General features: G+C 43.2%; 2 protein-coding genes and 1 long non-coding RNA gene across 3 annotated transcripts in view; 1 reads left to right on the top strand and 2 right to left on the bottom strand.

Moving 5' to 3' along the window:
* LOC8065055 (acyl transferase 7) overlaps positions 1–677 on the bottom strand; it is a 1,881-nt gene extending 1,204 nt beyond the window's left edge. Inside the window, exons 1-2 of the mRNA XM_002437180.2 lie at positions 119–677; positions 1–9 (exon numbers count right to left, since the gene is read on the bottom strand). The exon at positions 1–9 is cut by the window's left edge and continues 1,204 nt beyond it. Of these exons, the coding sequence (XP_002437225.1) occupies positions 1–9; positions 119–568 (459 nt within the window). The 5' untranslated portion in view covers positions 569–677. The remainder of the gene's footprint in view (positions 10–118) is intronic.
* On the bottom strand, positions 21,335–22,488 carry LOC110431269 (extensin-like). Its single transcript, XM_021450188.1, has 3 exons — positions 22,224–22,488; positions 21,837–22,133; positions 21,335–21,634 (listed from the first exon to the last, which is right to left on the bottom strand). The coding sequence occupies exons 1-2, from the start codon at positions 22,446–22,448 to the stop codon at positions 21,837–21,839; spliced, it is 522 nt and encodes a 173-aa protein (XP_021305863.1). The 5' UTR covers positions 22,449–22,488; the 3' UTR covers positions 21,335–21,634.
* LOC110430786 lies at positions 49,382–50,623 on the top strand. The gene is made up of 3 exons (XR_002448149.1): positions 49,382–49,642; positions 49,718–49,787; positions 50,522–50,623. It is a non-coding gene; the product is annotated as an uncharacterized LOC110430786 (long non-coding RNA).

Genomic DNA, 72,089 nt, shown 5'->3' with positions numbered 1-72,089 from the left:
CTGCGTCACCTGCATTGCGGATTCACATCGCAATCGATCAACCAAACGCCATGGCCGACGAGCCGTTGACTTCTCTCCTCTCAAGAACCAACCAATTGCTGGCGGAAGGATTTGGTACCTGGACAAGGAGGATGAGCGAGTCCTCAGGGAGGGGGTCAGATTCGGGGGGATAGGTAGGGTGCGGGAGGAGCTCGTCCTTGGGCACCATGAGCGGGTACTCGAGGTAGTCCACGTCCTCCAGGGTGCAGCTGGCCGAGGCCTCGATGAACCACACGCCCTCGCCGGTACAGTCCACCACCAGCTGCCCCTCGTCCGCCGAGACCGCCAGTCTCCCGGCGATGGGGTAGTAGCTCACCAGCGCGCCGGCCAGCGCGCGCTCAATGGCCCTGGCGGGCGCCTCCGCGTCAGCTCGGCCCTTGAAGACATGGAGGGACTCGATGAGCGCGCGCTGGGTCGGGTAGCGGTCGAGCCAGGAGAGCGGGAGCTGGCCCCGGGGCGTGGGCGCCGACGGGGCCACCACCCGCTGCGCCAGCCGCGTCACGGTGGCCGCCGCACCCGTGCTCCTCATTTTGGTGGCCGCTCGCTCCCGGTGAGGGATCTGGGCCGCGGCGGCGGTGGACTGGCGGCGGTGCGTGCGCGCGCTGGCTGGCTGGCTCACCTGGGAAGCAAGGTACAACCGGTACCGGGTTTTATAAGGTTTTCTTTTTTTTTTTGGTAAAATCGTGGTGTTGCCGCTACGACTAGGGCTTGTTTAGTTCATCCTAAAAAAAAAAGTTTTCAAGATTGTCCGTCACATCGAATCTTGTGGCACATGTATGAAACATTAAATAGACGAAAACAAAAACTAATTACATAGTTTAGCTGTAAATCACGAGACGAGTCTTTTAATTCTAGTTAGTACATGATTAGATAATATTTGTCATAAACAAACGAAAGTGGTACAGTACCGAAAACTTTTTATTTTTTGAAACTAAACAAGGCCTAGTTGTGTGCGTCGGCCATAGTGGGTTTGAAAAGGATTACCCACCGCACGATGCAACGGTGAAGCAACTAGATGCTGCCATAGCACATCTACCTACGTTTGGTTGGGGCTGTTAAAGTTTAATAGATACTATACTAGTTTTGTTTTATTTAATAATTAGTGTTTACTTATAGATTAATTAGATTTAAAAAATTCGTCTCGTAAATTACTCTCTAGCTATGTTTTTAGTTTTATAAATAGTATATATTTATTACTTCATGCATTTATCCAAACATTCGATATAACGGACGATAAACTTTAACAAAACAAACCAAACAGGATCTAAGGCATATCACGAACTACTTTGGAACATGCTTGCAAATGCCTTGCAACACTAGCTAAACTGGGCCTTGTTTAGTTCATAAAAAAATTTGCAAAAAATTTCAGATTTCCCGTCACATCGAATTTTACGTCAAATGCATAGAGCATTCAATATAGATAAAAATAATAACTAATTTTATAGTTTGCTTGTAATTTACAAGATGAATCTTTTAAGCCTAATTAATCCATGATTGGACAATATTTTTCAAATACAAACAAAAGTGATATAATGTTGATTTTGCAAAAAAAAATTTGAACTAAACAAGGCCTTGTACTTATGGCATGTTTGGTTCCCCTTGCTAATTTTAGCCAACTAAATTTTAGTCACTTTAGTAGCTAAATTTTTAAATAAACTGACTAAAAAAGCTAAAATAGTTTAGTTCCACTAGTTACCCAAGAGTAGCTAAAATAGCTTTAGTTGATTAAAATTTAGCAAGGACAAGCAAACATGCCCAAAGTTTTGGTTACTTAGTAGGTTATTTTGAGTTAGGTCTTGTTTAGTTCGTGAAAATTTTTGAGTTTTGCTATTGTAGCACTTTCGGTTTTATTTAACAATTATTATTTAATTATACACTAATTAGGTTTAAAAGATTTGCCTCGCAAATTATAGGTAAACTGTGCAATTTGTTATCTTTTTTATCTGTATTTAATGCTTCATATATGTGCCGCAAGAATCAATGTAACGGGGAATTTTGAAAAATTTTAAGAACTAAATAAGGCTTTAGTTCACCTGGTTTGAGTCTTCGAATAGAAACTGTGCTTGCCCTCGTATTATTTGCTATTTGTTTTTTAGGTAGCAGAGTACTCCCTCTATTTTAAATTATAAGTTATTCCAAGAATTTTAGAGAGTCAAAGCACTAAATTTGTAATATAAAATGGCTATCTATGAAAATATAATTAAGAAAGAATCTAATAATACTTAACTTGCTTCATAATAATAATAATAATAATAATAATAATAATAATAATAATAATAATAATAATAATAATAATAATAATAATAATAATTATTATTATTATTATTATTATTATTATTATTATTATTATTATTATTATTATTATTATTATTATTATTATTATTATTATCATCATCATCATCTTATCATATAAATTTGGTCAAACTTGAGATGTTTTGACTCTCTAAGATTATTGGAATGACTTATAATTTAGGATGGAAGGAATATCTCCAATAGCTCACAAAAATTAGTTGACAAAATTAATGAGTTTTCCAAGTCACTAAAAAAGTTGAGATATTTGTTAGGTGCCTCTAAATATTTTCAAAATCTCACTACTAAAAATAAAAAATAGTCACACATGATAGGTTGTTGTAGGCACAGTCTTCTTTAAGCGAGATCACTTGACGCCCACTTCATCGCCGTGCCCGCCGCCAGTGCCATCAACGCCACCCTAGGCTCCATTTGGTTTGTCTGGTTAAAGTTTACCGCTTTGTGACATTGAATGTTTAGATACATGTATGAAGTATTAAATATAGACTATTTACGAAATTAAAAGCACAGCTAGAGAGTAATTTACGAAACGAATCTTTTGAGCTTAATTAGTCCATGATTAGATACTAATTGCTAAATAAAACAAAAATGCTAAAGTACCTATTAAACTTTTAACCCAAACCAAGCACGTCCTAAGCCTCATAGCGCTAGCTAAATACATAAGTGAACCATGATTCAAAAATATCTAATTGAGCCCTTGCTATTTTTTAGTTCTTTCTTAATATACGCTAGGTTCATAAAAGTGTTGGAATAAGCTTGCAGTCGCTATGCCCAAATCGAATTAATAACTTCACATGTGGGACTATAGAATTGTAACGTAACCATTGATTTCTCTTAGCTTGATATTAAGAATAACATCAGTCACTTCCAAGTCCCTCATCTCAAAATTGTCGTAAGTACTTCACCTCCTTAATCACATTAAGAACGGGTCCAAAGATTAGTATATCATCAACATACAAACACAAAATCACACCTTCACTCCCACCATAACAGTGGTACACGTTTGCCAGTTTGGTTCACAACAAAGGCCTTGTTTAGATCCAAAAACTTTTTGGATTTTGACACTGTAGCACTTTTGTTTTTATTTGACAAACATTATCCAATCATGGAGCAACTAAGCTTAAAAAATTCGTCTCGTGATTTACAGGTAAACTGTGCAATTAGTTATCTTTTTTATATATATTTAATGTTACATACATATGCCGCAAGATTCGATGTGATGGAGAATCTTGTAAAATTTTAGATGTTTGGGTGTATCTAAACAAGGCCAAAGTCAGCAAATGTTAAGGTTCTATCAAACCTCTCATGCTATTACTTAGGTGCTTTCTCTAGACCATACATATACTTCCATAGTTTACATACCTCCTAAGTCTCCATTTTGGAGTCAGATTATCGTCTATCTGATGAACAAGAAGACCATGAGGGTGTGATGGTACTGTTGGCAACGCATGCATGAGGTTCTGGCGTCTGTGCCATTATATACGTGAGTAGAGGAGACCTTAAGTTGAGGAGAAGATGGAGAGACGACAGGATAGATGCACTTAGACGCTGTGAAGTTACTGGGATGGAGGAGTAATCTTGCAGCAACGGATAGAACCTCCCATGGTGATTACTCCTGTACCTGCCTATTTTATAGCTCCATCAAACAGCAAGTGGCAAAACCCACCCCACTTCGCACCACATCATGTCGCAGGCCAGCCACCACGGCTGGGCTCAGTGTGCACGTGTGGCATCGCACAACAGGTGCACACATAGGTTATCTATTCAAATCAAGTTAACATTTAGTCAAAAACCTATGTGAAACTAAGACTTTGATATACCTAGCGTTTAATATGAGTATTAGAATTTATTTAACTAAATTAAATTAAAAATGTGCCAAGTCTAAGTGCTTGTTTAGATTTAGCAGCTAAACTTTAGTTGGCTAAATTTAGCTGCTATTGCTAAGGAACTTAACGGTCTAGCTAAAAGACTAGCTAAAGTTTAGGTGAGCTTAGTTGTTTCAACACAGTTAAAGCCAGCTAAAATTTAGCTATGGCCTTATTTAGATCCAAAATGTTTTTAGACTGTAGCACTTTCGTTTTTATTTGACAAACATTGTCCAATCATGGAGTAACTAGACTTAAATGATTCGTCTCGCGATTTACAGGCAAAATGTCCAATTAGTTCTTACTTTTATCTATATTTAATGCTCCATGCATGTGCCACAAGATTCGATATGACGTAGAATCTTGAAAAGTGTTTAGTTTTTTTGGGTGAACTAAATAAGGCCTAAGTCTATTAGCTGGAGGATCTTCACCCTAACTAAAGCTTATCTAGGAGAAATTTTAACTGCCTAAAGTTTTGCTTTGAAATTTTAGCTAGCTAAACTTGTTGGTAGATCCATGCAGGTCCTAAATTAAATCCAACATCCATCCCATAGCAATAAGCCGTTAAACAGCTCCATCGGTTCTACATGTCTTCATCACGTCGTAATAAGAAACCTGCAGGACAAAACCATAGCATACTTTACTCTAAGCCTGGCAGCAACAATTCCAAAAGCACCAAACGCTAAAATTGTCTCCAACGATGAAAACGCAAACACAATACACATTCTCCGATTTGGGTCATCCACAAGAAAAAAAGGTCGGCACCCAAACTTTAGATTCCCCAACAGAAGGATGCATATTTGCGTTTCCACTCCACGCCGATGCAAATTGGGTCTTTGCTTTGCCTACTCTGTTGGGCCATGTTTTTTCCACCTAAACCGACGTGAATGACGCATATTTAGGTTTGAGTGTCGTAAATAGGTAATCTGTTGGAAATAAATAGTCTAACATCTCTTTCCCTGACCTTTTCTCTAGTGATTTTTTTATTATATAAAAAAACTATGGCAAAATGATCTTTGTAGTGCCTTGCCTCATTGGTAGGATGCAGGCGGTACAGCGCTCCGGTTCAAACACCAAGCGCATGCCTTGAATTTTGCATACGTTTGAAACCGTGTGTCATCGGCTAGATAATTTGTTTACGCCGCGGCACGTACGTAGCATTTGTCAATGCCCCACCTTGCGTGGCAGCCGGCAGCGTGTGTTCTGGTCTTCTGGAAGCAAAGCTGGCGTTTAGACGCGGCCATCACCGACGCATGCGCCATCTGACTTGGACAGCCAATCGGAAGCATCAGTGGACTACGAGGCGGTGTGGAGCCAGTCGTCAAAGGTCACGTACGTACGCTCCGGACCAGAGCTCGACGGACTCCATCAGACTAGGCGAGAGGTCTCAAAATCTTGGTGCTTTTGCTCCGTTCTTTTCTCATGTCTTCTCGATTAAGGGAACTACTCGCTCAGTCTCTCTATTTCAAATTATAAGTTATTCTAAGAATCTTGGAGAGTCAAATTTTTCAAAGTTTGACAAAATTTATATGATAAAATAATAATTATTATGATACTAACTAAATATCATTAGATTTTTCCTTACTTATATTTTCATAGTATACTCACTTTACGTTATAAATCTTAGTATTTCACTCTATAATTTTGGTCAAACGTGAAAATACTTTGACTCTTTAAGATTCTTGAAATGACTTACAATTTGGAATGGAGGAAGAAAAAAAAAATCGTTTTCGTTTCCCTCTCGTGGCCTGAAGGCTATCATGGCGTCAGTGCCTCAGTGGTTAGTTGGAAGAAAATGGCCGCTCACCGCAGCTCACCTTCCTTTCAGGGCCTCATCATTTTTCTTTTTGAACAAGCCGGCAGGTGTTCGTTCATTATTAGTAATAAAATGAGTAAAATTTACAAGTGCTGAGGTGATTGTCAAACTAGCTTGATAGGATACCTAACTTAAAAAAAATGCTATTTTCAGACTATAAAATTGAAGCCTGTTGCTTGGTTCGCTACCAAAATTTATCGTATACTAAAGATTTAGTAAACCAAAAGTTGGACAAAAACATTGATATAGATTTGGCAAGTCAATGATGAGACTTCGACAAGTTTTGGTAGCAAACCAAATACTAGCCAAAATCATGGCTTGTGAGCATCTCCAACAATTTGATATTTCAACATGCTATCCTACCAAATTTGCTAAAAGCATAAAAATCCTCCTCCAACAACTCCTTATCTCAACTTGCTAAATTTCCCAAGTTGCTATCCAAAGGTTTCTACTGCCGAGATTTGTCAAGTTGCTATCCCAAGTTGCTATCCCGAGCGCAACTTGTTGGAGACACATATTCTTTTACCAAGTGAGCGGGTCCCATCTGTCATCCTCTATTTTTACCAAGTGAGAATAGCAACTTATTGGAGACACATCCTTTTTTCTTTTGCTAAACAAATTATTTTGCTATAACTCAAGATTTGACAAGTGAATTTTACCAAGTTGTTGGAGATGCTCGGTATAGCAATTTTTGGTAGCGAACTAATCAGGCCCTTGGTTCTAACTATCATCTAAGTTGTGAACTCAGAAAATATTACTTTTGGATCTCTAAAGTTGACTCCAAGTGCTATCCAATCTAAATGGATCTTGAACTATTCCGTACGCTGGTGGCAATATGACATGTTGGTTGTGTGTGTGACGAGGCTCAACATGTGAAGCCTACGTGTCATCTCCGTCTCTCCTGTCCCCTTTGACGATGGACGAGGGATAACTCTAATTGTTGTTGCTATTGCTGTTAGGATAGGACAAGGCACGAAGGGGATGGAGAGTACAATAACAAGGAAAAAAGGGGCACTAGCATAATGAGCGGGCTATAGTGTGTGCGAGAAAGATATAGAGAGACGACAAGTAGAAAGAAGAAAGATGTATATGACACATGGTCCTAAATGATAGTCCAGGCCAACATGCTAGGCTAGTGTATGGAACCATGTTAGAATTTGCTCGGATTCATAAGATGCACGGAGCAAATTTTAGCGACCCAAAATAACAGTTCCTAAATTAAGGGTATTCTAAATCAAGTTAGACACCGAATTACAATATTAGAGTTAGAGATGAAGATGACACTTTTAAAGAAACACCTGTGAATTTCACACATTAATAAAGGGGGAGACGAGCATTTGATAGAGATCCAGATTTTCAAAGAAACATTTAGATCTAGATTCTTTCAAGAAATATTTCTAGTGATAAATTAGAATCACTCCCTGAAATTGTTTGGCTAGTAGGCTAGATTTTGACTAAAAGAATTCATAAAAAATCGTGTAAATAAAAATATTCTTAAAAAATCAAGAACTTTTTTTAGGCAAATAATAACTTAAATATAACCTATTTTAACTTATTTCACTTCAAATGAACTAACTAAAAATTTATGGTTGCTATGTTCAAAAAAAATATGGTTGCTAATACAGAAGGGGGCAAGATCAGAATCAGAGAACGAGATCCCTAAGCACCCGGTGGAATCTTGTGAAACACGGGTACTGAACAATACTGAATTTTGTTCAGTATAACACTTTGGTGTCAAGAGAGTTTCATCTAGATGAAACCTATTTCTTCTTTCTATTCTTAAATACATTGTCATGTCATAAAAAATAGCTATGTAGCAACCTATTTAATGTGAATGAAACTCACATAAAATTCTCACTAAGATTGGCCTAAAGAAACTCTATACATTTGAGAGTTCATTTTGCCACGTGCCACTAGCTCTCTAAGCAGGTAAATATAGCAAACTGTATTTTTAAGCTTGCTATAAAAACTGTGTTAAGGCCTTTGGTCTAAGGCTAGTCTCAATGGAGAGTTTCATGTCCTAGTTTTTAACACATCTGATTTTAGAAATAGTACATAAAAGTTTCATGGGGATAAAACTCTCTCTATTTTCATGAAACTCTTATCATCCCTCACTTTATTAATACGGTGCCACAATCAGTATATTTAATACCCATAAAACTCTGATGAAATCACATTAAGACTGGCCTAAAGAAACTCTATACATTCGAGCATCGATTTGAGTGCATGGGCAAGGTTTTGATCTTCGATTGTGACAATCTACCCGATAAATGGTTTTTCTCAGTGGATGTGTGCACTAGCCTGAGAAACATTTTGAACTATGTAGTACAATTGTTTAGTTATACTGAGTTTCTAACGAATTAGAGCAACTCTAGCATGACCTCCACTTGAGTCATCGTCTTACTTTTAAGGGCTAAGAGGCAAAAACTATACTCCAATAGGATTCCTACTAATGCTCGAATTTAAGAGGGTCCTTAAATCGTCCTCCCACCCTCGTTCCTAGGGGCATGGATCAAGTCCTTAAGTCATCATTGTTGTCACTTAAGTGCGCGTTTCGCCTCTTTGCAGTGCGGCGGCCTGCTAGAGCCCCTCCTGGAAACGCCCCTCTTGTCTGCGCCCCTTTAGTGCCCTTCCTGGTCGCATCCCTCATTGTGGAAGGAGCTTCTAGTCGCGCCCCTGAAAGGTCCTAATATGGCTAGAGGGGGGTGAATAGTCTATTTAAAAAAATTCTACACTAGAGCAAGAGGTTAGTAAATAACAAAGCAAAGCTTTTTGCTCTAGCTCTAACGGGGTGTTTGCAAGCCACCTACCCAACAATTCTAGTTGCTATGATCACTATGCACACAAGAACTAAGTTTCTACAAAGGTACACTAGTGAACTAAGCTACACAAGACAAAGTAAGTGTGTTTGCAGATCAGTAATCTCAAACAGAAGGTACATCAGCTGACACGGGTGAACAAACAACTGGCCCGGTGGGCCCAATTATTCCATCGGCAGTTCTCCCGATTCAGACAATTGTTATCCCTCCTCCAGGTAACATACTTTAACAAAATCGCTACCGATGAACTTATTCTTATTTAGTCTCATAACCTTTCTTGTCTTCTTTCAGTCGATATCGTCCCATCGGCAACCTTAGCCGATCAACCTGTAGTTCCATCGGCATCTTTGGCCGGTCAGCCCGCAGCTCCGTCAGCACTTCCCAGTCCAAGGCAAGAGATCGCCTTGAAGCAAGTAAGTCACTGTTTACCGCTAGCATTATTTGCCGATTCTCTAAGTATGGGCTAATTTTGCTTTCCCTCCCAGGAACAAGATTCTCCCGATAGCCTGTTCTCCTTCGCCATCGATTTCTCTGAAGAAGAAGGTGAAGAAGCAAGCACTTCTCAGTCGGTCGGCATCACATCGGCAGAGGTCAGGGTCAGGCTGGAAGAATTGTCAGCTCTCCTTCACCAGGACACAGCGCAATTGGTTGATGATTCCGACCCTACCAAGACCCTGTTCAGAACTCTCAGAGGCCAAGTCCCAGCCGACGTTGAAGAAATCCTGTTCCAAGCCGCTCATCTGGAGAGTCGCCAGCTGCAGTACCAAAGAGCTTCTCGGCGGCTTGCCGATAGAGCCGCTCAGACTCAACTCTCCGATGAAATGAGGAAAGAAAAGCTTTTGACCGATGAGAAGCACAAGAACATCGGCATCCTGAGATCTTCTGGAGACGCGCTGAAGCAGAAGATATCCGATCTATCGGCAAGAAAAGAGTCCCTATTGGCAGAGCTTAAGGAAGTAGAGAACGCTCTGTCCCAAGCCCAACAGGAAGAGAGCCAATTGCCAGAGACCATCAGGCTTCTTGAGCGCGAGCGAAATGCTCATGGTCGCAAAGCACTCCAACTGAAGAAGAAGCTGAAGCTGATAGAAGGTTCTGCTGATGATGACATCAAGGAGATAGAAGCAGCCAACCAAATTCGGCTACGCGCTATATCGGCAATCCAGACGCTGCTTAACACATAGAGTTTCCATCGGCATTGTATCTGCGCTTTCCTGCTTCCTCAGCTTTTAGTCTAGCCGATAGGACTGTTATCGGCGCCTAAACTTTTGAAACACCAAGTCTTGTCCCCAAGCATTTGGATCCAGCCGATAGGAGTGTTATCGGCACCTAAACTTCTATGCATCGACCCATATACTGGGGTAGTACTTCTTTAAATATTTGCCATTTAATGCTCTGGGAAATTCAATTCCTTCGAGGGTTTCTAGAATGTAGGCATTACCAGGAGCCGATCGACTTATCCGATAAGGACCCTCCCAATTAGGAGACCACTTTCCAAACTTCGAGCTTTTGGTCCCAACTGGTAAAATTAATTTCCATACCAAATCCCCATCGGCAAACTCTTTAGCCTTCACCTTCTTATCGTACCATCTAGCAACTCTTTTCTTATTCTCTTCTATACTCATTAAAGCTTTTAACCGATGCCCTGCTAGATCGTCCAATTCATCGGTCATCAAAGTGGCATAACCATCGGAAGTTAATTGATCTTGAAAAGATAATCGCCTAGATCCAGCCTTAATTTCCCAAGGCAACACTGCATCATGTCCATACACCAATTGATAGGGTGATACCTTGGTCGATCCATGACAAGCCATCCGATAAGACCACAATGCTTCATTTAATAATGTATGCCACCGCTTAGGATTTTCTTCAATCTTCCGTTTAATAAGCTTGATAATTCCTTTGTTAGACGCTTCGGCCTGCCCATTGGCTTGAGCATAATAAGGAGAAGAATTCAACACTTTAATCCCCATACCGATTGCGAATTCATCGAACTCCCCCGATGTGAACATGGTGCCCTGATCGGTAGTAATCGTTTGGGGAATCCCAAATCGGTAAATAATATGCTCCTTCACAAAATCAATCATATTGGCCGATGTGACTTTCTTCAAAGGAATAGCTTCAACCCATTTAGTGAAATAGTCAGTGGCAACTAGAATGAACTTATGCCCTTTGCTAGATGGTGGATAAATCTGGCCGATCAGATCGATGGCCCATCCCCGAAACGGCCAAGGCTTTATTATAGGATTCATAGCCGATGCGGGTACTCTCTGGATATTACCAAACTTTTGACAACCTTGACATCCCTTGAAGTATTTAAAACAATCTTCAAGTATGGTTGGCCAAAAATATCCATTCCTTCGAATCATCCACTTCATCTTAAAAGCTGACTGATGCGCTCCACACACTCCCTCATGGATTTCCCCCATCAAACTTCTGGCTTCATCATCACCCAAGCATCGGAGAAGAATTCCGTCGATGGTTCGATAATACAATTCATTTTCAAGGAGCACATACTTGGTTGCCTGAAATCGAACCCGTCTTTCAACTTTTTTGGATGGATCTTTTAGATAATCAATAATTTCTTTCCTCCAATCATCGGCACCGACTACCGATGTCGCATTAATCATTGGCTGATATCCCGAGGCATGCTGAGCTAACCGATTAGCGTCTTCATTATGCAATCGGGGAACATGCTCCAATCGGAAATCCTTGAATTCCTTTAACAGTTGCATACTTCTTTCGAAATACGTTATGAGAACTTCACTTCGGCATTCATAGCTTCCAGCCAATTGATTTATAACCAACATAGAATCCCCGAATATTTCAACAGCATCAGCACGAACTTCTCTCAGCAACTCCAATCCCTTGATCAGAGCTTGATACTCAGCCTGATTATTTGTCGATGTGGCAACAATCGGCAAGGAAAACTCATACTTCCTCCCCTTAGGGGAAACTAATACAATGCCGATTCCTGCCCCCCGGTCACAAGTAGATCCATCAAAGAAGAGCGTCCAGGGTACAATTTCCAAGGTTTCCACTAGACCGCAATGCTGAGTCACAAAATCGGCCATAATCTGCCCTTTGACTGCCTTAGCCGATTCGTAACGCAAATCGAACTCCGACAGCGCTAAAATCCATTTACCGATCCTACCACTCATAATCGGCATAGATAGCATGTATCGGACCACGTCATCTTTGCAAACGACAGTGCATTCGGCCGATAACAGGTAATGTCTCAGCTTGATACATGAAAAATATAAGCATAAGCATAGTTTCTCAATGGCCGAATACCTGGTTTTAGCATCAATCAACCTCCTACTCAAATAATAAATTACCCTTTCTTTCCCTTCAAATTCTTGAACTAAAGCTGAACCGATAACCGATCCATCGGTAGATAAATACAATCTGAAGGGCTTCCCTTGTTGAGGTGGAACTAGGACTGGAGGATTTACCAGATACTTCTTGATTTCATCCAGAGCCAACTGCTGTTCTTCTCCCCAAATAAACTCTTGATCGGCTTTCAATTTAAGAAGAGGACTGAAAGCACGAATCCTACTAGACAAATTCGATACAAATCTTCTGATAAAATTTACCTTGCCGATCAAGGATTGGAGCTCGGTTTTGTTGGTAGGGGCCACTATTTTATTGATAGCATCAATAGATCTTCGACTAATTTCAATACCCCTCTGATGTACCATGAAACCAAGAAACTGCCCTACCGATACACCAAATGCACACTTGTTGGGATTCATCTTCAATCCATGCTTCCTTGTGCACTCTAACACTTTTTGTAAATCGGCAAGATGCTTTGAGAAATCTCCAGACTTAACCACCACATCATCAATATAAATCTCTACGAGCTTGCCGATGAACTCATGAAATATAAAATTCATAGCCCTTTGATAAGTAGCACCAGCATTCTTCAACCCAAAAGTCATGACTATCCATTCAAATAGCCCAACATGACCAGGACACCTGAATGCGGTTTTCGGAATATCCTCCTCTGCCATGAATATTTGATTGTAACCTGCATTACCATCCATGAAGCTGATGACCCGATGGCCAGCCGCAGCATCAACCAGTAGATCGGCGACAGGCATTGGGTATCCATCCATCGGCGTAGCTTTATTGAGATTCCTGAAATCAATGCACACCCGAAGCTTCCCGTTCTTCTTGTAAACCGGAACAACATTGGAAATCCATTCGGCATACCGACACTGCCGAATAAACTTAGCTTCAATAAGTTTAGTGATTTCGGCCTTAATATCAGGTAGAATGTTAGGATTACATCGGCGGACTGGTTGCTGATGTGGCCGAAATCCAGACTTGATGGGTAACCGATGTTCAACAATTGATCGGTCTAAACCAGGCATCTCTGTATAATCCCAAGCAAAGCAATCTTTATATTCCTTTAACAAACTAGTCAATTGTCGCTTACACTCAGGATCTAATTTAGCACTAATAAAAGTAGGCCTGGGCTTATCACCACTACCTATATCTACTTCTACCAAATCGTCGGCCGATGTGAATCTCTGGCCTAATTTTCCATCATCGGCGAATCTATCCATTAAAAACCGTCGTCAGAACCGACTGCTTGGATCGGTGGAATCTCATAATCGGCAACTTTGAGAAAATCTTTCTCCCAAACTTCTCCTGAAATGCACCTGGTCCTTTCGTAAGTATCCGCTTCTGCCGATGCGATAACATAAGAAGAATCTCCTGGGACAATCTCAATCTTGTCACCTACCCACTGAACCAAGCACTGATGCATTGTAGATGGGACACAACAATTGGCATGAATCCAATCTCTTCCCAATAATAAGTTGTAGGCACCTTTTCCGCTGATCACGAAAAAAGTTGTCGGCAAGGTCTTGCTGCCGATGGTCAACTCTGCACATATCGCCCCCTTGACTGGAGACACGTTTCCTTCAAAGTCTTTGAGCATCATATCGGTCTTGGTCAAATCTTGATCCCCTTTCCCAAGCTTCCGATATACTGCATACGGCATAATATTAATAGCAGCTCCACCATCAACTAGGATCTTGGTCATTGGCTGCCCATCAACCCTTCCTTTGAGGAACAGAGCTTTAAGATGCTGCCTCTCGTCATCGGCAGGTTTCTCAAAGATAGCCGTCATCGGATCCAGAGCCAACTGAGCTATCTGATCAGAAAATTCCAACTCATCATCACTGGCTGGTGCAAGAAACTCCATCGGCAACATGAAGACCATGTTGACGCCTGCCGATGGACCTTCCCTCTTAGTGTCTGACGGCTGCCGACTTCCAGAGTTCTCTCCCTTGTTTAGTTCTTCTTGCCTTTCACGTTGCAATCTCCTTTTCTGTGTTTTGGTTAATCCTCCAGGGCACCATGGAGGAAGTGGCCTTTGCCTTGCCGTCGGGCGTCGGTTCTCCCTTGACTCCATACGATGCGTGTTAGCATCCCTGCAAAATATGAATTCATCGGGAACCCGCGCATCAGCCATTCCCTCGAGCTCCTCTTGGTTCCTGGGAAAATACTGGACACGGTCACTAAGTCTGTTGTGCCCACTAAATCTGCCCCCCAGCCGGTCATGAACTGACACCCTTCCTCTGATCGGCCCATTAAATCGCCGTTCATCATCATGATAATGCCGATCGATCCTATCGTACCGATCATAACCGTTGCACTCAGGGCAGTCTCTGACAGTAGGAAGCTTGATATTTTCCTCCCAACAATGCATGAAGAATGGACAATTCCAATGATCCCTGTGCCGATTCCACTCCTGTCGGCGTCTTTCTTCTTCCCGTCGATAATCTTCCTGCTGGCGCCGATACCGATCTTCCCGTTGTTGCCATTTTTCTCGAGGCCTTCTATGAGTTATGACGATACCAGATCGAGGAAGCCTTCCTGAGCTAGTTCCTTCCTGGACCAAGCCCTTACTTCTTGCATCGGCAGTAGTAACTTGATGCTGAGGATCTACCGATGCACTCTTCTCAGCTGTCTCCGATGTTAAGACCTTAGCCTTCCCCTTAGCATCCAACATGTTTGTCGGGAAAGGATGTTGGTCTATCTTCATCGGCTTCTGGGCTTTGGAATTGTCAAACTTGATTCTCCCTGACTCTATAGCCGATTGCAGCTGCTGTCTGAATACTTTGCACTCGTTGGTGTCATGGGACGTTGCATTATGCCACTTGCAATATCTCATCCTCTTCAACTCTTCTGCCGATGGAATCACATGGTTAGGTGACAGTTTGATCTGACCTTCCTGAAGTAGAAAGTCAAATATCCTATCAGCCTTAGCGGTGTCAAAAGCAAACTTCTCTGGTTCCTTCTGCCCAAAAGGACAAGACATCGGCTTCTTGTTTTTTACCCACTCTGCCAAACCGATTACTGGTTCTTCATCAGAATCTGAGCTTGTGGCTTCATCAACAAACGACACTTTCTTATTCCATGCTCTCTTAGGCTCGAAAGGCTTGATGTCTTGATCAGAAATCCTCTGCACCAAATGACTTAAACTTTCGAACTCCTGAGAGGCATACTTATCCCTGATATGTGGCAACAAACCCTGGAAAGCCAAATCGGCTAGCTGCTGATCATCCAGAACCAGGCTATAGCATTTATTCTTGACCTCTCGTATCCTCTGCACAAATCCTTCAACCGACTCATCATTACGTTGCCTCAACTTGACCAAGTCGGTGATCTTCTTCTCATGAACCCCCGAGAAGAAGTATTTGTGGAATTGCTTCTCCAGATCGGCCCAAGTAAGTACTGAGTTGGGAGGTAATGATATGAACCAAGTAAAGGCCGATCCAGACAATGATGACGAAAATAGACGAACCCTCAACTTGTCCCTGTTACCAGCCTCTCCACATTGAATAATGAACCTGTTGACATGCTCCATAGTTGACGTGTCGTCCTGTCCGGAAAACTTTGTAAAATCCGGTACCTTGTACCGATGTGGAAGCGGGATCAAATCATACGCGGGAGGATACGGTGTCCGATAAGAATAAGTGTTGACTTTGGGTTTTATCCCAAATTGTTCCCTCATTACTTCAGCAATCTTATCGGCCCAATACGCATCGGCATCTTGCCGATGAGGCGGCTGCGGATCTGGCACTTGGTGGCGAACCTCCACGTGTCTGTTCGGGACGTGATCTGCATGGAACATTGTATTGATCACCTGTCCTCCAATCTGCGGACCACCAAACTGCTGTCCACCGATTGGCTGTCCTCCAAGTTGCTGTCCAAAATTCATTGGCTGGTTGGGAATCCCCTGACCTTGGAACCCGGGATAGACCTGCCCTTGCTGGAACCCTGTAGTCTGATAACCCTGCTGGGGCGATTGTGGAAAGGCTTGCTGCCCAAGCCATCCATTATTAGCGTTCATCGACATAGGTGCTACCGATGATTGGTAATTGGGTACCGTCGTTGAATTGACATACCCCGACTGGGCCATAGGCCTCTGTTGCATCAGCATTGACTCTGCTGATGCGTTGGGCATCTGGAACATTGAATCTTGAGGATTCCTAGTGTGAGGCCTTGCAGTAGTAGTTGTGGTATACCGAGGACTCTGGTTTACCGGCGCATTGGGAGGTGCCGATGTCATAGGAGTTTTGCCCCTCATGTCGGTTATTTGTGATGTCCCCGGCGTCAACTCTGGAGGCATACCATAACCCCACCAGTTGGGAGGAAGAGTCAACCCTGACATTGCCGATGCCAACATATCTGTTGTCAGTTTATGCTGCCCAACTGAAATTTGTGGGTTGGTTGCCATCGGCATAGATAGTGCACCAGTAGTCCCCGATGTACTTGGAGGGACGGCAGGTTGTGCACTTGCATTCGTCAAGGCAGCCGATGGAGCCGTGACCTCTGGTGCCGTTGGCTGATGATGGGAGGGCCCCACATAATCTGGCGGGATTTGTCCTTCCTTGAAAGTTCTTGCCACGGCATTGAAAACCGTATTAGACAGTACACCAGCTTGGTTAATCAACGCTCGATTGATGGCATTGTCAACCATATCTTGAAGCTTGCCAGGATTGGCGTCAAAGGTGACCTGCCATGGTGCCGGCAGTGCATCTTTCTGGACCACTTCGCCGCTCCTGTTTATGCTGAAAGACCTCAGGCATTGCTGCTTGAACTCTTCCATGGCTTGGGCAATAGCTTGCTTCTGCTCATCCTTGAGGTTGGCCTCCGTCACAGGGATGACGTTCTCTTGATCGAGGTCAGAGATCGACATGTTGATCTTGATCTTGAATCTGTCCCACTGGGCGTGCCAAAAGATGTGTTGATGCAAAACTGATCTGCAAACACAAAGGGCTAATACCCGATTCAAACGTTAAGGCGTGCCAGCCGATTTGACCTTACTATCGGCAAAGGTGATAACTCGAATACTTTAGTCCTGACAACAGCGATGCGCCCGGATGTCACGGCTAAGAGGTACTTACGCGGAACTCGAGAGCACGCCGAGCTTAAGTCGACGAATTCCTAAGAACTCGTAATAAAAAAAAAGTATGACGAAGTCGTCGAAAAGTAGATGCTGGAATATGAGTAAAAACGCGTGTTTGATTGATTTCTTGATTGATCATTACAAGGCCCTAGGGTTTATATTTATACCCTGCTCAAAGAGCTACAACCAGACACGATTAGAATTCGAATTCCAAATTACACGGAATCCATATACAAAACGATGCAAATAATTAAGGAAATAACAAAACTATCCTTCGTGACAAACCGAAACTCCTCCACATGACAACTGGCAGCTTCCGGACTCCTCCTTTGCATCATCGGCAATCCCTTTGCCATAGTCATCGGCAGACCTTTTTATCCAGCCATCGGCACCATATTACTGCCTGTGGACTTAGTCACATTCAACCTCTCCCTCATCGGCAACCATCCTCATCGGCAACCCGCATCGTACTGCCACCCTATCCTGCCATCCTAGACACGTGCCCAAAAACGGTGTCAACAGTAAGCAACTAAACTAAATACACTACTTTGCGGTAAGTAAAGAATAGGATGAGATATTTATACCGCCGTATAGGGGATGAACCAATTACCAATATACTCCCGAGGTTCACGTGCTTGCCGGCACGCTACGTCCCCGTTGTGTCGACCAACACTTGGTGGTTCGGCGGCTAAGAGGTGTAGCACGAACCTCGTCCTCACTAGGACACCGCAAGAACCGACTCACAAGTGAGGTAACTCAATGACGCGAGCAATCCACTAGAGTTACCTTTTGGCTCTTCACCGGGGAAGGTACAAGACCCCTCACAATCACCGGGAGATGGCCATGAATAATCACCAACTCGTGCCAATGCTCCTCCGCTGCTCCAAGCCATCTAGGTGGCAGTAACCACCAAGAGTAACAAGAAAACCGTAGCCAAATCGATCCCCAAGTGTCACTAGATGCAATCACTCAAGCAAATGCACTTGGAATCACTACCAATATCACAAAGATGGATAATCTATGAAGGAGATGAGTGGGAGGTGTTTGCTTAGGCTCACAAGGATGTCAAGTATGCTAGAATACCAAGAGAGTAAGCCCTAAGCCGACCAACACATATTTATAAGCCCCTCAAACAAATAGAGTCATTGGCTCTTTCACTGGGCAAAACTTGGGGTCACCAGACACACCACAGGGGGCACCGGACGCTAAACCCCGGCGTCCGGTGCTCTAGAAATAGCCACGTGTCTCCCTTTTCACTTTCGCGCGTCGATCTGTAACGGTCACCTGCAGAGCACCGGAAGCGGTTAAGTTGCCACCGGACGCGTTGGGTACTCACCGGACCCATGCGCAGAGAGGTCTGCAGAGAAGCTCGATCACCGGACGCTGAGTACCGGACCATCCGATGCTCACCGGTCTTAAACGTAGGGAGGTTCGCAAAACACGTAGGGCACCAGACTCTCTTCACCAAACGCACACTGAGCGTCCGGTGCTGTCAGTCAAACACACCAGCTTTAGTCAAGTCACACCGGACGCGCCAACAGGGTCTATCCTGCGTCCGGTGTCTGGCGTCCGGTGCCTAACCTTAACAGGGCCAGGCACTGACACTACACCGGACGCGCAGGCTCAGCGTCCGGTGCCTCGAGGGCCAGCGTTCGGTGAGTGCCCGCGACTTCTCCAAAATTTCCACTAGCGTAATAGAAAATGCACTTCATTTTCCCTCTCTACCCTTCAACCTCCACCTCCTTCTCAAAGCGTGCTAACACCACCAAATGTGTACCAACAAGTGCACGTGTGTTAGCATTTTCACAATCATTTTCTTTGAAGGAGTTAAGTTAGCTCACTAGGTTCTAAATGCATGCACATGAACAATGACACCTAGTGGCACTTGATAACCGTTTAGCCAAAGAATTCCCCTCTTTATAGTACGGCTATCTATCCTAAATGTGATCACACCCTCTATGGTGTCTTGATCACCAAAACCAAAACCCTAAGCAATACCTTTGCCTTGATCTCCATAGAGTTTTGTTTTTCTCTTTCTTCTTTTCCAAGTTGAGCACTTGATCATCTTGTGGTCATCACCATCATCACCATGATCATCTCTTGCTCTATCACTTGGTATGTACCAACCTTATTAAGTCTACACACACTTAGTATGGAGGTTAGTACTAGGGTTTCATCAATTATCCAAAACCAAACTAGGGTTTTCAGCCCCTCTTGGTGTAGTGATGGAGCAGAACCTCCTTGAACACGACCCTTCCCAATGCAACCTGTCATAGTGGAGCCCTCCCGACCATGCACCCTCCCCAATGCCTCCTCGAACTCATTCCTGGTTAGCCCACAATGAGCTCTTCCTCAGCAAGCTTGCTTCACCCTGACGAGCGAGCCACGATAAACCTTTCTAGAGCGGACATGAGATCTGGATGAGATTGACGATGGGAAACAATGAATGACGAACAGGGTTAATCTCTATCAAAAAGGATTTGAGCCCTCTACTTTAAAGGTTGTTGTTAGAGGAGACAAAAAAATCAAGGCCTCACAGATAAGAGGGAGTCCTCAAATCAAAAGTAGATGCCCTAATGTAATAGCTCCTGGTAGAGTTGCTCTTAGTTAGGATTTTGAGAAAGAGAAAGTCCACCTAACCTGCCTCAATTGTTGTCTACGATAAGTCCGATATTCCTCTCAATTTTTAGGCTGCTCTAACTCTTAAAGCCACAACTCACCTTCCTAAGTGGTTTTTAAAAGCGACTTTAGCTGACAAAACGTCACATCAGCTCTCCTACATGATGCCAAGAGGGAGGTCAATTAGACTTTTAAAAAATATTCAGAAATGAGTTTTCAAAAAATTATTCAAATATTTTTCTAGAATAAATATGCATTAAAAATACTAAAAACATGATTCAGTATTACAAAATGAATTTAGAAATGATTATTGTTCTAATATTAAATCTGATTTAGTATTTTAAAATGCATATTTATTCTAGAAAAAAATTAATATTTTTAAAAAATATTTTTTACATTTTTTTATAAAGTCTATATTCCTGAAAAAACATGAAATTCTCGTTACAGTCAGATGCACCATTTTTCAACCGAACCACTGGGCAGGCTTTGTAGCTCGTCCCTTAGTGTTCTTCTTGGGCCGAGACGAGGAGTGACTAGGGCCGGAGCCCGGGCTTAATTTTGCTCTTGGGCGGAGACGCGGAGTTAGTGCCCCAGAGCCCCGGACTGGTTGGTTCTTGTTATCGTGTGACTTCATCGGATCAGGCCGGGTTGCACTCGACACCAGGGCGGTTTGGTTTTCCAAGAAACCGCACGGAATGGCCTCGGTGCTAGCCTAGGCTGAATGAAGCCCACACACACACAGCCTTTCAGCGGACACAGCCTTTCGATCCCCCGAAGTTGACCTAAAAAAAAATGAGGAAAGTGAATCTCCAACGAACGGATGCTCATTTGCAGACTCGACTCGAGCGTGGTGTTGTGATCAGCAGACATTTGCTTCGCGTAGACGCGTGGTAGTATGGTATCTGCTTAACTTGCATTTGTGGTTCCTGAAGTACTGTTTCTTTGTTCATTCACTACAGGAATTCCCGGGTTTGCCGACAGCTGAAAGCTGTCGGCGAAGCCCCTTTTACAGTCGGCAAAGAGTTTGCCGACAGGATTTCCCTATTCCTGTCGGCAAACCCCTGTCGGAAAAAATCCTGTCGGCAAACAGGACTTTGCCGACAGCAATTAGGGCGCTGTCGGCGTCCTTTCGCCAACAGCCACGTGGTCTGTCGGCGAAGTGAACGGCATCGCCGACAGCCAGGGCTGTTGGCAAAGCCAGGTTTGCCGACAGCCAGGGCTGTTGGCAAAGTCAGGGTTTGCCGACAATCAGGCCAAGATAGCTGTCGGCAAAGTCCAATTTTTTGCCGACAACCAGGTAAACAGGGCTGTTGGCAAAGTCCCTACCAAGGCTGTCGGCAAACATCTGCTGTCGGCAAAAAATACACAGCTTTGCCGACAGCTATGGTCAAAGCTGTCGGCAAAGCTGGGATTTTTTTTTTGCTGTTTCATTGCATTCGAATCACATTTATAGCATATATATATACCACAGATCACGTTTATAATAACAATATAGCATATAAACCGCATTTCATCATCGGATTCGATCTCAACATGAATCCACACATGAACATCATCAAATCCATCGATACATGTCCGAAATACACATAACGTCGCGTAACAAGTGCACACATGTCCAACATACATGTCCAAAAAGTCCTACAAGTCCAACATGAGGGCAAAAGGGTCTAACATGCGTCCTAGTCGAGAAGATGGAGGCAAAGGTACTTTGCTCGTCACCGAGTACCCCCCACAGGTCCTCCTACAAAAGGAGAGAAAAAGATTAGTATCCACTCAAAAATTCGGCAGCACCTCCCCTGCACGGGGAGGTTCCAAGACCTGCAAAAAACATGGCACGAAGGCCAACAACGACCATGGCACGAAGGCCGATAACCACAGCGGCACGAAGGCCGACAACCATCACGGCACGAAGGCCAACAAGTAGTTAAGGGAGGCAAACGTACCTAGCTCGTGGCGCCGTCCCCAGGGGTCCCATCGCCCCACGAACCCCACCCTGCCTGTGGTGGTGCCTGAGTCCACCCTGACGGCGCGGCGTCGTAGCGCCATAGTCCTGCGCTAGGCCCCTGCTGCGTCTGCGCCCCCGGCCACGAGGAGTAGCCCTGCGACTGTGGAGGAGGAGGCCCCCACGTGAACGGCTGCGTGGGGTAGGTCGGGTAGGTCGGGTACCCTGGCCAGCCTTGCTGTGTAGGGCTGGCACCCAGTGGAGGGCTGGGAGTCGGGTTCGAACCCGCCGACGGAGCCTGCACAAAGGACAAGTGAGGTAATTAGTAATGTACCTGCAGGATGGCCGCACAAGCTAAAGCAAGTGAGGCAATTAGTATTATACTCACCGGACGCTGAACAGGAGCAGGCACTGGGACTGGTGGTGGAGCAAAGAGCGAGGGAGGAAGATCCTGCTGGTGCTGGGTCCGGAGGAAGCTCGCCAGGTCCGCCATCTGACGCTGGTGGTGCTCCGTCAGTGCCGCCAGGTGCGCCTGGTGGGCCGCCTCCACCGCCGCCAGCTGCGCCTTGTGGGCCAAGTCCTGGGCCGCCTGGTTGGCCTCCAGCTCCTCCATCCTAGCCTGCAATATTACACCCGCACATGGTTGATGGTATGTGAAGCAGTGTGGTGTCAGTTTCTCGGTACTTTTGCACAGATAGGACAGTAATTTGTATGAGCTTCAAATTCCTTCCAAGTTCAGCGGATGCGGTTGAAAACAAAACAAAACAAATTCCTACCTGCTACAATAATGCAAATCCACGGAAAGTTCGTTATCGTGCTATCCTACATCGGGCAGCAAGGACCACAGCCCATGCTGTGGTTTATACGGAGACCTCTTCAGAACAGAGCACTACCATTAGTTCTATATGAACACATCAGCCCAACTACAAATATCTCACAAAAAAAATATCTAATAGGGACAACCAAACGCAAAACGCACTGCAGGTGGATCTGGATCTGGGGTTCTGGATCCAGTAGGCAGCAGAACGCTACCAGCACCACCCTCCCGGCCAGCAGAGCGTGCGCATGGGCGTACCTTCGCGAGATGCGGATGGGGGAGACGCGGCCGGAGGCGTCGTGCGCCGCGAGCGCCAGCGCCGTTGTCCGCGGGTGCTGCTACGCCTCCACCGTCGTCCACGGGTGCGGGCGCAGCGTGCAGGGTGCAGGGGAGGCGGCGGCGCAGGGCGCAGGGTGTAGGGGAGGCGGGGGCGCAGGGCGCAGGGGGCAGGTCGGCGGCGGGAGTGTGGCGGCGGCGGCGCTCGCTGCAGGGGACGCGCGAGTGCGGACAGGGGGAGGAGGCGCGGGTGCTGGCTGCCTTGCTCGTTCGTTTTTTTTTACAAGTCACGGTCGATGGGGCTTCTAGGTGACAACATGACACCTCAAAAAGTTTAGTGATTTTTTGACTTTTTTTGCTATATTTCATTAATTAATTTCTTTAAATTGATTTTTCCACTCAATAATCTATTTTTTTCTGGGCCCTAGGTAACACAATTAAATCTCAAATTCAAAATTTGGGGCTGTTTTGAGTTATTTAGCTATATTTTCTTAATTCTTTTCGCTCACTACAATTTTCCCGCATTTTTTAAGTTTGAACTGCAGGTGCATGAAATAGTGAAACTTTGGCCTTGAAAAAATGATATTCATGATGGGGAGTGTGTTTTAAGGTCGTGTCCCAGAGCTCACCCAAAAGTTTGAAGTCCGTGTCCACGTAACACGACCATCCAGGATTGGTAAAAGTGTTTTTTAATTATATAAAATTCAATCGGAGTTGAAAAATCACGAAAATTGACGGGGTGTCGTGTTATAGCATGTGGAGGCTATGGAAAAAATTTAAAAAAAATTGGAGGAAGTTGCGACGTCAAATGCTCAAAAGACACACAACTCCACATGTGATCACAAGTGAGATGTGTGGAGATGTCTGGGTTTTGAGCATGTTACGCCGCAACTTGCTCCAAACTTTTTCAATTTTTTTTCATAGCCTTCACATGCGATAACACAACACCCCGTCAAGTTTCGTGATTTTTCAACTTCGTTTGGATTTTATATAATTAAAAAACACATTTGCCACTCTTCGATGGTCGTGTTACGTGTACAAGGACTTGAAACTTTTGGTGAGCTTTGGTACACGGCCTTAAAACACATTCCCCACCATGAATATCATATTTCAAAGGCCAAAGTTTCATTATTTCATGTACCTGCAATTCAAATTTGAAAAATACGGGAAAATTCAAGTGAAGGAAAAAAATTAACGAAATATAGGTAAATATTTCCAAAAAGGCCCAAATTCAAACATGTGATTGTAAACAATGTATCTAGGCAACAAAAAAATTTTGAAGTCACAATTAAAAAAAAAAAAAAAAGTTTGCCGACAGCATCGAGTGGCTGTCGGCAAAGAGCTTAGTTTGCCGACAGCCAACAGTGGCTGTCGGCAAACCGTGGACTTTGCCGACAGTCAACAATGGCTGTCGGCAAACCGTGGACTTTGCCGACAGCCAACAGTGGCTGTCGGCAAACCGTAGACTTTGCCGACAGTGGTCTTCGGCTGTCGGCAAACAGATGGTTCGCCGACAGCCCATATCCTGGCTGTCGGCAAACGCCTGGGCTGTCGGCGAACATCCAGATTCCTGTAGTGATTGCTACCGTTTCATCTGCACGTACGATCTCTTCACCACACAACTGGAAGTTAACATGGGGTTTTTCTTTTAACAAAGCAACCGGCAAAAAATTGATATAGTATTGATAAAGAAGAAGTAAGGCATTGTTTACTTCTAAAATTTTTTGTAAAATAGGAATAGTAGCACTTTCGTTTGTATTTGACAAATATTGTCCAATCATAGACTAACTAGGTTCAAAAGATTCGTCTCACAAATTACAGATAAACTGTGTAATTAGTTATTTCTTTTATCTATATTCAGTGCTCCATGCATGTGCCTCAAGATTCGATGTGATGGAGAATGTGAAAAATTTTGCAAAATATTTTGAGAACTAAACAAGGCCTTGTTTAGATGTCTGAAGTTTTTAAAGTTTGATACTGTAGCACTTTTGTTTGTATTTGACAATTATTGTTTAATCATGGACTAACTAGACTTAAAACATTCGTCTTGCAAATTACAGATAAATTGTGCAATTGATTATTTTTTATCTATATTTAATACTTTATGGCATGTCTCCAAAAATTCGATGTGATGTGGAAATTTGTAAACTTTTGGAATTTTGAAGTCAGCCTTACTAAGCATTCATACACCGGAAGCGATGACAAAAGAAGCACTAGGCGACAAACGTCACCCTATACACTACAGCCCCACGGTTTTCCATTACAAAATTTGGTTCAGGCAACAGAACACATTCAGTTGGTTGAAGACCAAGATATCTGGCAATATGTCTCGCAAAAAAAAAGATATCTGGCAATATCCATGGGGCAATAATTTTTCATCATCAAGAGCTTACTAGATATGAATTGGTCATTCCCAGCATCACCTTTCGATGGATTTGGATTCTGCAAATGTTTCGGTCAACCAAAACACAAGGTTTTCTTTTGATTACTACTAAGAGACAGGTTAAGTACAAAGAATATCTTAAGAAGGAAAAATATACTGCTGCAATCATATAGCTGTGTCCTCGGTGCTCTAGTCATTGAATAAACAGTGCACCATCTTTACTTGCAATGTGAGTTTACAAAGCAGTGTTAGGAAATTAATAGGGGTTGACATTCCTTCAGATACAGAATTCCCCATGATTATCATGACATTCCTCAGAGATGCAATCCATTATTCACAGTTCTTTATGGAAACTTCAATCTTACTTTGCTGGGCAATTTGGGCCACATGGAATGCCTTCATCTTCAATGATATTAAGCCAGAAGTAGCATAGCAGTCTTTGTCAAGGAACTGAAGCTACTGACACACAGAGTCAAGTCAAGATACAATCAACCTTTTGATCAATGGCTACAACAAATCACTTAATCCCCACTTTAAAGTTGATCTTTTTTGTTTCTTTCTCTGTTCCTTGATTCCCCTTCCTATGTTGTTTCTTTAACTCTCAGTAAACTCATTAATGTATTTTGTTTAATAAAACTTTTATAGGGGCGCAAGCCCCTCCAGTTTCCCAAAAAACACATGGTTTTCCAAAAAAAAAACCCAAACTTTTTTTTGCTTCTGCCAATGAAATGAAGGCATCACCCCTTCCGAATGCTTTCTCTGATCCTAGATGCGAAGAGAATAAGATGTAGCTGCCCCTCCATTTGCCTTTTCTGTTTTGATAATCTTCCCCTGCTAAGTGGGCCGAGCTTAGGTGGGTGCGGGAGGAAGAAAGAAAGTCAAAGAGTGTCTTGTCTTTTATCCTTTTTTTATGGTGCATAAGATGAACCTCATGGCAATGCTTCCAATAGAGATGTTGTAACATCTTGGTTTTTTAATACAAAAATAGCAGGTCTTAATTTTTTTCTTGAATGTGCTTGCATGGAGATTATAACCAACACTATATCGTCTCTTATCTTATCTCAAGATCCCAATCCAAGTTTTTCATTATAAAAGTTTTTTAAAGACAAGTGGAAAAACCAAAATCCTATAAAAGGTTTTTGTTCTGAACCAACACTTATTTTAAGCTAATAATATTTCCAAAATATTCACGAACCAACTTGCTTTGGTTCCTACCGAAGGAACATGAAAACTAACCATTTCGAAAGCTTGCAAAGAGACTATCTTTTGTTTTTTTTGAAAATGTTTTAACCATAAATTGGAAATGTGTTCAACCTAAGTTTAAACCTATTTTTCACACAAAATAAAAAATTACAAATATTTAACGGTTGAATTTGTGCTTGCACTCAAATTCAAACTTTTTGTGAAAACATTGTATAAACTTTCCTTTTTTGTGAAGGAAAGGCCATAAACTTTTCTTTACAAAATGTTTTAAAAAGCTTTTGTGAGACCAAACCATTTTTGGAAGAATTGGTTGCAAAACCTAGAGCAACTTGTGCTCAAGATTATTTGAAAATGTCTTGGTTTAAATGTGCAACCTCTTTCTTCTCAAAACTCAAATCTACAAAATATATTTTTCCTATTTTTGTCTTAAATAAATTAAGAACTCATTTAGTAAGATATTGGATTCTAAACCTCAAGTGATTTTTTAAAAATAACCTTGTTATACCTTGACATAGGTCAAGCCATGGAACATTTTTTGGTTTTAATTTTTTTTTCCAAAAATAAAACTAGGTTGAATTCAAGTTATCACTAGAATTCAAAGTGTATATGTATATTTTTATTAAATAATAATGTGATGCATTTTCATGTAAAGTAATATGCATGATGAAGTGATAGGGGTGATTTGGGTCTTTTCTCGTTTTATAAATGATTGAGTGAATAAATGAATTTGTGTATTTGAAATCCGATAGAGGTATTTATCCAATTAATTTACAAAATATGTTTATAGGCCACGTTTTCATCTTGGGCCAGGTTGAAGCCTCTAGCGGGCCTGCCCATCATTACCCCTTCCCTCACGTGAAGCCCACTCCGCCATCTACCATGGGCCTTGGCCGCCGTGGAATGGACAGCAGGTGGTACAAGTACAACCCGAGAATAATTTTAGCGTCGAGCTTATAGGGGGAAAAAAAATGAGTGGGGACGGTCACATGAAGCAACTACGGGAGTGATGCAATTTTCCTTTCTAATTATTCCTCCTAAATTTAAGCAACAATTTCGTGCATTGGATACACGCAATGACACGTATCGCGAATACACGTTCGGTGCCTATAGTCGCTTCATGGAGACCGTCCTTCTTATTTTTTCCCAAGCTTAATCATACCACTTTATATGGCCCAATATTACATGGTCAAAGGAATCACCTCCAACGATTACATAGGTTATCTTATGCCACAATTTATTAGTGACAACCGACAATGGAAGCAATGAATCGTAGTAAAATATGAAAATTGTCCCATCTCAAGTTCTCTCAACCAATTCATGATGAAAGCATATGAAATTATGAATCACGCATATATAGAAATATATAGGCATCAACAACACATCTACTAATACACTAGGTTTTTATCAGAAAATATCTCAAATCACAATATAAACCACTGGACAATTGAAACAAAATTGCTTCCACTATGAGGCTCTTGGATTACATCACATTAAAGAGCATTGTAGGCATACATACACCAAAATCAATCTTGGACAACAACTAATTTTGGGCTGCTAGCTTAGGCCATAGAAGGATATCACCAGTGATAGTGGAGCAACAAATTTGAGGCATCAAGGTTGCCCATCTAGAGCTTCACAACCATAAGAACGGATTCCTCTTTCTATTCAAGATCTTCTCTACAATCTTTTTCTCATTTCTTCTCTTTTGGAGGCTTGTATTCTCCTGGTCTAGCTTTAGAAGGCATTTTCTTATTGTTTGTAAAGACTGATTACAAAAGTTCAAGACGCCCTCAAAGTAGACCCACACCATAAGGCACATCTTTTATATGTAGCGCTGCTCATTAAAACAGAATACTATACACACACAATGTGTATAGAATACTATATAGTAATGATATGTATATAGCAAATTTATTTTTAATAAAATCTCGCGACAACGCAAGGGGTATACTCCTAGTTTTAAAGTAATGACAGAATCTGTCGGTGTTGGATTCAGCTAACACTAGTCCAAAAAATCTTTTGCGAGGCGTTTTAGAATGGGCCTCAGAGGCGGGCAAGGTTTCCAACTGCCTTGGTTAATACCTCAGATTAACCGAGATGATCATTTTTTATTAACCGAGGCCCTAAAATCTATTTACCGAGGTGGGCAGTGTAATATAACTGCCTTGATTAATGCATATTTATCGAGGTGGATATTATAATGCAACCGCCTTGGTAAATCATTAACCGAGGTAATTTTTATAAGGCCCACCTCGGTTAATATTGGCCCATCTTGGAGCCCAAATAGCCCATCTTGACCTGTCCTGACTTGATATATCGCATAGAGTATATATACACGACTTTGGGTTTCACTTCACATCCTCTACTCACCCACTTAGCTGCACATCCCGCCGCTCCTCTCACATAAGAGCACGGCGCTCCTGTTCACATCCTCTCTCCCTCAACACTCCTCTCACACAGGAGCATGGCGCCCCTCTCCTCTTGACGTCCCCCCTTCCCTTCCCTCTCATCACGACCGCCCCTCCCCTTCCCTCCCATCATGGTGGCCCCCTCCCCTTCCCTCGCATCCCAGCGGCCCCCTCCCCTCCCTTTGTCAGCCGTGTGCGGTGGGGCACGACAGGGCGACACGTGGAGCAGCATTCTAGGAGGCCATATAGAGCACGGTGCTTCGGGGCACTGCCGGTCGGCTGGGAGGAGCTGCATGCGATGGGGCGTGCCAGCTGGCCACACGAAGCAGCACTATGGGTAGCGGTGCGGCGACGATCCTCCTCACGTGGATCCCGTGGTGGCGGCCTATTCCTCACATGGATCCGACGACAACGACCCTCCCCACATGGATTCGACGGCAGTGTTGGCCCTCCTCCACGACGTAGACAACAGGTGGATCCACCAGGGTTTTCCTTTTTAATTTTTTATTTGATTAAGTGAGGTGGGCATGAAACCTCCTCAGATAATGGTTGATTTATCACGACCTTTTCATCGTAGTGTTTCTTTTGCCCGCCTCCTAAAATCCAGAACGACTGCCTCTATTATGATTATTGTAGTAGTGTAATCATGGCTCAATTTATGCCTTTTGGTGGAGATGTTGGCGTAAATTTGATATAAATTAGAGAATAGAGGTAGATGACATTCTAATTTTTTTTCTGGTGGAATGTTTCAAAAGAGAGAAATAGAAGGATACCTAAATCTGACTCAAGTGGCTTCACTATGCAAAGAAGACACCATGCAATATAGAATTGCATTGGTGCCCAGGCAACAATTTTCTCAAGTCGAATAAGGACCTAGTTGCTCTCAATAGTTTTCTTCAGTTGTGTTTGCTATCTAGTTTTATGCCTCACCCCTATAGTTGTGCGTCTTATTGCTTCTCTCTTGTTTTTTTGACAGAAAATAGGAGAGGGTTGCCCCTATTGCAATTAAGTAGTAAAAGAGAGTTTACAACAAAGATATAGAGAAAAACAAAACAAAGCAAAGCAAAGAGGTGAGGGCTCAAGAGACAAAAAAGGAAAGAAAAAGTGAGCAATACTAAGAAGATTAAACAAGGTTGTTTAACCATAGACTAATTCTTGGGAAATAGCTCCTTTTTGCACGATGCAGAAGCAGTGCAAATTCTAACTTGAAAACTCTTGATGCCTCCTGGAGAGAACAAGGCTTGTTGTTAAAAATAAGGTTGTTCCTCATTTGCCAAATAGTCCAACTCATTATGATGATGACCTCCATGTAGAAAGGAACCTGAAGTTGTCTTCTAAATTTTCTGAAGCAATGAAACAAATCATCTTGAGGATTGACATGGATGCCAATTTGATTCCAACATGCTTGAACAAAAGGGCAGCTTATAAGAAGGTGAAACAGAGATTCTTGAATCCTGTTATTGTAAAGGAGACAGTTGTAGTCTTGAAGATTCATATTCTTTCTCCTCAGTAATTCCCTGGTGCTAAGTCGATCCTTTAGAATTAACTAGGCAAAGACTTTGTGCTTGTTTTGACAAGAGCATTTCCAAATCCATTTGAAGCTTGAGTGAATTGATCTATGACCTTTTAGATGTTTATAGGCTCTAGCAACTATGAATTTTCCTGAATTCCAAATGTAGGTCCAGTGATCATTATTGTCATTCACTTGTAAGGCATTAATATCTAGCTGAAGTTGTCCCAATTGACTGAAAGCTTGCTGAGAGAGTGGTAGTTGAAAAGTTCTAGAATATTATTTGTTTTTTTTGCTTCAGCTAGGATTGTAGCATCAGACTTAGCATAAGAGTGAAGCTCTGGATATGAAATTGATGGCACTTTTCCATTCCATAAGTCTAACCATAAGTAACAGGTTTTGAATTGTTGATGTTTACCATTGCCATTCCTTTGAATTTGTCTAAAAGCTTTAAGATGTCCCTCCACCAAAATGATCCTTTATTAGACCTTAGTGGATAATTACCAAATTCATAGTAGCTTTCCCTTATGAGGGCAACCCATGGGATATCTTCTCTATTAACAAAATTGATCAGATGCTTCAGTAGCAGTGCCTCATTTTGTGTTTGAAGATCAATAACTCCCAAACCTCCTTCATCTTTTGATTTACAAACATCAACCCAAGCAGCTTTAGGCCATTGCTTTGCATTTATGTCAGCTCCTCTCTAGAGGCAAATTTTCTTGTATTTATCAATCTGTGCCTATTACTGTTTTGTGAACTACAAATGTGCTCATGCAGAAAGTGGGGAAGGCAGAAAACACTGAGTTGGTTAATTCTAGTCTGCCAGCTTGGTTTAAGAAAGTTGAGGTTGCAACTAACCTCCTTTCACACCTGCTTACTAGTGGAGAAAAATCAATGATTCTTGGCTTTGTTAAGCCTAGAGGTAAATCTAGGTAAGTGAAGGGCCGTGACCCCTTTTCATAGTTGAACATTCTTGCCAGTTGATCCAGTCTTTGTTCTTGGAGGGAACCATTACTGATTTGTTGTAGTTAACCTTTAGCCCTATTCATTCACTAAAAGGATGAAGGAGAGCCTTTAGGGTTAGTAATTGTCTACTGTAAGCTTCCATGATTATGAGGGTGTCATTAGCATATTGGACTATTAGGAAATCATTTGTGCATCTGATTGGTAAGGGCAACTTTAATAAGTTCAAATCCTTGGTCTTATTTAGAATTGATTGTAAGAGATCTGCTACCAGCATAAAGAGAAGAGGTGAAATTGGGTCACCCTATCTAACCTCCCTTCTGCAATGGACCTTCCTAGGCTTTCCATTTAGTATTACAGAAGAAGTCCTAGAGTCTAGAATTTGCTTGATCATCTGTTCCATTTGTCTCCAAAACCCTTTGCCTTTAGAACTTGGAGAATAGCCTCATGTTCAACTTTCTCAAACGCTTTTTCAAAGTCAAGCTTTAGGATGACTAGTTGCTTTTTTGATTTGTGACAATGATGAAGGTATTCCATTGCCCATGCTAGACAATCTTGTATTGTTCTAGTTTCAATAAAACCATATTGATTCTGATAAAAGATTTTCTTGATTAATTTTTGCAGTTTGTTTGTCAGCACCGTAGTTATGAGCTTCAAAGATTTGTTGAGTAAAGATATTGGCATGTAGTCTGAAGCTGTAGTTGGACCCTCTTGAAAGGTCCTAATATGGCTAGAGGGGGGGTGAATAGCCTATTTAAAAATTCTACAAACTCACTAGAGCAAGAGGTTAGTAAATAACAAAGCGAAGCTTTTTGCTCTAGCTCTAATGGGGTGTTTGCAAGCCACCTATCCAACAATTCTAGTTGATATAATCACTAGGCACACAAGAGCTATGTCACTACTTACACTAGAAAGCTACCTAAAGTTTCTATACAAGTAAGTAAGCTACTCTAGTTTACGGGAATGTAAGGAGATGGTTTGAACTTTATACCGCCGCGTAGAGGGGATGAACCAATCAATAATATGAAGTCCAATCACCGGGAGAAATCCAATGAACAATCACAATGGAGACACACAATTTTTCTCCCGAGGTTCACATGCTTGCCGGCACGCTACGTCCCCATTGTGTCGACCAACACTTGGTGGTTCGGTGGCTAAGAGGTGTAGCACGAACCTCGTCCTCACTAGGACACCACAAGAACCTACCCACAAGTGAGGTAGCTCAATGACACGAGCAATCCACTAATGTTGCCTTTGGCTCTCCGCCGAGGTAGGCACAAACCTCTCACAATCACCGGGAGATGGCCACGAACAATCACCAACTCGTGCCAATCCTCCTCCGCTGCTCCAAGCCGTCTAGGTGGCGGCAACCACCAAGAGTAACAAGAAAACCGCAGCTAGAACGATCCCCATGTGCCACTAGATGCAATCACTCAAACAAATGCACTTGGAATCACTCCCAATCTCACAAAGATGTATAATCTATGAAGGAGATGAGTGGGAGGTGTTTCCTTAGGCTCACAAGGATGTCTAGTAAGTTAGAATGCCAAGAGGGTGAGCCCTAAGCCAGCCAACAACTATTTATAGACCCCTCAAACAAATAGAGCCGTTGGCTCTCTCACTGGGTCTAACTCGGGGTCACCGGACGCTCTTAAAGGGGCACCGGACGCTCAACACCAACGTCCGGTGCTCCAACGTCAGCCGCGTGTCAGAGTCTAACGGTAACCTGCAGAGCACCGGACTCTGAGCAAGTTGCCACCAGACGCGACCGGTGCACACCGGACCCATGCGCAGAGAGCTCCGCAAACTTGCAGGGTCACCGGACACAAGCCACCGGACGCGTCCGGTGCACACCGAACTCATACGCAGAGAGGGTCGCCAAACCGCCTGCACACCGGATGCTGAGCACCGGACTCTCTCCGGTGTGTCCAGTGCACTCTGCTGCACCCGACACCACACCGGACGCTAACAGCCAGCGTCCGGTGCCTCCGCGCAGAGCGTCCGGTGAGTGTTTCCTACTGAGAAACACTCCCGCGATTTCTCCAAAACTCCCACCGGCGCAATAGAAAATATGCACTTCATTTTCTCGAAAAGCGCCGACACCACAACGTGTGTACCAACAAGTGTGCATGTGTTAGCATTTTCACAATCATTTTCTTCGAAGGAGTTAAGTTAGCTCACTAGGTCCTAAATGCATGCACATGAACAATGACACCTAGTGGCACTTGATAACCGCTTAGCCAAAGAATTCCCCTCTTTATAGTACGACTATCTATCCTAAATGTGATCACACCCTCTATGGTGTCTTGATCACCAAAATCAAAACCGTAAGCAATACCTTTGCCTTGATCTCCATAGGGTTTTGTTTTTCTCTTTCTTCTTTTCCAAGTTGAGCACTTGATCATCTTGTGGTCATCACCATCATCACCATGATCATCACTTGCTCCATCACTTGGCATGTACCAACCTTGTTAAGTCTACACACACTTAGTATAGAGGTTAGTACTTAGGGTTTCATCAATTATCCAAAACCAAACTAGGGCTTTCAATCTCCCCCTTTGGAATGAGAGCTATCTATGAAGTGTTGATACTTCTTAGGCAGATTTGCTCATCATATAGAGTCTGAAATAGCTTGTAATAAAGGCCAACATCCCTTGAGGAACTCATTTTTAAATCCATTTGGTCCAAAGGATTTAATGTGGGGGAGTTCATTGACAATGTTGTCAATTTCTTGTTTACTAAATGGGGCTTCTAGTTAATTGAGGGGGACATTATTGATCAAGAGATGATCTAGATTAAAAAGCATTTCTTTGAATTCAGTTCTGCCTAGCCTGTCCTTGAAAGTTTCCCAAAGAATCAAATCGTTTTCCTCATGATCTGTGATAGCATTTCCTGAACAATCTAGCAAACATGCTATGTTGTTTTTCCTATGCTTGATGGTAGCATGGGCATGAAAGTGTTTGGTGCTAGCATCTCCTTCTTTTACCCAATTTATTTCCCCCCTTTGTTTCCAGTAGCTTCTTTGCTATTTTAAAAGTGAAACCAGTTTAGAGCTCAAAATTTCTCTAAAATTCTATTCACTAACTGTGAGGTCTCTGAAACATTCAATGGAGTCCATTAGTTGTAGAACCATTTTGGCATTTTCAATGAGTCTGACCAGGGGTGGTGACCTTGCCTTCCAAACCTTTATGTGTTTTTTGAGGTTTTTGCATCTAACAAAAATTGCTTTTGCTAGGTCTTGTGGTAAGAAAGGTGTAGACCATCCCTGAACAAGCACAATAATGAAGTCTTCTCTTTCAAGCCAATAATTTTCAAATCTAAAGATGTTACTTCTTGGGACTTTTGTATTTATCTCAATGATACATGGCCAATGATCAGAGGTTTCCATGACCATAGCCTTGATAATGATGTTAGGGTAACTTTCTGTCCAAGCATTTGATGTAAAAAACCAGTCTAGTCTCTCTTGAAGAGGATAGAGCTGCTTATTTGTCCAAGTGAAGTGTCTGCCATGTGCAGTAGTTCAATAAGACTCAGATTGTTTATAGCCTCATTGAATAGGAACTTTTCATTGACATCTCCTCCTTCCTTGTTTCTTTCTTCAAGTTTTCTTATGAGATTGAAATCCCCCACTATGATCCATTCAGTTTGATCAGGCATCTGAATGTGCTTGAACCATTCCAAGAATCTTCTTTTGCCCATAGGTGTACAAGGAGCATAGGAGGTTGTTAAGATCCAGGAGTTGTTATTGAAGGTAGAGGTCATTTCAACCGAGACAACAAATTCATTCTAGAAAATTGGAATTCTAGTGAACATGGTACCTTTCTATGCTACAAGAATCCTTCCTGAGGCACCCACAGAAGGCTTGAAAGTGAAAGAGTCGAATCCCTGAGGACAGATTTTCCTAAGGAAAGCCTAATCAATCATCTCCCTTTTGGTTTCCTGTAGGCAGACTATCTCACTTTTACTTTCCATGATCTTATCTCTGATTGAGTTCCATTTTTTGTGTGAATTAACTCCCTCATATTCCAACAAAGAATTTTCCAAAGTCTATTTGACATTCTTGATACGGGAATTGAGCTCACACTTGATGCCAGAGGGAAGGAATCCCTTCAGGCTTTTACTATGAACATGCCAAAAGAAGCAACAAGAAACCAAATAAAGAAAGAAAGAGCCATGAAGGCAACAACAAGAAGCTGAAGAAACAACGTGAAAGAAACCAGGTAGCACCAACAAATACATAGTACCAAAATACAGGCTTATGAAGCCTACACCACAGAGTCATAGAAATAACTAACATTAAGAAAATAGAATGATAACTAGGAAATAAAGATGGCTGAAGAATCAATCAATCTTCTTCTCCTTGCTAGGCTCTTCCTCAACCTCAGCTTCGTCTTCAGCATCTGCTTTCTTCCCTTTCTTCTTTGCAATGGGCTTGGGTTTCTTTTTCTTGTTCAAGCAGCCTTGGTCGACCTCTTCAGGGCTTAGTTGACACATGTTGATACCAATGGCTTATAGGGTGTCAATAGAGCGGGTTGGGGGATCCACCTTACATCCTAGATAGTTAACCACTTTGCATCCACTTAGTTTAAAGCCATTTGATCTTTCCCTACCTCAACCTCCTCCATAAAGGGTTGTTACAAAATGGGCTGAGGCAGATGGATTTCTTTGCACTATATGCTGCACATTGTTCTGAGCTGTTCTGTATTTTTATTTCTCTATACAAGTTGAGTTGGGGGGTGGTGTGGCTTTCGGTACTCCTTTTTGGACTGCTTTATCTGTAAATCTTTTTGTACATCTTTTCTTTTCATCGTCTAATACAAAATATGACAAAGCTTTTGCCATCCTTTCAAAATAAATGGTTTGCACTTCCTCAAAAGCAACTTGGTCTTTTTCATGCATTAGTTTACGATGTTAGCTAATTGAAGTGATGGGAGTGTTAGACACGACCTAAAATCAAATCTAGTGTCTAAAGGGAATTCTAAACTTTTAAGAATAATACAGGAATAAGTGAGCTTGATAATATGTAATACCCGATTTTAAGGACAAAATCAGATATGCACCTTATGTGAGTTTTAGAGGCCAAATCTCACATATAGCTACAAATAAGGGGTAATATCAAAAGACAATGCATAAATAGATAACATACTTAGTATAAAAGATATAACCTTTGAAAGAAAACATCGGATAGACAACTCCAAACTTTGGGTATTAACTTCTCTCTACAGGATCCAACTGACTGGTTGATCACAAGGCTAAACTCCTCCTGAGGTTTGGGGAAAATAGAAAGAGTGAGTCCATGTCGAACTCCACAAGTATAGCAACTAGACTGTATAAATCCCACAATCTCATGATCAATGTGACATAAATAATGTAGAGTATTAGACAATAAACAATGAGCATATTTAACACACAAGATTCATCACCCTTAATGTAGATGTCCCCAAGGCCGCTCCTGACCGTGAGCTCGGCTAGTATACTAGTTTTACACTCTGCAGAGGTTGTACATCTTTACCCATGAGTCATGATTTACCCTTTCGCCCGAGGTGATCAGCCTCTTAACCCACTTCCAAGGAAGGTCGGCAGGGATCAGTATGAAGCCTTTCAAAGGTTTCGTCTAACAAGTTAGGGCCATTAGATTCACTCGCCAGGCAGATATAGAGCCCCCCTTCCATGGCACATAACCCACAGCCTATACACACGGACAGAGGCCACACTATACCCAACATGTCTAGCCATTCTTACGCCATTTAAGGTAACCGCTAACAAGCTAGAAAAAGGGTCCTCATACTGAGCTAAAGCCAGAGCCATTATAGCCCTCATGGTTGCACTGTTATCCCGGGTGATCACGTACAGATAAATCATCAAGTTGTTAAAAAGTCATTTTTATTATTTATTACTTAACATTAATCTAGTCACAGGATCATGGTCACAGAAATAAAATCCAAATGCTATACTTGCCTTGATCCAAATGCTCTTGCTTATCCTTTTGGTTCTGCTAGTCTTACTTATTGCCAAAGCTCTTATCTTGATCACCAAAAACTGCTCTCCGTCTAAACTCGATCATCGATCAACCACACACAAACAATCGAAGACAAACATACACAAAGCAAACAAGGCTATAATTAGAACAGTACACCAATCATATAAAAACAATGAGAAAAGTTTATAAAATGATTCTACGCAGCACTACGGTCACACGGACGTAAAGATCACGAAAATCGCAGTAAAAACGGAAAAGATATGGATTTTCTAAGATTTTATATAGAAAAGTAATTAATTAAATAATATCACAAAAATAAAAAGTTTCAAACTGAGTGAACAATATTACTAACATGTAGATCTTTTAAATACAAACTTAACGCAATTTGAATGGGTCAAATCGGAGTTAAGATGATCATTTTATAAGCAATTTAAATCTGATGGCAAAACTGTAATTTTATGGAAACGTATTTTGGACCTAAGCCGTTGTTTACGTTTTAGAATTTGAAAGGCCTATTTCTGGAATTATGTTATAGGACTGCTGGTTCTATATATAACAAATTGAGGGGCTCTTTTGCAAAACTCCAGGCCGAAAGGGTACGGTCTGTTTTCATCCGTTGGATCTCGATCCGATGGCTCAGATTAGACGGAGGAGGGGGAGAGAAAGGGCGCCGGCCAGCTACAGGGCTCCGGTCGGTGGCGCCATGGCCGGAGTCAAGAAGACCTCGCCGGAGTTGGCGGTCCCAGCGTTTTAGTCCACTATTCAACGAACGGAAGGCACGGGAAGGTGAAGGAGCTCGAGGGGAACTCACCTAAAGCACAAACCAGGTCGGGGAAGGCCTATGAACGGCTGGCCTCGGGCTAAGGTGGACGGCGGCGTTCCTGCATGTTTGGCAACATCAAGCGGAGCATAGAGAGCACGAAAAAGAGAAAAGAGGAGCTTGGCTACTTCGCGAAGTCGAAGCGAAGCTCGGACAAGGACTCACAGAAGCGGAGACGTGCCGGTATGGGAGATCGGTCTTGACGGCCCCCTCGGCGGCTGCTGCGGCTCCCGACGCGACATAGAAAGAAAAGAAAGAGTTGCAGGCGATCGGTAAGGTTTTATAGGGGTCAGATCGTGCGCATAAGGCAATAAACCCGGGAACATCGGGATTGGGAGGGATATCCTCCTTCGGTTCGGAGTCCTCCCTGGATACGGCAAGAGGTAGGGGATGAAGCCGGCTGACGAGCGGGCCTAGAGGGTCAGTGACAGGGAAAAGCGGGATCCGGCTGTCAGCGAAAGAAAGAGAGAGAGAGAGGAGGGGGGGCGCCTGCCGCGCACTGGCCGAACCTTGGGCCGCGCGTGGGGATTGCTGGGCTGCGTGAGTTGGGCCAAGGGGGAAAAGCCAGGGGGTGGCTTTCTTCCTTTTCTTTTTTTTTTCAAAACCTATTTCAAATCCATTTTAAAAATCTGTTTGAAATATTTTCAGATTTTGGTCAAAATCACTCATCTCAAAAATAAAATGCACCAGCATGATTTACACACAATTTTGCTAAGTCCTATAATAATTTTTATTTTAAAGGAAAATATTATTTCTCCTATATTTTCATGAGCACAAATATGCAAAATTTAAATTAATTTAGCTCTATTTCCAAAGGAACAATTTTTAGGGTGTTACATAACATCATACAGTGAATTTTCTCTAAAATATAGGATGACGAGAGGTTAGCAACCGTGTGTGCCTAGGCTCAACAAACACAAAAAATACGATGGGGGAGCAACGGCAAAAAATAGTGCTAGTCTATTGACATCCTCAACAAACACAAAAATATGATGGGGGAGCAACGACGAAAAATAGTGCTAGTCTATTGACATCCTAATCATATCTATCTGTTCGTTTAGCTAAGAAGTCATAATATATAGTATTATTTGATAATTTATTATAAAAAAACACTGTTTAATAATAGATAGATTTGACTGATAAAAGCACAACCGAACACGGTTAGGGTAGTAGTAGGATCGTCTAGGCGCCGGCAGGTGCAAGCGGCGCCGGCCGGCAGATTGCTCGATCTGATCGTCTCGCCCGCCATAGATGCTCGCTTGCACGGAGCAGCCTTTAAAGCAGTTAAACGTGTTTCGGTGGCTATTCCTCGTGTCCGCTTGATTCGAGTGTCGCTGATTTGCCGCATCTCCTTGGCTCGTGTGGCCTGGCCACCGGATTTTGATCCAACCGCGTGCATGCCCAGTCGGGTGGCAAGTCCTCCATCGAAGCCGCAGGACGACGACTGGACGAGCACTGTACGTGCACCAAACCTTGTCGTCTACTTGAGTTGAAACACGAAACGAAAAAGAGATCGATCCGTGCCGTCGAGGCTTGCTATTGGGCTACAGTACGTACTACGTGTTGATGAGTGCATAATCCTACTCCTACCACCATTACCTAACCATGCAACCAACAGGGCGCATCTTTTCTTACAAAGTTTTGTCGCCATGAATGGAGCAGTACACCCAGCAATATTCCTCTGTTCAAAAAGAAAAAAAACAATATTAAAACAACACTAAGTTTAAAAAAAATTAAATTGGCTAAGTAAAAGAATTTATATTTATGATATAAAATAAATATTATTAGATTCATCGAGTATGTTTTCATTGTATATCTATTTAATATATAAAGATTATTAATATTTCATATATACATTTGGCCAAACTTTAACAAGAATGCATCTAAAATTGTATTTTTTTGGATGGAGCTGGTAGTTCGGTTGGAATACATCAATTTTTTTTGTGTGTCCGATTGAAAAGGTCACGCATACCAATTGATAGCAAAACAAACAGTTGTCCTTCAGTTTCAACGCTAACATGAGCTCCTACTCACCGTCCAGCCGATGGACCCGCATCACCCAACAAGACCGAATCATATGTCATTGTCTACTCCCTCCTTTTAAAAAGGAGTGACAATAATTATTAAAGTGTACTTGATAATAAAATAGATAATATTTAGACAAAAAATCTAAATAAGACGGCAAACAAGATATCTAAAAATTTAAAATGACAATTTTTTTTGACAGAGGGAGCAGTCGATATGGTCATCGATAGCGTCGAATCATCGGCCGGTTTCGGTTGCAATCAAATCGATCAGCTCCGGGAGGACCGGGAGCCCAACGCCCGACTGTACTGTATACCTGCACTGTCGGGCTCGATGAAAGCTCACAACAAACATACTAAGAAACAGCTTTTTTTAAATATATATAATCATCATTTTGAATTGGCACCGTGCCCACACACGCTAGACCGAACTCAGCTCATTGCCTCCGTATAGTCCTATGAAATGGTTGCAATTAGTCGTCCGCTGTCCTGGTTTGCTTGCACAATGCATGCTTCATGAGATATTGAGATATGAGAATGAATGGTCACTGTAGAGCGAAAGTCAACTGCAACTTTAATTTATTACGCAGTATTAAAGGATGTCCCGTGTACGGGAAAGTAGGAATTGCTTTTGCAACAGCCGTCCTTGTGCTTCGGGAGGAATGAGGTTGCAAACACTAGTGGGATGTGGTCCTTCACCAACTTAGAGTATCTCCAACTGTTTTGTAAATAGACTTTGCATTCATGTATTTACAAAAAAAAGTTTTAAAAATACCTATCCAACAGTTTGGCATTTGGACTTTGTAATTTTGTTAACTTGGCAAAAAGAGGGGAAGTATTGGCATATATGCCAAGCCTGTTCACACTTGACATTGGGAAATTGACGTGAAGTCCGCACGCGGCTACGGGTTGAGGTCGCGTGAGTTTGGCGACATCCCGCCGCCAGACTTTCCTGCGAACTGTCCATCAGTCTTCCATCAACGCCACGTACTCCATCGATGCCTTCCCAATTATTTGTGTTTTTGCCTATCGATCTTCCATCAACGCCAGGTACTCCATCGATGCCCTTCAGATCGTTTTTGCCGGCAAAGACTCGAGCCGCCAAACTCCGAGCGGCTATGCACAAACGCTGCGACCTCAGCGCCTCGGCGGAAATAAATTTGCCGCGAACATTCACCTGACGCGCGGGGAGGCGAAAAGCTCGGCAAAAAAATTGTGTGTGTCCATAATTTTCTTTTTTGCCAAGTGATTAATGCCAAACCATTAAAGATTGCCTCTTTTCACCATTGCTATATTTCTTTAAGACTTGGCAAACTTTCTTATTTGCCAAACCAATTATGCAAAACGGTTGAGGATGCTCGCCATGTTTAGTTCCTTCGTAAGTCAGGTGACCTCGGCTTCTCAGAACCCCATGTTACCATTGTCCATTGCCATCCCCACAATCGAGTTTATATAAAGCATCAGAGCTAAGAACCGTTTTGAAGTTATTACGGGGCTACTGGCTTTACTACATTGATTTTTTTTCTTTTATAAAACCATAAACGTAGATGCCAAATACGATTTCCAATTTTGCTCATTTTTGAGTTATGTATGTAGGATTTCTTATCCATAGAAACAGAACAATAGTATGGCGAATATGGCCTAATGTTTTTCCCTTGCAGCTTGCAACAAGGCTCAAAGCAGTGCGAGTGGAGGGACTCACTTCCCGCTCCCGCTCACCAGCCGCCGGCCACCGCAGCTGATGAGGACATCGTCATGACACGTCGACACTATAGTTTTTCTCTCAAGTTGCAATTCATCTCTAACTCAGCTACAACGTTACTTTCAGCAGACACGTCGTCAGTGTTTCGATCATAACTTCTTCATACGACATCGAAACAGAGTGATTTTGGACTCGTTGGAAAGGGGACGTCGCCGCCGCCTTATGTGATCTCTCGCCGCCGCGCTAACCCTAGATAGGTTGCCAGCCGTTGTTATTTTGCCTGTCTGGCAGCCCTCTTTACATCATCATGCGGTTAGCTATTGTTGTTAGTCATAGGGACGATTCATCCTGTGATCGATGTTGAGTTTAAGGACGCTTTGCTCTAACTACCGCTGTCGTCGTGTTGTGCCTTCCAAAAACATAACTTGAGATACCTTCGGTAAAACAGACATAACTTTTTGCCGTTTATCAGAAAAATCTGAAATTTTTACAGCAGCTTCTTTACATTATTTGGACCCAACCCGAACTGAGCGAAGCCCTGTTCGGTCTCAATAAAATTGCCAAAAAAAATTCAGGAAAATAAAAAAAAATTATCAAGGGTTTTACACGCTTTTGAGAGAACTTGCTGAATTTCTGTAGACCACATGCGACCTCAGTTGTATGTATCAATTTTTGTGGTTCCATCTTTTGTCATCCTTGTTCAGAGAAAAATATAAAAAAATAGTGAAAAAATAAAAAAATGATTTCTACTAGTGCCTTTTGGAAAATTTCGGGCAAAATCAAGTAAAAGGAAAAAAATCTGCACTACATCTTTTGTTTCAGGTTGTCGCGCTACGTCTAGACACGTTTTAGCCAGAAAATTGTGATTTGTCCTTTGGATACTTATTGAACTTAGCTAAATCTGTATTCGAATATTGCTAATCCTTGCTACTCATATTGTGTCTTTCTAAAACTCCACATACTTCATAACTTTTACTGATGATTTTAGTAGATATGGATATGTCTACTTAATGAAACATAAGTCTGAAACATTTGAAAAGTTCAAAGAATTTCAGAATGAAGTAGAGAATCAACGTGGCCAGAAAATTAAGGCTTTGCAATTTGATTATGGAGGTGAATATTTGAGTCATGAATTTAGCAGTCATCTAAAGAGTTGTGGAATCGTTCCACAACTTACGCCACCTGGAACGCCTCAGAGGAATGACGTGTCCGAGCGACGTAATCGAACTTTGTTGGACATGGTTCGATCTATGATGAGCCAGTCGGACCTAACTTTGTTCGAACTTTGTTGCTACATGAACCAGTTGGGAATGACTCTACGAGCGATGCTAACATAGCAGAACAAGTTGAGACGCCCGTGGTAGTAGAAACACCACCACAACCACGAAGATCAGCAAGACTTCTCGAATTGCGTGGGGAATTGTTATTGTTAGACGATGACAAACCTGCAAATTATGTAGAAGCAATGATGGACCTAGATTCCGAGAAATGGCAAAGTGCCATGAGATCCAAGATAGATTACATGGGAGACAATCAAGTTTGGAACTTGGTTGATCCGCCTGATGGGGTTAGACCCATAGAGTGCAAATGTATCCATAAAAAGAAAAAGGATATGGATGTAAATATTCACGTCTATAAAGCTCGACTTGTTGCAAAGGGTTTTAGGCAAGTTCAGGGAATTGACTACGACGAGACTTTCTCGCCAGTAGCGATGCTTAAATCTATCTGGATCATTCTAGCAATCGCTGCATATTTTGATTATGAGATATGACAGATGGATGTTAAAACAACCTTTCTAAATGGAAATTTGGAAGAGGACGTGTATATGATATAGCTCGAAGGTTTTGTTGATCCTAATAATGCTAGAAAAATATGCAAGCTTAAGAAATCCATTTATGGATTAAAGCAAGCATCTCGGAGTTGGAATATTCGTTTTGATAAAGTGGTCAAAGGTTTTGGCTTTCGTCAGAATAAAGAAAAACCTTGTGTTTATAAGAAGAAAAGTGGGAGCGCTATTGTATTTCTAATCTTATATGTGGATGACATATTATTCATTAGGAGTGACATTCCAATGTTGCAATCAGTAAAGACTTCACTGAATAATAGTTTTTCCATGAAGGATTTAGGAGAAGCAACATACATTTTGGGCATTAAGATCTATAGAGATAGGTCCAAAAGGCTAATAGGATTAAGCCAAGATACATACATAGACAAGGTGTTGAAACGGTTCAACATGGAATAATCTAAAAGAGGGTTCTTGCCTATGTCACATGGTACACGCTTTTGCGATAAGCAGTGTCCTTCATCAGATGAAGAGAGCAAACACATGAGTAAGGTTCCATACGCTTCGGCAATTGGTTCCATCATGTATGCCATGATATGTACTCGCCCAGATGTCTCATATGCTCTAAGTGTTGCAAACAGGTACTAGAATAATCCAGGTGAAAGTCACTGGAGACTTGTTAAAACCATTCTTAAGTACTTGAGAAGGACTAAAGATGTGTTCCTAATCTATGGAGGTGAGGGGGAGCTCGTTGTAAATGGTTACACTGATGCTAGCTTCCAAACTGACATAGATGATTCACAATCTCAATCAGGTTTTGTGTTCACGATAAATGGTGGTGCAGTAAGCTGAAAAAGTTCCAAGCAGGCGACAGTGACCAATTCTACAATAGAGGCCGAGTACATCGTAGCTTCCGAAACTGCAAAGGAAGGTGTTTGGATTAGGAGGTTCCTCATTGAGCTTGGTGTGTTTCCGAATGCATCGAGCCCATGGAATCTACATTGTGACAATAATGGGGCGATTGCACAGGCTAAGGAGCCGGAATCACCAGAAGAATAAACATGTGCTACGGAAGTTTCACCTCATTCGAGAGTTTGTTAGGCGAGGTGAAATTAAGATGTGCAAGATACATACGGATTTGAATATTGTAGATCCTTTGACAAAGGCTCTTCCACAGCCTAAGCATGAGGCACACTTGAGGTCTATGGGTATTAGATATCTTAGAGATTAACTCTAGTGCAAGTGGGAGACTGTTGAGAATATGTCCTAGAGGTAATCATAGAGATGATGATATTACAGTTGTATCCATGACATATATTATGAGTTCAGTGAATATCCATTATAGATAAACTTATACTGATTAACAATTATGTGAATTGTTTGTGAAACTCTTTTACTTGTATGGTTATTCTAAAGTTATCCCTAGTCAGAGTTCATGTGAGGATACACATGAATATTAGATTAGCACATGTATTAGTTGATGGCTTTGTTTCACAAGTCATAGACATAGACATGTCAAACTAATAATGTGGGCACATGTATGACAAGGGGATGGACTGACCCAACATGAGATGTTCTTATTATCTCTTTATACATCATGTACATTATGTCCTTAGACCTGAGATTGTCATATGTTATCAAGATGTGAAACGACCTACTTAGGAACTATTAAACGCTACTCCGTTACACTGTAGTTATTGTTGGGCATTCTTAATATCATTACCAAAAGTAGACTTAGTTTTCTATTTCTCATAACAGCGCCAAAAATGCCGAACCTATCCCTCATGCCACTTAAGTCAAGTTGTCATCCCCAGCATGACATGAGAGACGCGGTATTGAAATATGCAATTGCTCTTCTGAATAAATAATAAAAGGGATCTGCAAGCGCACAGATTAATACCAATGTAGCATTTTAACCAGGAAGTATTCCAGGTATCGTTATTTATATTTTTACCACTAGGAAGGGATTACTAACACCAATGTTGATTATGGAATGAAGTATGAAACTGAGTATCATTGCATGTGTAATAGAGAGCATTCATCTATCTCTTACATATACAGGGATAAATGTCACATAAAATATAGATAAAGTATGAATGGTGACAAAGATAACTAATCTGATCAACATAACTAGCCACATATGATAATGATAAGCACCTCAACAGATATTCTAGCAAGTCATTAGCATGGGATTAGGATGAACTACAAGAATATTTCCTAAGTTATTCTTAACTTTAAAGTCTAGCATATCATAGTTAGTGCAATTATAGTTGGCAATCATTGCGAGACAGGACTACGTCCATGCATAGTGATATTATCAAGGAAGATGAGAAACATAGTAATCACTTCTCTGTAATAATGTTGCTCTGCCTGCCCTATACACGGGAGGGGGACTATATAAGAATCAACGGAGCTGTCACCACCGCGAACTACCCCGCGATCCGACATATAGGGTACAATCGTAGATAAATACGGTATAGGCACCACACCTACACAATACTTATCATTTACCCATGGACCCGATAGATAAACACTATATGATCCTAAACATGTATATAATTCCAATCTAACTAAGCCATGTATATAACCATGATAAACTAAGAATGATATAATTGCAAATATAAACAAGTAGAGCAAAATCATAATCAATATATTGAAACAGAACAAAGTGATATTCATAATATTGAAGAACAATGATGAACAAATGAAGAACAGTAGAGGAATTACCAAGAATCCTCTTGACAGATCCGAAAACCAATCGAAGATTGACTCCTTTTAGTTCTAATCCTATGTAGCTATGCTAAACTAGAGATCTAGTTGATGTGGTGGCTCTAGGGCTTGATCAGAGACTCTGCTCCTTAGATGAATGAATGAATTAGGGTTTGAGAATGAGAATGCCTCCTCCAGGGGCCAGGGGGCCTGCTTATATAGCCCTTTCAAATGAACATGGGCCATCGGATCAAATCACATTAATCGCACGGTTTTCCTTAATCCCTTAGGTTGGTGGAGCATAATCTGTGAGGCGGGACCTCATTGGCCGAGACAACAGGGCGGGCACCCTAGGGAGGAGGGCGGGCGCCCTACCCCCGGGCCCGCTCGACCTCCCGTTCGTTCCCGTGGCTTCTGGAGTCTTCTAGATGATAGAAAATTGCTGCACACGTTAATATCTCTATGTAAAGCCGACGTGTGGGCCTTTCCTCCATATTTCTTGATAAACCCTTGCAGAAATAGACAAATAGCAAAACTCGTGGAATTCTATCAGATAAAACCCTAAGTCTGGATGTTGGTTGCATTTGGATCCTTTTCTTTATTTATTTGATGATTAAATTTGGTACTTAAGGACCGTCAACACTTATAAAGGTGGTCTTTGGGTTTACCGGGGAACATGCTGTGAGACATAGATGATCAAGATGGAACTTGCCCCTCTCTATGTGAGAGAGATATCACTGGATCACTCGAGTGATTGGATCAACAAATGCATGGCCGTACTTGGGTTAAGTGTTAACCCACGAGTTGGACCAAATATCGTGTGGCAAGGGAATAACATGTATATGTATGTAGTAGTTCGTCTGATATGATCTTTGCGTACGTATAGGAGTTGTCACGCCTTGCTAGAGGATGCTATCAACTATTGGGTGAGTAGGAGTACTCGGCCCATGTCTATATGCACGTGAACCCATAGGGTCGCAAGCTTAAGGGGCTAGAAACCTAATTCGGGTTGGACCCGAATTAGACAAGGCTTAGGGTTTCTAATTGGGCCTCCGACTCGAGGCTGATTGGAGGATGCCTATATAAGAGAGGGAGGGGGCATGGCCAGGGTTAATCTCACGCCATCAGACATCCGCCGCCGCTCACCCACGCTCGCACCTTTTGCTCCTCGCGAACCTAGTAATCCAGAGGCGCAACGCTTCTTCCTCGCACGTGTGGGATACCTCGGAGGTGCTACATCTGGAGCACAAGGACGAAACACGGGAGAGAGATTGGCATGGTGCACGACCACACAACTGCATGGCACTGCAACTACACGCACGACTACACCGAGTCGCTTCCGCTGCACCTGCACTTCTAGTGGTATTCTGTTGATCCTGTTTTATGAGGTCGAAATTTTTGTTTCCTAGCTAGCGTAGCGTCCTCATAATCCATCACCTCTCACCCAGCCCAGAGGATTTCATTTGCATCAAAGAAATTTTGCACTTGTTCGTAGGAGCGCCAGGTCCGCAAAGTAATCTAGACAAATGTCAGATCAGCCCCATCTGTTGCTCTGAAGAAGACTTAGCAGCCATGTAGCAGGTTTTCCCTTGCCAGCTACAGCCCTTGCCGTGCACCTACCTCGACACCCCACTTTCACTGTTGTGGCTGCGTTGGGCTGATGAGCAACGACTGGTCGACCAGGTGGCATCCAAGATACCCACATGGAAGGCATGCATGTTGAATGCAGCTGAACGCACTACACTAACGCAGTCCACCCTATTAGCCATACCAGTGCATATCTCGATCTCGTGCTGCCTCTCGGCCTGGGGGATTGGTGAGATAGACAAGAGGCGTTGTGCTTTTCTGTGGAGTGGATGTCAATCTATGTCGGGAGTCAAGTGCAAGATCGCATGGCCAATTGCCATGCATGTTTCTAGAAAAAAAAGCTTGCAACAAATCACATTCTTTCATAAGATAGGGCTGTCATTATTTGATTACAGTTGACATAGGTGATAGTTTATAGTTTCATGATACTAATGTACATGACTCAGTGAAGATGCAATGACATTGAAATACTTATGCTCTAATGAGACATGGAAACATGCACTGCAAAGGTGCCAAGAAGAGCAGATGTTTTGAAAGAATGGACACGTTCTATGATTTGGACCTAGTACATAACAAATTAGGAGGATTCCCCGCAGCGCGCGTTGCCGCGGGTATGAAGAAGGAATATAAATAGGTTAGAATGTTAATCACTAAGAATTAGAAGATGTACATATTAGTAATGCAGTAATATATGTTAATAAATGATATGTTTGCTAATGTGAATAGCTTGAATGAAGGCATAATGGTATGTGTTAATTTGATGTGTTAGTGGATGCTAATGTGGACACTTTATATGACAAGATAGTTGAATGTGCTATGTGCTAGTAGAATTGTAACACCCAAAAATTTCCAAGTTTTTAAAATAGAAGAATTTGATTTAATTTTGTGTTTTGTGCTCATGAAATATAGGGAAAATAATAATATTCATTAAATTAAAATTTATTATAGGATTTAGCAATATGATTGTGCATTCATTTTTGGAGCATTTGTTTTATTGAATTGTGTGGACTTAATTAAAGTTCAAAGAAAGTCAAACTGTTTTAAAAAATGATTTTCAAACTTGTTTTTGAAATGGCTTTGAAAAAAAAACAAAAAGTAGAAGAAAAGAAACAAAAGAAAAGACAAAACCCCTCCCTCTCCCCGCAGCCCAACCCCTTCCCCCTCGGCCCTGTTGGCCCAGCAGCCAGAGGCCCAGCTCCCCTTCCCACCCCGCAGACCAGCAGCACGCGCCTGGGCTCCCTCTCCACACCGCGGCCCAGCTAGCAGCCGGCCCAGATAGGGCGTGCCTTTTCCCCCCACTCTTCTCAGGCTGACAGCTCGGCCCCGCGTACTTAGTGATCGACAGGTGGGGCCCACTGAGCAGCCGTCTTCCACCTACCGTTCTTGAGCCAGACTCAACTCCGATGGCACCAAATCCCGATTTGCACGAGATTCACCGCTTTCAACTTGCGTAAGGCGTCCTTATAAGGAGATGGGGTGCTCATCCTTGATCCCGTTTCCATCTCAAGCCGTTTGGTGCCCTAAAATCCGCCCTGCGAGCCTATCGGACATTGCAGTCAAGCAGATCCCTTCCGCCGCCGTGGGGGTTTGTGGTTCTCCTCTGTTAAGCCGAAACTGAGTGGTGGTCAAGTTTCGCAACTAGGTAACGAAGGTTCAAAGCCCCTTTTCTTCTTTATCCCTGGCTCTAGTTGCTCGCTAACATGACCTTGGTGTGCAGGAGGTCTCCCGTCCGCCAATTCGCGTGGCCCGCGTTATCCGAGGTCTCTCTGGTCGCGTTGAGGGCTCAGGTGAACTCGCCTCCTCCTACTCGACCTCTTGGTATTTTTATTTTGTTTTTAGGCGCCTAGAATCGCAAGAACGCCAACTCCGGCGAGGAGCAAGGCCCTCCGGCCATGGCGCCACCGGCCGGGGTTCCTGTAGCCAGCTGGAAATCGCCCTCCTCTCTCCTTTGATCTAATCTGTGCCATCAATCTCAGATCCAGCGGCTCAAATCGGCCGATACCCTTTCGGCCTGAAATTTTGTTAAAGAACCCCTGGCGTTTTTATTATAAAACCCGCGGTCCAATACGTACAGACTGAAATACGCCTTCTGACTTTGAAGACGTAAAGTCTGCTGGCTTGATTCCAAAATACGTTTTCAGTAATTACCAAACTGCCACTGAGTTTCTTTTGGCCATAAAATGTTCATTTTAACTCCGTTTTGACCCATTCAAATTGCGTTAGGTTCCTTTTCATGAGCTCTACATGTTAGTAAAATTGTTTACTCAGTTTGAAACCTTTTATTTTCGTAACCTTATTTAATTAATTATTTTTCTATAGGAAATCTTGGAAAATTCATATCTCCTCCGTTTTAGCTCTGATTTTCGTGATCTTTACGTTTGTGAGTTCGTAGCGATGCGTAGAATTATTTTATAAACTTTTCGTACTGTTTTCATATGATTGGTGTACTGTTCTAATTGTAGCCTTGTTTGCTTCGTGTATGTTTTCTTCGATTGGTTGTGTGATCGATGATCGAGATTAGACGATGAGCAATCCTTGGTGAACCGGAGTGCTTCAGTGATCAAGATCAAAGCCTTGGCAACTAGTAAGACCAGCAGGATCAACAAGAGCATTTGGATCAAGGCAAGTATAGTAATTTGGATTTTATTTCTATGACCATGATCCTGTGACTAGATTAATGTTAAGTAATAAATAATAAAAGTGACTTTTTAGCAACTTGATGATTTATCTGTATGTGATCACCCGGGACAACAGTGCAACCATGAGGGCTATAATGGCTCTGGCTTTAGCTCAGTATGGAGACATTTTCTAGCTTGTTAGCGGTTACCCGAAAGGACGCTAGAGGAGCTGAACTGACACAAGTATAGTGCGAGTCCCTGTCCCTATGTGTATAGGCTGCGCGTCATTGTGCCATTCGGAAGGGGGTATCTATATCTGCTCGCGAATGAAACCTTGCGGCCCTAACATATTAGATGAACTTTTGAAAGGCTTCATAGTGATCCCTGCCGACCTTCCTTGGTAGTGGGTTAAGAGGTCGACGAGCCTCGGGCGAAAGGGTAAATCATGACTCATGGGTAAAGATGTACAACCTCTGGGTGTTAAAAACTAGTATACTAGCCGAGCTCATGGTCAGGAGCGGCCTTGGGGACATCTACATTAAGGGTGATGAATCTTGTGTGTTAAATATGCTCATTGTTTATTGTTTAATGCTCTACATTATTTATGTCACATTGATCATGAGATTGTGGGAGCTATACAATCTAGTTGCTATACTTGTGGAGTTCGACATGGACTCACTCTTCCTATTCCCCCCAAACCTCAGGAGAAGTTTAGGCGTGTGATCAACCAGTCAGTTGGATCTTGTTGAGTGAAGTTAATACCCGAAGTTTGGAGTTGTCTATCCGTTGTTTGCTATCAAAGGTTATCTCTTTTATACTAAGTACGTTATATAATTTATGCATTGTCTTTTGATATTACCCCTTATTTGTAGCTATATGTGAGATTTGTCTTTTAAAACTCGCATATGGTACATATCTAGTTTTGTCCTTAAAATCAGGTATTACAGGAATGTTCTAGTGGATGCTGATGTAGACAATTTGCATGGCAAGAGAAATAGCTACTAGGATTTATCTTTACAAGAGATACAGGTTCAATAATTCAGTCCGGTGCTAGAGCACATGCTGAGTTTCAACTTAATTAACATGCAGAAAACAATATATTACTAAGACCGAAACTCTTTTTAATATAATAAACTTTAAATATATAAAAAAGTTTTGTTTAACACTTGGAAAAAATGTACAACTTGGTTATAAGTCGAAAGCTAAACTATAATTTGTGAAGTCACAAAAAGGGATGCAATAAGAGTTTATATATCTTATGATTAGGTTTAAACTAAATGCATGTCACGCTAAAAAAAGATAAATACTAAAAATGCTAACTAGAGGTCCTTAAAGGAGCCTCTACGTTGTTAATCCTCACGCGACACAACAGAAAGATAAAAGATAAATTCTAGAAATTTCTCACAAAAAGCTGAAACATTTTTGATCATCAGTTTGGTATAACCAAATCACCATTGATAATAATAGATATTGGATATATTATATTTTATAAATAATTACCTTCCTCTACTATTATATAAAACACCATCAAATAACTCATGACTCTAAACTTAAACTATCCACATATGCCATTAAAAACTTGATCTAAGTAGACCTAGATTTGCATCTAATTACCCACGTACTCCTATTACAGTGAATAATATATGTATGTAACTCAATTTTCATCTCATTACTTATCCTCTCAAATATACATCTAAAAGATAATCAATATCTTCTATTAAAAATTCTTTAGATAACCATAGAGTATGTAGATATTTGTACATTAACCACTTCTATCAATATTAATATATTAAGATTTGATTAATGTATGCATACCAATTGTGCCGGCATGGACGAGCGATAAATATATTTCCTTAACAACTCATATTAATGATGTTGACAATTTTTTAAAACTATATTAGTAACCATGACATAATTTATATAGGTTCTTACTTTATCTATATTTATATCTTTTAACTAAATGTTTAACACGTCTATATTGATAGTATAACCATAATTGCATGTATAATTCCTTAATAGAAAAATTCAATCATCTTAAGAATTATGGGAGACTATTGATGGCTATAATTCTTTTGTCTCTTTAACATTACTCTTGATTAATTCGATCATTATAAGAGTTAATAATATTTAAAATTCTCTTGAGATTAGCACTGCTACCTACATTCGAGATCCCATTTCAAGCTCAATCACTTACCTGAGGTGACATGGTGCAAGTTTCAAATGATTGCATATGCTATTGTAGCGTTTAGGAATGTACTATACGACCTAAAATCCTTATTTTAATGTAGGCCAAAATAAGAGTTAGTAAGAGAAACAATAAATATAAGAGTTTTAACTTGAGGAAAAAAATCTATAGCAGCCAATAAAAATAAAGTCAAAATATCAAAATTCATATTCATGACTTAATATATGCAACAAGAATCACCATAGTTAATTGCAAGGTTTCAAACTAATTGCATATTAAAATATAGAAGGTGTCATGAAAAGAAAAAATATGAATAGTCATGAAAAATATATAAATCTGTCCCTTGCAAAAAATAATTAATAAGTTTTTTATCATTAGATATAGACTATAAAGTATATATTATGTCTACTTTGTAGAAAATGGACAAAGAAAAATATATAATTTAATATAAGAAATTTCTTATTAATCAAATATATTATTAGTACATCTTTTAAGATTCTAGCCCGTGTGAGAGCATGGTTTGATAGACTAGTTAGACTAATTATGAAATGTATTTTTCTTAATAAATTAATTTGGAATCATAAATCTTGAATAATATTCATTGAAAATTTAATCAAATGTAAACTACTGTTGCTAATACGTGATCTATAGTTGCATGTTTTCTTAGGGGATGTTTGGTTTGGGGTGTTAAAGTAATAAGTACTGTAACAGTTTTGTCTTATTTAATAATTATTATCCAATCATAGACTAATTAAACTTAAAAGATGTTTTTAGTTTTGTAAATAGTTTATATTTAGTACTCTATACATATGTCCAAACATTCGATGTGATAGGTGATAAATTTTAACAGGACAAACCAAATAGGGCCCACGCAGCGGGCTTAACTGCCACTTCTATGTTGTTTACTTCCACCACAAAACCTAAAATTTTTCAAGATTCCTCGTCACATTGAATCTTTAAACGCATGCATGGAGTATTAAATATAGACGAAAATAAAAACTAATTGCACAATTTGGTCGAAATTTAAGAGACGGATCTTTTGAGCTTAGTTAGTCTATGGTTGAACAATAATTATCACAAACAAATAAAAATACTACAGTATCACGAAAAACGGCCTGTAGTATAGCAGTAGGTTTGCAGGCATCATCGATGGTACGGAGACTTGGCAAAGGACGTACTGTAGTTCTCATCGTCCAGCCGACGGACCCGTGTCACCCAACAAGACCGAATCATACGTAGGAGTAATTAATATCCAGTCGACATTTCATCGATAGCGTCCCATCATCGGTTTCGGCTGCAATCACAGTCAGCTCCGGGAGCCCAACGCCCGGGTGTACCTGTACGCCTCTAACTGCTGCGCAGCTGCGCTGTCGGGCTCGATGAAAGCTCGCAACAAACAGACTACTAGTACTATTCCATTAGTTGAAAAAAGAAATACTCCTTCTGTAGGCCTTGTTTAGATACTACCAAAAACCCAAAACTTTATAAGATTCTCTATCACATCGAATTTTGTGGCACATGTATGGAGTATTAAATATAGATAAAAATAAAAACTAATTACACAGTTTGTCTGTAAATCGCGAGACGAATTTTTTAGACCTAATTACTCTATGATTGGACAATATTTGTCGAATAACAACGAAAATGCTACAGTGTCAAAATCCAAAAAGTTTTTGAATCTAAAGAAGGCCGTAGTCGTTCGGAATTCGCACCGTGCCCATATACAGCCCCACACACGCTAGACCGAGCTCAGCTCGTCCGTGGTCCTATGAAATGGTTGCAGTTACATCGTCCACTGTTCTGGTTTGCTTGTTGCACAATGCTCGCTTTATGATATGATGATGAAGCATGCATGAGTGATCATTGTAGAGCCAAGTCAACTGCCACTTTAATATGTTACACAGTAAAGGATGTACCGTGCACGGGAAAGTAGGAATTGCTTTTACAACAGCCGTCCTTGTGCTTTGGGAGGAATGAGGTTGCCAAGACTAGCTAGTGCCATGTGATCCTTCACCAACTATGTAACATGGAAAATAAAAATTCTGTGAAGGCAGCATTGCATAAGCGCGCCCATGCATACGGTGTTCCCATTCCCGCTGCGTGGAAATTCAAAGAATCGTAGGACGACACTAGTAAGGGGGTTGTATATGCTACGACACTGCTGTGGGTGTGTTTTGTATGGATTATCCCAGCTTTTGTATACACTGCTTCACATTCTTCACCCCTTTTTATAGTTTATTTTGTTGGTATCTCGGGGTTTGGAACAGCTTCGTGCTATAGTTGCAAACAATGACACCATAGTACGTATCTGTTAGAAGAAGTTGAAGTGGAAGCAAATGGTGCCAGAACACGTCCTAACTTTGGCTCCCACGACTCTTTCTCAACTGCCTTCCGTACGTCGTTGTCACATCTATGTGACGATGGCAACCACAGCGGCACCATCGGAAGCCTCAAGGAGAGATGTACATCTCGTAGAGTAGGCAGAGGTTGGTACGTGGGCAAGGCCACACAAGATATCCTCGTCCAAACACTATCATGGCTGTCTTTCCTCAAAAACTATCCTGGCTGTCCTCGTTGTCGATATGATGTCATCCTCCTCCATGGCTCCATATCGTGCCGCCACAGGTTTCCCTAAGCCATGTACATGTGTGTCGTTGTAATCTGCGTATAGTCAAAACATTTGCGCCTTAGCAGCCTGGCCTAAGCACGGCACGACCCGATGGATGTCAGAATCGTGTCAGCATGGCAGCCATGGCGGCATGCATATCGACCTCGGCACGCCATGGCGGCATGCGTGGCTTGGCCCATTCCAACTCTCGACCTTCCCGCTGGCTCGCTCGTCACCGAGGCCACCCTAGGTAGCCCACCTGCCATAGCCTCTAGCCTTTTATAACCCCTGGAGCTATACACACAAGCACAAGAGTAGTGATAGCACGACTAGTGCGCGGGATCGGAGTGGCAACAAAGGTAGACTAGCGTAGAACGAGTGGAGGCACATACCACCACTCAATTGTTCATTTTTAAAGAAAATTAGAGCATTTTCTCTGTAGCTACAAAAGTTTAAGAAGGTGGTGTCGTCATTCAATTTTTGGCTAGATCCGTCTCAGCACGACCTAGCCGGTGCTCGTGCCTAGGACGACACGAGTACACTACACTCGTGCACCTAGCAAGTGCTCAAACCTAGGACGACATGAGTACACCACACACGTGTGTGCCGACGAATCAGTCTGACACGGCCAGCAGCTTCCTCTTCTTATGGACACCACAGGCCCACCTTAGCCATGTGCGCTGCTGCTGTCTGATTGACTAGTGCCAACCCATCCCGCCTGACTGGATGGAACGACTACATATGTTAGAAGATTTACATGTTGATGTACTATTTGATTTCAGTTTATTATATTGTTCTTACAATATGCGGATTCATAGATTTACTATATTCTTGCCTGAGAATCTTGGATAAGTTTCAGTTTGTAATTATGTAATAGCAGAATACGAGCTTTTGCATTGGCAAACAAAGCGAAAGCAACATGCATGCTAGCTAGTTGCAACATGTGAGGGAGTACGTACATTGCATTAAGCCACTAAGCTAAAAAAATAAAACAAAAAAAAATCATTGACAGCAATTGCCAGAGCATCACGCACGCAGAGCGCCACGCTAATGTTGGCTCCGAGGCTGCTTGTTGCACGCGGCTGCCGCTTCCGTGGGCGTCGAGGCAATGGGCAGCTCATTGGCCAATGCTACCAAACAAGGCTCCGGTGGCCATTGCAGGGGTAGGTTATACTGCCACACGTTCGGACATTAGCACCGGTCGGGAAGGGCCTGTTGCCCCGGTTCCCGAGCCGGTGCTGCCCTTCCGGGACTAAAGGCCCACCCTTTAGTCCCGGTTCGGGCAACCGGGGCTAAAGCCCCCCCTTTAACACCGGTTGGTAAAGGGTCCTGCCAGAGCTGCCACGTTGCAGGACCCTTTAACACCGGTTGGTATTACCAACCGGTGTTAAAGGGTTTCTTTTTCTTTTTTTTTGGTTCACTTCTTCGGTTCTGTTTATTGTTTATATATAATATATAATAATAGGTTTTTCAATACATGTTTTGCTGATACAATAATATATTTATATTACACGCATATTAAGCATATATAAATGAAAATTATAGGCTTAGCTTAATAATTAAGCTTTGCCTATAATAAAATGAATAGACCACATCAAAAATTAAATAGATATGTAAAAAGCTTTATATATATATAGTTTTATATGTACAAAATTCGTAACACATATATACATAGAGTTTTTTCTCCCAATGTCTACAAACGATACAAATGATCATCGTTGTTTGGAATAAGAGTTTCGTTGCCGTTGAAGTGAAACTCGCCGTTTGGATTGATCACTTGGTCGCGGAGAAATCCTGCTATCGTCTCTTGGATAGCTTTGATTCGGTCTTGTTGTAGGACCTTTTCCCTCAGCCATTCCGTCTTTAATTTGAAATAAATAAAAAAGGTATTAGTTATCTAAGTTATTCAATATAATTCAGGAGATAATGAAAAGAGACATGTAACGTACTTTGAGCGTCTCTGTGGGTGTTTGATTGACTTGTGCCATCATGAATTTGCACACGTAATATGCACATAGATTGTTCCCCCCTTCTTGTCTTAAACACCACTGTACGATATATATATATATAAAAATATTCACGACCACGACAATAAGAAGGCTAAAAGTTAGCGAAATTTTGTTAGCTAGTAGAACTTACTTGTGGATGTATTATGTTAAGCGGCGCTTTACATCCACTGAAATGTTCACGGTCAATGAATCTTTCCCAAACCCTATACACAGCCATTGTATATCGTGAACTAATAATTACAGAGTCATATTATGATATTTTTGTAGCTGAGATCGACATTACGTAACTTTGAATAATGTTTACCATTTGTTGATAATTTTCTTGTGGTTTTCTCATTGAGTCAAAGATTATCAACCGGTTCTTGGGAATTTCAATGACCATGAGTATCCAGTGAAAGCTGTTTACACACATATATATATAGTCAGTCCTATAATGTAAAATAAAATATGCATGCACTTAATAACTATATAACTCACTCGAAGTTGAAGGGGAAGAGTATTTTTTGTTTTTCTTTTTGGTTCACAAAGAACCTCATAAGATTGGTGCAGACTTCTGTCTCATGATCTGCTGTCCACACTGCCTGCGGAGCCTTGAAAACAATATAAGGGTCAACGAACCCAATACTATTGTCATTTCTCATTCTGAGCTCTCCCATTTGGTGCCTGCATATATACATACAAATTAGGAGTGACACTCTTCTAGCGCCGGGGCTCGTGTTCTTGGAGGCTGGGCATAGACACGGTGACCACGTCCGTGACAACACACGGAGCTCGAGCTTCATGCCGGCGGTGCAGTACGTGGCCAGGGACGTTACAAATGATGTAGCGCTTGTGCGGGACGGGCTGATGAACTTGGCAGTGTGGTGCCTCTAAAGGAGGTCCGCCTGGTCACTGGGAAATGCAAAGTGGTATCAGCGGAAGGCAGTGGGTGAGGGGGGAGAATAAACAGGCACTGGAGAGCTGATGGCATTCATAGGACTTTGTGGACTTCCACATGGTAGTGGGCACGACTAATCAACTATGTGCGCCGTCTTCTACGCGGTTGAAAGAGATTAGGGCAAAAATGGCAATAGATGTAAAAAGGATATAGATTGGATCTTGGATCAGCCATGATCCTCCAATATACGTAGAGGGAGTGGTTTTATCTTAGTTGTCGGGTACCATAAATCAAGATACCCAAACTGAGATCATAAAAACCCAGATCTCCTTTTCAAAATAAAACAATAAAGGCCAAGGCCCACTCACCAAGCCTTGAAAAGGAGGACAGCTAGGCCTCCGAAAAAGCATCCAAGTAAGAACTAAAAATAAGTCTCGGACGATTTTCGTCTCGCCCAAGGCTAAGCCTCGGACGATCTCCGACTCGCCCAAGCCCAAACTTGGGCACCTTCCTCCAATAAAATACTCAAAGCATCTCGTACACGCCAAACACCACCGTACGACGGATAGGACGTGGGGCACGTCCTCACCCCCACGCCACGCCGTGCAGGGCAGGGCATGATGCGTACTGTGCTATCTACTCTCGTCACTGCAGCACCTGCCCCCTGTCATTGTGCGTACAGTCAGGTCAGGAGGAATGGGCAGCGTCAATCCTAGCTACTGCAGCCACGAATCTGTTAGAGCTCCTAGGTACGGACCGTGGGAAAGAGGGTTCGGAGGTCAACACAAATGGGGAATAGGGGTCAGCATGGTAGATACAGGCACGAGCGTCTTGTCCACAGCATCGGCATGGCTCGGCACGGACGCTATAGCAATAGGAGCATCCATACAGCGACCATAGTTAACTACAACATCAAGAATGGAGCACCTTGCCACCCTGTATGACGCCATACCTTAACCTACACCTTGGATCAACATTGCGACATCACAACACGATCACATGTACCCCCTACCTTCCTTTGGAACTATAAAAGGGGAGGGAGGGTCTCATTCGAGGACGACAAGTGATTACACGTCAAACACAAATCGACTTTCACATACCACACCTAACGCCGAGACCTGGGACGTATTCCCTCTCTTGCAACCTGCTTGTAACCCCTACTATGAGCACCCCGCGTGCAGGATAATACAAATCTCTCTTCCATACTGAACGTAGGGTATTTTAGGCCTAAACTAGCATAAACTCTGTGTATTTCTTCATGCATCACCGTCTAGATTAAGGGCACGTAAACATAAATTCACTTGTGAGTGTCTAGACCACGAGTCTAGACAACGACACTAGTAGAAAACCAATTTAAGATATACTATTCAAAATTTCCATGAATTTGGAACAGTTCAAATCAGAATTGCCGAGAAGTCCAATGTTAGAACATCTTTTTAAGAGCGTAACTCCTTAATCCAGACTCTAGATTGGTTGTTTAATATATGAACTTTTTACCATCTCAACAAGAGCAACGCAATGATGAAGTTCATTTTGTATTTTGACAAGTTCATAAATTGAACAATCTTGATTCTTAACAGTAGCAGCTACACCTATGTAGATATTTGAAGTCCTCAAATGGAGCAGGGAGGATTCCTTGATTTGGAGGATTATTGGACTGACAGTAGTTCTATCATTTTAAGCTCAGAGGTTGGATCAATAGAGACATATAGGACTACCAGAGTATTGAGAGGTTCCATCTAGGCCTGTAAATCACGAAGGAAATACATGTAAATATGTGGTCACCGCTAACAAGCCTTATTTAGACTGACGGGACAGAGCTTCTGCTTGAAGTGTGAGCTGAAGGGACGACAAAACTGGGAACATAACACATAAAAAGTATTTTAGTACATGATTTTTTATTTTTAATCTTTTTTAATCAATATTTTAATAATAACCATTGCTCCAAAAAAATTTAAGCAGATGTATCGCGCTCGGTGGCACAGCACCACTACTCTGTCGTGCCAGACTGCCAGTACATGTGGTGCGACAAGGGCTGCCATGCTAGAGTGGACCACTAACCAGATTTGACGTGGCACATGATGAGGCTCGCCCTCTCATGCTACTAACTCCGTCCCTCTCTTCTCTCTTATGTTCCTCCCATCCTCTCTCTTTGATCACGTTTGCATTTGTATTTTGGGTTGCATTGGTCTCATGTATGAGGTATGACTCCCTCACCTTCTGTTGTTTTTTGTATATAGTTGATGTTTCTATACTGCTCTGGTTTATGGTGTGTGCAATAGCTTTTGTTTAGTTTATTCAAACATTCTTTGGGTAATCACGTGTAATATATTATGATTATTGTGTAGTTATTAGAATGTTGTAGTGTTTGGGATTGGTGTTACTTGACACTGGTCTAGGGTTTGACTACAATGGTTTCGACAGGTGTCTGGGTTGGGTTGATTCATGTGTAGTTTGTTATTTGAAGTTAATTTGTACTCATTAGATGTTGGGATAGTGTTGGGTACCATAAAAAGGGATACCCAAATCAGAGCAATAAAAAAACGCAAAAAACAGAGCATATTGACCATAATCACCGGGGCACGGGCCCCAGCTCATCAGACCCTCAAGGCTTCGGACGCAAGTTCCGACTCGCCCGACCCCTCAGGGCCTCGAACGCTAGTTCCGACTCGCCCGACCCCTCAGGGCCTCGGACGCTAGTTCCGACTCGCCCGACCCCTCAGGGCCTCGGACGCAAGTTCCGTCTCGCCCGATCCTTTCTAGGCTCGGGCGCCGGACTCCGCTCCACCAGACCAGCAAGACTTCCACCACACATCGCCCGTACCCACGATGTGACAGGCGCAATGACTCCCATACCGCAGCAGGGCAGGGCAGCGACTGTTCCAACCACCCTGGTCACTGTAGCCTTACCTCTTTCACTATGCAACCTTACCTCTTTCACTGTGGTGTACTGCCTCACAGTAAAAAAGGGATGGGGAAGGTTAACTAGCGTCACTGTCTGCTGTCTTCTCCCACTATTAACAGGACGATCGGCAGTATCACCGATCCGACCCCCATGACCCCTACAGAGCTCGGTAACCCTCTACAGGAGCGGCCATGTTGTCAGCCATCCCTCAAGGACGAGATGGACCAGCTTCAACAGGGTCGGGACTGTGGCTTCACCATTCAACAGAAGGAAATCTACTCATGTAATACCTGTCTCCCCTTGAGGCTATAAAAGGGGAGCCAGAGCTCACAACTAGGTACACACAGACGACCATCACACTCTTTCACAGAGCAGCAACCGACACTCTGACCTCCACAAAAGTCGAGACCTGGGACTTAGCCCTCTCTCGCAACCTGCTTGTACCCCCCTACTACGAGCACCTTTGGGTGCAAGGCTATACAGACCCCCGATCTCACTGGACGTAGGGCATTCCAAGCCCGAACTAGTATAAACCCTCTGTGTCTCACTTGCACCACCATCCAGGCTTGGGTAGTCACGCAGACTTATACTCGTTTGTGTCTAGACCACGAATCTAGACGCCGACAGTTGGCGCGCCAGGTAGGGGCCTTCTGCGTGACATTCACCTGTCCCTACTGGGAAGGCTTGGATGGCAGACGGATTTCACCCACTCTGCCACGGCACCATCATGATGTTCGGGAGTTTGGAGTTCATGTCCCTCGGCTCCGGCTACGACATGGTCCTCCTCCCGCCACGTAGTAATGTCGAGCCTCGCCCCGAGCCGATCCCACCACAGTCAGTGCGTGGGAGTCATTCGGGACGCAGTGCGGGGGGCAACTGGAGGGGGCGTCAGAGATCCAGGATCTCTGACCCTACCACTGAGGCCAGGGTCCGTCCGGCCCTCCCCCCACATATTCCTCACTAGGTCGCCCGTTCCTCTGGCCCAACAGGCGCTAGAGGAGGGGCTCGCGGGGCATCAAGCTCCGCACCCAGGACCAACAGAGGGTCATCGCGACCTCCCGTCCCGCCCGGTCGAAGGGAAAGGCATGGTCCGCGCCCGTCCCCCGCATGGGGGACAAAGGGGCCTCAACATCCTGTCCTCCTCCACCTGTGGATGGAAGGGAGACAGCGGCACCTCCCGAGTTCCCTTTCGAGCTGAGGAACGTGGCCGCCACCTACGCCTCTTCAGTGAGCACTTCGTTAAGTGCGTACGCGGATCTTCCAGGGCACCACTTGAGATCTACCCTAGATCTTATCTCCACACCGCCTGTTTTGTCATATCCAAAGGATCCTACCTCAGGCGACGACGAGTGGGCCGGCGCTGACTTTTCCGGGTGTGGTGACCCGGAGACCTTCATGCGCTTCTTGGAGGCCAGCAACTACTGTCTCGGCTACTCCGACTCTGACGACGGGAGCTATGACCCGTCGCGAGAATGCTTCAACCTGGAAGTAGGAGGGACGCCGCATAACGCCCAGTGGGGCGCAGGACCCTCTAGGCAGGAGAATGCGACCCCACCTCCCAACCCTACTCCCGGGACCGATCCTAGAGCCCGGGGGGTAGCATCGGCCCCCGCAGGAGGACACCGCCCTGACCTCGAGCAGCTCAATGAGCTGGAGGCCAGGCTCGAAGAAGAACGCGCACGCCTCCATCAACTCCGTGAAACCCTGGTCTGAGACCCGCCCGGTCGCGGAGACGGGGGTGGAGCTAGACGCCGCGCCCGCGACGTCAACCGCCGCATTGTCGAGGACCAAGGGGGTGACGCCCCAGTCTTCAGCACGGCCAGCCAGAACGTGATGGCCGCTGCACTCCTCCTCAGAGCGATGCCCGAGCCATCGACCCCTGAGGGAAGGAGAGTGCGCCAGGGGCTACGTGGCCTTCTGGAGCAGGCTGTGGTGCAGAACGCAGAAAGTTCTGCATCACAATCCCACGGCACGAGACGCCAAGAGGAACGACCCCCTCCTAACAAGGCACCAACGGTGCAGGGTCCGCCGCCCCCTAATCCGCAAGGGGGCAACAGGGCCCCATCAGTCCACGAATGCGTCGGGGCTGACGTGGACTTTTAGGCCACCCTCGAGGCCAGGTGTAACATCCCCGATGTTACGGTTACTAAAAATGGATCATGTCATCATGAGCATTGCAAATCATATTTGTTAAGCACATTAGTATGCATCAACTTAAAATAAGTTTACTTTGATTGCTTGAGCTTAGGGAAGAAGAGTGTGCTTCTGTGGTGTGTTGTTGCTTGTGTGGTTGCTAAAACCCTAGGGTGGAAGTTTTCCGAAAAGCTAAGGGGGGGAAAAACCCTGATTTCTGGATCCTAGATTTGCCCCTTTTGCATAAGTTAAAAACTAAGCAAAATTTGAGGTTGAGTTCAAAAGCAAAGTTGTAGCTCTTGGCAAGATGTACAACTTTGGTGTTTTGAGTTTTTGAAGTTTCAATACAAAATTCAAAGTAATTTTGAAAATACAGATTTCCAGAAAGTGTCCCCTTTTCCAACTTAAACCCCCAATTCAAAATCCATTTGGAATTTTGAAAAGTGGTCAACATGAAAGTTGTAGAGCACAAAAAGTTGAGCAACTTTCATGTTGGGAGTTTTTCAAGCTGTTTAGGAAAAACAAAAGTAATTTTGGAAATCCTGTTTTGCCCCCAATTCAAAAATTTGAATTTCATCGATTTGAGTTGAAATTCCAAACTGTTTGGCCGAATTGGCTACCTTCCACTCGGAATCAGCTCTGGGCACCAAAAGATGATTTGCAGTTTACAAAATTTTGTACAACTTTTGTTTTGGTGGCAATTTGACTTTAGTTCAAATTTTGGTCGGATTTCGCAAAAATACAAACTGAATGGATGTGGCCTGCTACAGTGTTTGGCAGGGGGGGGGGTGCTCTGCCGCCGCGGCAGAGCCGCCTCCGCGCGCGACGCCACGCAGCTGGCCACGCAGCTGCTTGCTGCTGTGCTTCGCGCGGACGGCCTCATCCACATCCCCTGTTCCGCCGCTTGGATAAAGCCTCGGACGGCCGGAGTTTTTCTTTTTCTTCCTTTGAACCTCACCGCCGACCACCACCATCCGCCGCCAAAATTCGTCCTCTCCGTTGCCTTTCCACGCGATTTGAGCACCCCAGCGACTCCGCCTTGAGCTCCGCCACCGGTTGCACCCCCACGCACAAGCTATAACCCACCCGCGCCCTCTACCGAGCCATTTCCTTCCAACTCCGGCCAAAGCGCCGCCGGGAGCACTTCACCGTGGCCAGCTTCACCTCGCGCCTCCTCGCTGCTGTTTCTTGCTTCGTTGAAGTCACGGTGAGCTTCTGGTGCTGTTGCGCCGCGTACTTCACGCTCTACTCGCCTGAGGCGGCCGGCGTTGGCTCGGCCGCGGCGGCCATCCGCCATGAGCGTGGACAGGAAGGGTAGGAGGGAGTAGAGGTGGTCTCGTGTGTCCTAGAGGTTGCGTGAGACGCCGGAGGTGCTAACCCACCCCGCCGCGCAGGCCGGGAGCTCACCGGCGCGGAGCCGGAGCTCACCGGAGCGGTGGTGGGAGGTTGAAGACGCCTCTGACGGGCGGGACCCGCCCGTCAGTGGCCGCGTGAGAGAGCGCGCGCGCGCGGTCCGCGCGGGAGAGCACTCTCGGGCCGACTTGGGCCGGATCCCAGCGGGCCGCCAGCGTGGCACAGTGCCCTTTTTTTTCTTTTTGATTAAAAGTGCTTAATGTTTGGATTTGAATGGTGAATTCTGTGCTGATCCAAAAATAATGAGAATTTTTGTATAAACTCTCTAAAATATGTAGGATCCAAGAAAAATACTAGGTTCTGCTTTCTAGTAGTTTGCAAGGATACAAAAATTGGCCCTTTTAATTAGCAAATAAAACTTTGATGAATTTTAGTAATTTATTAGGGTGTCCAAAAATCACCAAAAATTGTAGGGAGCCTCTGAATATTATTCCCTGGCTCCACACAAAATTTGGTGGCATTTGGATAATGTTTGTTTAAAATATTAATAAACCCTTATTTAGCACTTAAATAATAATTCCAAAATAATTAAATAGTGATTATTTAGATCCTCATAATTAGGGTTGAGTGGTTTTGGATTGTGTGATGACCTGAGGTCATTAACCCTAATGACCTTTGGCATTTAATTATTGTTTAGCCTTAATGCTTAATTACTGTTATTAGTAATTAATTAAGAGTTAATTAAGGTAATTAGGATTAATAATTAACTAATTTAAGATAAGTATGAATTAAATAAATTCTTAGTTTACAGATGCAACCTCTTGGGTAAAAACATCAAGTTATTAAGCAACTTTATTTAGTGATAATTCTGTATTGCATCAAGAAGGCGAGTTGTACTCGATTTGGCCCTTCTTGCATTTTTTTTTGTCATACGCATATCATAAGCATTCATCATTTTGCGTATAGTGTCCGTGACCGAAGGAGCGCCCGTTGAACCGAACCCCGAGGTCGGTGCGCCGTTCGAGGAAGTCGGATCCGAGACTTGGGAAGTCTCCGAGGGTCCCTCTCTGTCCTACAACCAAGGCAAGCCCCGGATGCATTAACCCCTCCTTGGATGTTTTAAACCTTTTGTCACTTATGAATTGAAAATGCTGCATTAGGTAGTTGAGAATTGGGTTAACCTACTTGCTGCATTTACTACCTTGATATCTGTATCCTGTCCTTGACACCTGTTTTATTTTAAAACTGCGTAGCGATGCTTAGCCCTGCTACTAGATAGGTTTTTAAACAAGAAAGTTTGAAGGGTTGTTGTGGGATACACTTACGATCAATGATGTTTCAATGTGAGACCGGTCGGTGGACTTACTCTAAGAATGGAGTCTTAAAGTAGCGTCTCCGACTGTGTTGATTAAGGACCGTTCCGTTGATGGCCTGCTGGGTTGAGAATTTATAGTACTAGCCACTTGCCTTCGGTAAGCCCGGTCTTGTGATCCCTCGACGCGAACAGCTACTCGCGCACTGGGAGTGGAAAGATGGCGAGAGTAGTGTGTACCCACCTTACGGATCTGAGATGACCGGAAAACATCTAGATCGGCTGTAGGATGGTGGAGTACTGTGCTCTCGGGTGCCGCGAACCTGGTCAGATTTGGGGAGAGCTTGATTTGGGTTGACATATGCAAGATTTGGTTCTACATATGTCGGGTGGTTAGGAACTCCAGCTGGATTGCTAAGCGATTCGAATCGTCGTTGCTCCCCGATTGGGAGACTCAATTCCTTCGACCCTCATCGTAGTTAAATATGCAACTAAGTGATAAAATGAGAAAGGGGAAAATGTCTCATGAGGTTCGGATCCCAATTCCCGGACTCATAGCGACATGAAGCTATGGCCATCGATAACTATTACTTTATGATAGGACTAGGAACTCACGGATTCGTCTGTGAGGAACAACCAGTTAGACTGTCCTCGAACTCCTCGGCCTCTGCGAGGGAGGAATTCGTGGGTAAAACTTGAAAATAAGGATGCACTACTAGTAAGCTTTTTACGCAAAACACTTTGGCTCCTTGCTCAGCCACCCCTTGTCTACCCTAAGCCTGCACCCCTAAGTTCTCCTCTTTTCCCATCGGGTAAGTCTTGTTGAGTACTCCCGTACTCAGGGTTTCAATACCCCTGTTGCAGGTGAAGCACAGGAGCCGACTTGTTTCGGACCCTGTTGTGTGACCGTCGTCGAGGTTGACGACGAAGAAGAGTGAGCGTGACCCATGGGCAGGGTCTGTAAATTTGTTCTGTCTATACTAAAGTTTCAGTTGCTCCGCTGGACCAGGCTTGTAATAACACTCTACTATTTGGAAGAACTCCTTTTGTAAATTAAGTTATGTAATACTTCCGCTGTTTCACTCTGAAATATTATTTTGGTCTTGTGTCGTTGAGTTACTGCTTTATCTTCGCAACGAATGATCCTGGTGTTAAGGTGGCCACTTGCTATCCTGTAAGGGCGAGAAGAAACAGTTCTCGTCGTTCGACCATTACCAGTGGTCAGGACGAGCCAGCTTGGTACGCCACGGGTAGCAGTGGAATGAGTGCCCAGCAATGCTCATCGGACTTCTAAAGTGGGAGGACTCCCGGCATCACCGTCAGAGGTCCTTAGGACAATGGCAGGTGCCGGTGGGGCCCAAACACTTAGGAGGTTCTGCCACAGCTGGTATCAGAGCGTTCGTTGCAAAGATGACTGCTGTACCTATTAAAAAACTTCAAAAATTCATTTGGATCTAATACTATGAACTTGCCTATTTTGAGTCCAAGTGCTTAGTCCTAATCTACCCCGGTCTATAGGCTTTCTTAGAATTTTTGAAGTGGTATGGAGGAGCAACCTAAAGTATTGCCCTATGTTGTAAAAATTTAAGGTAATATTGTTACGAATTGTTAGTAGGGAATCGTAAGTTCGTGCATGCATCATGATGTATTAACTGGTTAAGTTCCTTCCTCCTTGTTTGGGTTGGGTGATTAGAATCAATCCTATTCTTGCTAACCTTTAAGGTCTCTCTTACTAATCTAAACTTACCCTCTACAGGATGGCTCGTCAGAAGCAGACCCCGCGTAAGCGGACCGGTCCAAAAGGAGTTCCCCGACATCAGCTAGCTCCACGCAGTGATCAAGCCAGTAGTAGCCGTTCACCGCCTCAGCAGGAGGTGGACAGGTTGTCCGCCGAGTTGACTGAGGTGATGAGAGAGAGAATGTACAATGTTATGGAGATTGGCAAACTTAAAGCTCAACTGGCCAAAGAAAAACAAGCTACAGAGAACTGTGAAGCTATGTTGTCCCGGATGGTGGAGGAGCGGAATGCAGCCATTGCCCGAGAGGAAGAAGCTAGGAGTACCCACAGGCATGAACTAACTAGGATGAACGCAAAGTTGGGCAAGGCAAGGTATCTTAAGAATTTGTATGTGAAGATGGCGGCCACGGTCACCGCACAACGGGATGTCGCGTGGCAACGAGAGGACCAGCTCCAGCTGGAGAAACTGGAGCTGGCACATCACTTAGATACAGTCAATGACCTGGCTATGCAATATCGTGATATTGCATTTAATCTGTATCATCAACTCCACCCACCTCCCGGCGAAGGAGAAATGGATACGGATGGCGAGTTGGCAGACGATGGAGAACCCGATCCAGGCCTCAGTGATGAAGAGGAGTCCGACCCCAATGACCACAACCCAGGGGGTAATCAGGATGATGGTAATGACGATCCGGGCTATAGCTCTGGCCACACCGATTAGTTCGGTGAAACCGAGAGCAACGTCGTGGTAGGAGTCCTAGCTTGCCGTAGTGGGGTCCGGGTTTGTAATATAAGTTCCCTTTCGGTTTGAGAAGTTGTACCTGTTTACTCTTGGTGTGTCGAACTAATGTCTAATAAGTGAATGAAAGAATGTAAGATATGTTCTGTGTTATGAATTTCACGTGGTAATAGGTATTTACGATTCTTGTAACAGATGCCGATGCGTACTCGCGGATCTGAGGGAGCTGGGACATCCCAGGGAGGGGATGATATCCCCAACCCTCCACCTGCTCCACCTTCTTTGGCTGACGCCATTGCGGTTTTGCTAAGTGCCACCACTGACAACGCTCGCTTGCTGCGCGAGCTAGCACAGCGTCAACCATACCCTACTCCAAACTTCAGGGCACCGCGCAACGGGGACGGAGAGACTCGGTATGTGGATTTTACCGAGACCAGGCCCCCGATGTTCACTAAGGCCGATGAGCCTTTAGAAGCAGATGACTGGCTCCGAACCACGGAGCATAAGTTCAGTTTGATTCAGTGTTCAGAAACTCAGAAGCCCCTGTTTGCAGCTCAGCAGCTTCGGGGAGCTGCAGGTGCCTGGTGGGAGAACTTCTTAGCTATTCAAGCTCCCGGTCACCAGGTTACCTGGACCGAGTTTAGGGACGCGTTTCGCGCCCACTACATCCCCGAAGGGCTCATGGCCATGAAGGCCGAAGAGTTTCTCGCCTTGCAGCAAGGCGATAAAAGTGTTATGGAATACGTGGCAAGGTTTAATCATCTCTCTCAATATGCCACGGATCATGTGAACACTGACAGAAAGAAGAAAGCCTGTTTCATGCGTGGTCTAAATACTAAACTTCAGACCATGATGACCACTTGCCAAAATGCTACTTTCTATGAGGCGGTAAATATTGCTATCGCCTCAGAGGAAAAGAATAGGAAACATAAGGAAGCCAAGAAGAAGGCTGCTTCCTCTTCTTTCTCTGGTCGCGGTCAAAAGCGCCAGAGGATCATTTATCATCCACAGGGCCACGGACGTTTCCAAGCGCCGTCACCTTATCGTGGTCCTTTCTCCCCTCCACAGTACAGACCCGGGCAGCAGGTATACTCTCGACCTACTGCCATCGCTTTTGCACCACGCCAGCCGAACGCCCCGGGTGTTCGCCCTACTGCTCCGCCCAGCCACAATTACCCTTGCTTCAATTGTGGTAAGCCTGGGCATTTCTCTAAAGAGTGCCCTTTTCCCCGCCAAACCAACCCTACCTTTCCAAGGCCACCTATGGGCCAGCCCCAGCCGAGTCAGTTCAGGACTGGGACTCAGAAAGGGCAACAGGTACAGAAAGGTAGACCGGTAAAGAAGACAGGGCAAGTCTTCCATACTGAAGTGGAGACGATTCCAGAGGGTGAGCCAGTGATGATGGGTACGTTTCCTGTTGCGAAGCATCCTGCTTTAATGCTTTTTGATTCTGGTGCATCCCATACATTCATCAATCGCACCTTTGTGTTAAAGCATGGCATACCCATTGGGGAAACACAAGATCATTTTTATATACAGTCGCCAGGAGGACGGCTGATGTCTAAAGAAATGGTTCACCAAGTACCCATCGAATTTGGTGGGCACAATTTTCCTACTAGCATGATTGTTCTTAAGGACCAAGAAATTGATGTCATCTTGGGCATGAACTGGATGGCACAACGAGGGGTTGTGCTGGATACCCTGCATCGAACCATTAAAATCCCATTGCCCAATGAGAATTCTTATTTGCTAATTCAGTTAGTTACTCCCAAACGGACCATTGGGCAAGTTCATGCCGCTAGTATGTCTGAAGTCAAAGATATTCCGGTAGTTCGAGATTTTCCGGATGTATTTCCTGAAGACTTACCAGGTCTGCCTCCGGACCGGGATGTACAATTCAGTATAGAATTGAAACCAGGGACAGCCCCAATATCTCGAAGGGCCTACAGAATGGCACCGAAAGAGCTGGCCGAATTAAAAGCCCAATTACAAGAGTTGTTACAGAAAGGTTTTATTCAGCCCAGTTCTTCTCCATGGGGTTGCCCAGCCTTGTTTGTGAAAAAGAAAGATCAAACATTAAGGCTGTGTGTCGACTATCGTCCCCTAAATGAGGTGACGATTAAGAACAAGTACCCACTGCCCCGCATTGACTTATTATTTGACCAGTTAGCCGGGGCCAAAGTATTCTCGAAAATTGATTTGAGATCAGGGTACCACCAAATTAAAATTAGGCCGGAAGATGTGCCCAAGACAGCTTTTACAACCCGTTATGGGCTGTATGAGTACTTGGTGATGTCTTTTGGGTTGACCAACGCACCGGCCCATTTCATGTACCTGATGAACTCTGTCTTCATGCCAGAACTAGATAAATTTGTTGTAGTCTTTATTGACGACATTTTGATTTACTCCAAAACTAAGAAAGAACATGCTGAACATTTGAGGGTCGTACTGACTCGTCTCAGGGAACATCAGCTATACGCCAAGTTCAGCAAATGTGAGTTCTGGCTGGACAAAGTTCATTTCCTGGGTCATGTATTATCAGCGGAAGGAGTCGCTGTAGACCCAGGCAAGGTAGAAGATGTGTTGAATTGGAAACCCCCGACTACGGTACATGAGGTCCGTAGTTTTCTGGGCATGGCTGGATATTACCGTCGTTTTATCCCGGACTTTTCCAGAGTCGCCAAACCAATCACAACCTTGCTCAAAAATCAAACCAAGTTTGTTTGGTCACCCCAATGTGAGCAAGCCTTTCAGACTCTGAAAAGGTTGTTGACAACTGCACCTGTCTTAGCCCAGCCAGATATTGAAAAACCCTTTGATGTATATTGTGATGCATCGGGGATCGGGATAGGCTGTGTGCTAATGCAGGAGGGTCGCGTAATTGCATATGCTTCCAGACAACTCAAACCCCATGAAGAGAATTACCCGACCCATGATCTTGAACTAGCCGCCGTGGTACATGCGTTAAAGATCTGGCGTCATTATCTGTTGGGAAACACATGTCATCTGTACACCGATCACAAAAGCTTGAAGTACATCTTTACTCAAGCTGAGCTTAATATGCGCCAGCGAAGGTGGCTAGAGTTAATTAAAGATTACGACCTTGAGGTGCATTATCACCCTGGCAAGGCAAATGTAGTAGCTGATGCCCTCAGTCGTAAGGCTCACTGTAATTGCTTAACAGTGACGCCTAGGGATATAACTTTGTGCCAAGAGCTAGAAAACTTGGGAATAGAAATGAATTCCCAAGGAAGCCTGGCCAATCTAAAGATCGATTTCAAACTCGAAGCCCAAATCATAAAGGCACAAAAGGAAAACAAAGGCATGAGACATCTTAAAGAGAGGATTTCTAATAAAGCACCCACAGACTTTAAGGTGGATGATGCGGGAGTAATCTGGTTCAAAAACCGGTTAGTGGTTCCAAAGGTACCTGAGCTACGTCAGCAAATCCTGGATGAAGCTCATACCACGAGGTATTCCATTCATCCGGGAAGCAACAAGATGTATCAGGACCTAAAGCAAAGGTTTTGGTGGACAAAAATGAAGATAGAGATAGCTCGCTATGTGGCCCAATGTGACACCTGTCGAAAGGTCAAAGCCATTCATCTC

The sequence above is a fragment of the Sorghum bicolor genome, chromosome 10 (assembly GCF_000003195.3).
Source record: "Sorghum bicolor cultivar BTx623 chromosome 10, Sorghum_bicolor_NCBIv3, whole genome shotgun sequence".
Classification (NCBI taxonomy): Eukaryota; Viridiplantae; Streptophyta; class Magnoliopsida; order Poales; family Poaceae; genus Sorghum; species Sorghum bicolor.
Note: the sequence above shows the minus strand (reverse complement) of the source record. Positions and strands in the feature narration are given on the sequence as shown.

Bases quoted from the DNA above. Each gene is read 5' to 3' on its own strand.
- LOC110431269 (XM_021450188.1), bottom strand. From the start codon at position 22,448: ATGGAGGAGCTGGAGGCCAACCAGGCGGCCCAGGACTTGGCCCACAAG. The intron at 22,134-22,223 runs GTGAGTATAATA...TCCTTTGTGCAG, and splicing joins CTGCTCCTGTTCAGCGTCCG to GCTCCGTCGGCGGGTTCGAA.